General features: G+C 43.0%; 4 protein-coding genes across 4 annotated transcripts in view; all 4 read left to right on the forward strand.

The window, feature by feature from the left end:
* LOC128830459 (perilipin-3-like) overlaps positions 1–3,178 on the forward strand; it is a 4,672-nt gene extending 1,494 nt beyond the window's left edge. The window contains exons 3-7 of the mRNA XM_054016288.1: positions 285–367; positions 677–929; positions 1,364–1,560; positions 1,791–1,913; positions 2,526–3,178. Coding sequence (XP_053872263.1) covers positions 285–367; positions 677–929; positions 1,364–1,560; positions 1,791–1,913; positions 2,526–2,933 — 1,064 coding nt within the window. The 3' untranslated portion in view covers positions 2,934–3,178. The remainder of the gene's footprint in view (positions 1–284; positions 368–676; positions 930–1,363; positions 1,561–1,790; positions 1,914–2,525) is intronic.
* Positions 3,179–21,194: 18,016 nt separating this feature from the next.
* LOC128830460 (perilipin-3-like) lies at positions 21,195–25,879 on the forward strand. The gene is made up of 7 exons (XM_054016290.1): positions 21,195–21,281; positions 21,655–21,850; positions 23,004–23,086; positions 23,396–23,648; positions 24,098–24,294; positions 24,523–24,645; positions 25,262–25,879. Exons 1-7 carry the CDS (start codon positions 21,219–21,221, stop codon positions 25,667–25,669), a joined length of 1,323 nt encoding a protein of 440 aa, XP_053872265.1. The 5' UTR covers positions 21,195–21,218; the 3' UTR covers positions 25,670–25,879.
* Positions 25,880–43,582: 17,703 nt separating this feature from the next.
* Positions 43,583–48,715, forward strand: LOC128830461 (perilipin-3-like). Its single transcript, XM_054016291.1, has 8 exons — positions 43,583–43,592; positions 44,167–44,246; positions 44,620–44,815; positions 45,964–46,046; positions 46,354–46,606; positions 47,056–47,252; positions 47,482–47,604; positions 48,241–48,715. Exons 2-8 carry the CDS (start codon positions 44,184–44,186, stop codon positions 48,646–48,648), a joined length of 1,323 nt encoding a protein of 440 aa, XP_053872266.1. The 5' UTR covers positions 43,583–43,592; positions 44,167–44,183; the 3' UTR covers positions 48,649–48,715.
* Positions 48,716–62,498: 13,783 nt separating this feature from the next.
* Positions 62,499–67,575, forward strand: LOC128830462 (perilipin-3-like). Its single transcript, XM_054016292.1, has 8 exons — positions 62,499–62,514; positions 63,068–63,147; positions 63,520–63,715; positions 64,860–64,942; positions 65,133–65,385; positions 65,833–66,029; positions 66,269–66,391; positions 66,977–67,575. Exons 2-8 carry the CDS (start codon positions 63,085–63,087, stop codon positions 67,382–67,384), a joined length of 1,323 nt encoding a protein of 440 aa, XP_053872267.1. The 5' UTR covers positions 62,499–62,514; positions 63,068–63,084; the 3' UTR covers positions 67,385–67,575.
* Positions 67,576–70,836: the final 3,261 nt, after the last annotated feature.

Below are 70,836 nucleotides of genomic sequence, written 5' to 3' on the forward strand. Positions count from 1 at the left end.
TTATGATGCATGGGAGGAAACCTGGAACTATTGAAGGGGACACTATTTTTCATGGAAAATATTTACCAAAGAAAGTTCATCTCTTGGAGAGGGAGGGGGAAATAAAATCCTCATGAAGGTCTTGAATCAGTGTAATTGTACATGTGCAGCATCTACAACCCAGAACTATTGCTGCCTGAACATATTGGAGAACCAAAGATATCACTACAGATGTGAGCCAGGTTCTGTACATATGGCAGTAGCAACATTGACCAATTAAGAAACAAAACTGTTTTTTTCTATAGTGACAACAGCAGAGGAGTGTGCTTCTGAAGTACCTGACAAAGTGGAGGATAATCTACCAATCCCTCAACAGACTGCTGATGAGGTAACTTTCACCACCCTCTCCCTAGACAAAATGACAATGCCATGTGTTTATGAAAGGGGTGCCAATAATGAGAGGCTTCCTCCAGCAGAGGAACACTCCATCCTAAAAGTGGTCAAGAGCAGGAGCTAGTGGTTAAACATAACTCTGGGCTGGTGCATAACAGCAAGATGCAGTTCTTCCCCCCTGAAGATTTATGACCTATGGGGCAGAGCAGGTGGTAATTCCCCTCCCCAACCTCAATCTCTGGGTCAATGGGGTATTATCACCCTGAATTACTGGACAATGTCTTGCTTGATCACTCTTCTCTAGGTTACATCTGAAGCACAGGAGTTGGCATCTTCCAGACTGACAGATGTCAAGGAGACCATGATCAGAATGGTAGATATGACCAAAGAGGCTGTGCAGGACAGTATGAAGAGCACCAAATCAGTGGTAACTGACAGCATGAGCACAGTTGTGGAATCAAGAATGGGCCAATTGGCCATAAGTGGAATGGAAGCAGTGCTGGAGAAATCTGAAGAGCTCTTGGATCACTATCTTCCCATGACAGATGAGGAACTAGGTCAGAACACATGAACGACAGGTCTATTATCTTTAAAAGTTTAGGGTAATCCTCCCTTTGGGCCGAACTTCTCTCTAGGCTTCTCAGTCTTATGTCACCAAATGCAGGCTCATCCTACAGCCTTTTCATATCTTAACCCTCAGTCTCTGCTTTTAGTTGGTGGGCATAAAATGATTTGAGCAACAAGTGGGGACAGGGTGGTACTACAAGGAATGACGGGCATGACTATTCATAAGTCAGTTTCATTATCAAAGTAGGCTGTGTGGTGCATGGGGTTTTGTTTTAAGGCTGAAGTTACCTCTGTGCTACCTGATAGGTGCTAAGCCAAACGCTTGTTACAAGGGAGCTTAAGATTTAGCAGATCAGTATGACTTGTACTCCTTACCAATCTCTCAATCTGAGAGGGTGAACAACCTGAGCTTTCTTCTCTCTAGCTGAACTTGCTGAATCTGTGGAAGGGGCTGAAGTGTCTTCAGCACAACCACAAGAGTGTCGGAGCTACTTCGTGCGTTTAGGTTCCCTGTCGACCAAACTTCGCCAACGTGCCTACCGCTATTCCCTAAACAAGATGAGAGATACCAGTCAAAGCATCAGAGAGGCTCTTTCCCAGCTTCATCAAACCATGGGACTGGTAGGAACTCCACTATCTCTTAAAACTGATGCCCTTCAGGGCAGGGAACACTTCGAATTCTACCAGTGTAGAATGTGGTAGAATGAGGCTGAGACCTCATTCATGGTTGTGTTATGTAACTAGACCCTGATGTATTGAGCATACCACTCTGTGGGGTGAAGGCATGTCATAAACCATGGAACTAGAATAACTGATGTGCAAATGTCTCAATATGCTTAATCCACTTCTAGATTGAATACCTTAAGCAAGGTGTTACTCTTCAAGAAGTCCAGGAGAAGTTCCATCACATATGGGTGAGCCAGAATAGAAAGCAGACAAAAGGCAGTGAGATCAAAGATCTGGCAAAACCAGAGGTATGTACATTTGGGGGTGGGGGGGGGCAACTCTGATCTGAGAGGTTAAGCCACCCTGCAAGGCTCAGAATAATGGCATCTTTGGATAAGTAGCTGATAAATTCAGGTGACCTTACTTTTATTACAAAAAGTTGTCCCCTTTGAGCCTAATAGGTGGCTTCCTTGCTTAGACATCCCTTTAGGGATGTCTAAGCACCAGCAATGTCTGCCCAAGAAGCATAGTCTCTTTAAAAAGAGAAATCTAAACCTTCAGGACAGCCTGCAAACTGATTGCAGATCATGGGTTTGCAACCAGTGACACCCCTGGTAACTGACTTGGCTTAGCTCTGTTTTGACCTAGGTTACATGGCTTGTTGCCTCTGGTGTTGGCCTCCATTGTCACAAGTTGCTTCTCAGAGGGAAGGAGCAATTAAGTTTCTTTATATTTCTCCTGAAAGAGTGCATGGCACACCCATTGCAGACCTTGTTGGTTCCAATAGTCTTTCCATCAGAACTCCTTGATGACTACAATTAGTACCTTGCAACATCACCTGAGGTGGTGGTGGCAGCAGCAAGTTTGATGATCCTTATTGTGTTTTGAATATTGGGATTAAACGTCTGTTTCTCCAACAGATGGAGTCTGAGACTTTGGCTATGTCCCGCAGCATTATCCAGCAGCTGCAGGATGCCTGCCAGATGCTAGTATCCAGCATTCAAGGTCTCCCCACCAACTTTCAGGATAAGGTGCAACAGGTGTATCACCACATGGAAGAGCTTCATGCTTCCTTCTCCACTGCCCATTCCTTCCAGGATCTCTCCAGCAGCCTCCTAATCCAGAGCCAGGAGATGGTGACCAAGGCCCAGGAATATGTAGATGAGCTGATGGCGTACATGATGGCAAATACTCCTCTGTCTTGGGTTGTGGGACCCTTCACCCCATCTGGCAAGGTGTCTGCAGATTCCATTGAACCACAAAACCAAGAAAATGAGGCTGAGGAAGCTGAAGTCCTCACAGCATCCAAGGCTAAGGAGGACCTGTGACCTAGAAACATGAAGCTTCACTTCTAAGGAAGGCAAATTCATTCTGTCTTCCTTCTGACTACATGTGTACTAGCCTCCTTCTGCAGGAAAGACATCAATGGCTGGTACTTGTAAGCACTGTGCCAAGATCTCTACTAATGTCTAGAGGTGTGTGACTGCCATAATGTAGGTCACTTCTCAGCTCCGATACTACTTGTTTGCATTTAATATCCCTGTCTTCAAAATAAAATGTCGCTGCATTTGAATGAAGGTCTAACCTGTTCTTTCTAAGAGGTGATTTCCAGTTCTATAGTAGCAATCTGTACCTGTAATTAGTCATGCTAGATGTAGCCTTGTTTCTCAGTAGTGGCAACCACAGACATTAGTGTGTAGACACTTAGAAGCCTGGGATGCTTCCCCCATATACCATAGAACCAAATCTAGAGCCTTAATTTCAAAGTAGTTCTCAATCAACTACTCACCTGTCAACAAGCTTTAGTTTCTGGTTTAAACTTAGAACAGAAATGAGTTACTTTTGTTGCTGTCATATGGCTGTGGTAGAATTGTACTTCTGAAAAGCGAACAGTGCAGTTACTTTAAGATTCCTACCCCCAGTCTAGCCCAGGTTGGCTAGACACTACCTTGGTTGCTCAGTCCTGGGGCAGGAGCCAGGAGAAAATGAGGCAAAGGAATCCCAGGGGCATATCCTAAAACAGGGCTGGCCCTAGAGGGGCTCCAGGGCACAAATATCACAGCCTATGAAATATTGGTTCTTGTGGGGAATGGGCCTGTGTGTGTGTATGTATGTATATATATATATATATATACACAATCTCAAACATCAAGAATATTCCTTGGTGTCTGTATCAAGGTTGCATAAATCCACACTTCACAGCTGGAACTGTGTAAAAGGCTATACAGCCAATTTTAGCCCTCATCCCCAGTGGGCCCTCTAAATCCACATCATAGGGTGACCAGTATCATGGGTAGCAGTGTTTGGGTTTTTTTTTTTGTGGATACAGACTGAGGAGTCTTTAAGGTGCTAAAAGACTAAATAAACCTGGTAGGCCTACACTTGGGGGTATGGAACCCACTTCTTCAGATGCATCTGAAATGGGTTCTTTGCCCACAAAATCTTATGCCTAAATAAATCTTAGTCTTTAAGGTGCTACCAGACTCCTTATTCTTTTTGTTATCAAAGGGTGAGGAATTCAGCTTTTTCCACAGCCTCCTATCTACCTGGCAGATGGGAAAGCTAGCAATCACTGCTATGAAATATATAGCAAACCACACTTTAACATAATACAGATTAAAATAAGAGCTTTTGAATTTCAATTGAGGGTGATACAGTGCCCATACCCTGGGAAAGCGAAAAGATTGGGGCCCTTGTGCTTCAGGGTATTTAGGCATTGCTTGACTCAATGTTGTAGGACAACTTTCATTTACAAGTGATATAGGCACTAAGTGCTGAAGTCACTTTTTGAAAATGAGATTTACATTGCTATCACATGGGTCTTGCAGAGCAATGTTTAAACACTCTCTATAGTGCAGAGCAGCCCAGTTTTATTTGTAAAGTTTTTTAATCTAAAACCCAGGCCAAGCTTGAGGGTGCTATGATACATGACCATGTCTTAGGTTATTTCCAGCCCTGTTATTCCCATGAGTCATTTCTATGCTTTGTGCCTTTATAAAAGGGCCCCATGATAGCATTTGTAAAATGGGGATAGATGTTCTCTGTGATCATGCAGTATTTTGAAATCTGGTCATATTCAGTAACTAGCACAAAGGGGCCCAGTTGCAGCAGGGTAGCACATGGAGGCCCCCAACTGCAACTATTACTGCCGTGAATGTGCACAAGTGCTTGAGTACAGCTACATTGTGCAAACTTTAAACTAAGGGGGGAGAAGCTGTTCCCGATGCATTTTTCTAAGCTACGCTTTCTACAGAGGGGAAAACTGATCTAGTGGTTCTGGAATACCTATGTTCTATAAAAGCCACCATGAATGCCTTGCCTACCCTAGAAAGGGAAATGCAGCTTATTCCAGCAAAACTTTGTTGCCAGTATCATTATGACTTTAGCAAATAAGTAGGGCTGACCATTAATTGCAGTTAACTCACACAATAACTCTAACAGTGCAATTAAACAGTTTTTTAAACAGAATACCAATTCAATATTTTTGGATGTTTTTCTCTATTTTCAAATATATTTCTATTAAATACAATGTGTACAGTGCTCATTTTATATACATTTTTCTTATAAATACTTACACTGTAAAAGTGATAAAAGAAATAGTATTTTTCAATTCACTTCCTACAAGTACTGTAGTACAATCTCCTTATCAGGAAAGTACAACGTGCAAATGTAGATTTTTTTTTTTTTTTTTTTTTTTTTTTGGGTTACATAAGTGCTCTCAAACAAAACTTTAGAGGGGGGCAAAGTTTTACATTTGTTTTATTTTCAATGCAGGTATTTTTTGTACATGATTCTACATTTGTAAGTTCAACTGTGATGACAGAGATTGCATTACAGTACTTGTATAAGGTGAATTGAAATACTACTTATTTTGTTTTACTGTGCAAATATTTGTAATAAAAAATATAAAGTGAGTACTATACACTTTGTATTCTCTGTTGTAATTGAAATCAATATATTTGAAAATGTAGAAAACATCCCAAAATATTTAAATTTTATTCCATTATTTTTTAACGCAATTGCAATAATTTTTTTTAATCTCACGATTAATCGTGATTCATTTTTTTAATCACTTGATAGCCCTAGAAATAAGCTATATTTGCAAAGGGCTTTTCTCCCCAGTATATCTGCATCTACACAGGGTGCTTTTGCTGGTATAGCATTCCTAACTCTGTCATGCCAGCAAAAGGCAGACTAGACAAGATATTTATTAACCTTGCAGAATTCCTTATGTATGCATAAACTACCTTTAATAACTCTTAACTATTATCCCAAGACACCTACCTCTCTCTTTCCTGAAAAGTTACCAGTTCTTCCCCAAACCTTCCGTGAGAGAAGAAAGGAGAATAAAAATAACTAGAAAAAGTCTGAGTTTAGGTTGGACCCATGTAACCTAATGCATACTAGTTAAGTGATCTAAACTCAGCTATTTTCCTAGTGCAGACGCAGGGCAACATCTCTAACATATTAGCTGGTCAATTTCTAGACTAGCTCCTGTATCTATATTAAGGAAAAAAGGTTGGCTTTAGCTACCATGGTGTAGCTAAGTCTGAAGTAAATTCAAAACTTTCCCTAGTAAGGCAAACCCTACAGAGTGTTTCAAGTTTCAGCCTAGATGTTTGGGAATTATGATAAACCAAATCAAAAAGGTTAGTTACTAAATTAGTCACACTAGATTAGAAATGGTCTAGACTAAGACTAGAAACAGTCATAACTAAAAACAACGGAGGAGTCCTTGTGCCACCTTAGAGACTAACAAATTTATTTGGGCATAAGCTTTCGTGGGCCAGAACCCACTTCATCAGCTGCATGGAGTGGAAAATACAGGAGCACGTATAAATACATGAAAGGATGGGAGTTGCTTTCTCAAGTGTAAGGTCAGACTAACGTGACCTGGGAAGGCAACTCCCATCCTTTCATGTATTTATACCTGTTTCTGTATTTTCCACTCCATGCAGCTGATGAAGTGGGTTCTGTTCCACAAAAGCTTATGCCGAAAAAAATTTGTTAGTCTCTAAGGTGCCTCAAGGACTCGTTGTTGTTTTTGCTGACTAATACAGCTACCACTCTGAAACCACTCATAACTAAATATTCCACCCCATCCTTAAAGGACAAAGGGTAAAATAATCTTTTGATTTTAGTTCATCCTAATTTTCTGTTTAAAGAGTTCAAAGACAGAACTAGTAGAAATTGTACCTGGACTCATATTGCTGTAAACCCCCGTCCTCCACCTCCGAAATCCAATGTCTTCTCAGTGTATGCACATACAGTAGTTATTGCTCAGAAATGTGAAGTAGGACTAGATGTTTGATTTTATTAGGCTTTTCAAATTACCTAGTTTAAAAAGACGTATTGACGCAGACCATGGATTCTGATTTTCTTTGAGCAGATGATAGGATTTCATTTCCTCTGCAACTCCAGATCCACAACCACTGTACATGGTGTAGCTCCATTGACTTCAGTGAAGTGCTGCCATTTAAACTAGCTCTGGAGCTGATCCTAAACCTTTGGAAAGCCAGATAGATCCATCAGAGTTTTGAGTTTGCTTCTTAACCTGACAGTGAATCTTTGCTGATGTGACTTTTCCTGTTTTGCCTCAGTGTAATGTCTTGAAGAAACTGAGTGGCCTACCCTTTGTTAGCACTGTCTGTCACTTGGTTTCCACCAAATATACTTCCATCACAAAGAGACACTCGTACAACAAATCTTTGTGTACTGGAACAGAGAAAGGAGTGAAGACCATTAATGAAGTTGTGGTCAGCAGTGCACAGCCAGTTCTGAATACCCTGGAACCTCGACGTAAATAAACCGGGATAGAGAAGCTTTTCTCAACAGGAAGGGAAAGTGTAACTCAAAATAAAAATTCAGTGGGAAATTCCTCATTCAGTCCTGACTGTCACATATAGGTGGTGTGCAATTTCTCAGCAATTTCTGTGCCTAAAACCAGCTGGAAAATTGGCCTCCTGTCTCAACTTTTGATATGGCTGATCTGAGAATGATGGCATATAAACATAAGCCAGTCTATTCCGACTCACACTGAAAGAGAGTTAAGAAACTAATTCAATTTACCTGTCTATAGCTGCAACAGTAAACTGCAAGGGTCTAGAGTCAGTGGAGGAGAAGCTGCCGATACTTTGTCAAAACGCCGATCAGGTAATTATCTTTTATTCAACTAGAGACTCCTTAAAGGGGAAGGCTATGATCTGATCTATTAGCAAGAGTGACTAGAGCTGTGGTGGCAGCTGAATGCCTTGCCGGAGAGGTGTGGATAGTTGTAACCTATTTTGCAAGAACGTATCTGATCAAAAAATGGGTAATTGTGGATTTCACTAGACAATAACAGGCAGTCTATGCAGTTTCAATTCAAACTCTGGAGGGAATGTTGGGGCAGTGGACAAACACACATTTTCTGATGACTGCAAACTAGGAAAGGGGAGATAAAATTGGATGACACAAGCCCCGTTTCATAGAGGTTCCAGGACAACATTATGTTGAAATGTCTCCTGTATGGAAGATTAAAGCTCACCACAAGCGGTAGGTGATGTCCCTTCATCAATTGAGATCTACCCTATTTTGAGATGAGATCTTAGGTCAAAGCGTTAAGAAATGGAGCTGCCGTTGTTCAGCAGTTTTGAAAATTGCCCCCACCTTATTAGATACCCTCATTATGAATTTAGCAGCCTAGCTTTGGGCACCCAAGTCTGAAAATTTTGTCCAAGATCTTTTTTTTATTTTAGTATAAAACCAACTTTCCTCTATTTTTTTTTCAGATTGTTTCAGATGTAAAGGACTTCATGAGGTTTTCCGAAGTGACGGGTGAAAATGATGCAGTGACCAACACAATCATAGGAGTGGTTGGCCTGGCAAAAGAAGCCATCCAGACCAATATGGAGACCCCCGAATCAGCAGTGATTAATGGTATGAGTACAGTCATGGGATAAAAAGTATGTAGGGCTGGCCGGGGAAGAAGAATTCTGATTTACAACAAAATTGGAGGATTTGAAATTAGTTTTTGTTCCACAGTGGAATGAAAATGAGACCTTTCAAAAATGTTCATTAAAAAACATGAGCAAGTCCTAAACTACAATGGCCTGGTTATTAGGGTACTAGTCTTGCATATGGGAGATCCAAGTTCAAGTCCCTGCTCTGCCTGATTTGGAGCAGGGAGTTGGCTGTTCTGGGGTAGGGCTCTGTTGATTCCATCCTGGAGCTGAGAAACCTTCATAATCAAAGTTCCATCCAAATCACTACACTTCTGTGAATGGTTTCGATGAATCTGTATTTTCCAATATAAAAACATTCTGCTGAAAAATTCCTGACCAGCTTTAGTCAGATGGCCAAGCTTTTGCGAACAGGGGCTGCTAACAGGGAGTTTCACAAGGGAGTTTGGAAGGGAGCAGGAAGGGGGCGAGGGTCCCTTGCCGGTTCTATCTGTTTTCCCTTTATTCCCCTTAATACTTAAAAACTAACTACATTCAAAACTTCTTGCCTAAGCAACCCTTTCAGCGGACAGGGTGCTGCAGACAGGAGTTTGACAGAGGGAGGCTTACGATGGTTAGGAAGACCCGCAACACCTGTGCCAGCACTGCTTCTGTCTCCTGTGCCTGTAGCCAGACAGAGCACCTGAGCATGGATGCTTCTACCCAGATCCTGGTGTGGTTTTGCAGAGACTGTAACTTGCAATTTCCACTTACTGATATCCAGGCTGGGGGGACCATCCAATGTGAGAGGTGCCTGCTGGTGGAATCTCTCAGGCAGCAGGTGGGAGAGCTACAGGAGGAGGTGGCTAGGTTGAGGAGCATCCGAATCCACGAGCAATTCCTCGACAGTGTCCATGTGGAGACAGCTGAGGTAGCTGTCCCAGTACACAGGACTGCTGATACACCACTGGTGGAGGAGGAGATGGCTCAGGGTGGACACTGGCAGCTGGTTACTTCTGGCAGCAGGCAGTGCTCCACCCCTGCTCCGAACCCTCCTGCCGTGGTAATAGGTAACCGTTATGCTCTTCTTGATACAGGAAAGAAGGAATCACTCCCTACAGTAAAGGAGGAGAAGCCTCGTACCCCTAAGGCTGGGAGGTCTGCTGCCACCACTGCAAATAGGAAACGTAGGGTAGTGGTGGTCGGAGACTCTCTGCTGAGGGGGACGGAGGCGCCCATCTGTCGCCCTGACATTTCATCTCGGGAGGTATGCTGCCTGCCGGGAGCCCGTATCCGAGACGTTACGGAGGCATTGTCGAGGATTATCCAGCCCTCTGACTACTACCCCATGCTACTCATCCATGTGGGCACAAATGATACTGCGCGGTGTGACACTGAGCGGATCAAGAGTGACTACAGGGCTCTGGGAGTACGGGTGAAGGAGTTTGGAGCGCAGGTGGTATTCTCTTCAATTCTTCCTGTCAAAGGTAGGGGCCTGGGCAGAGACAGATGCATCATGGAGGTGAATGCCTGGCTGCGAAGATGGTGTTGCCAGGAGGGCTTTGGCTTCCTAGACCACGGGATGCTATTCGAGGAAGGACTGCTAGGCAGAGATGGTGTTCACCTTTCGAGGAGAGGAAAGACCCTATTTGGACACAGACTGGCTAACCTAGTGAGGAGGGCTTTAAACTAGGTTCGATGGGGACAGGTGAGCAAAGCCCACAGGTAAGTGGGGAACATGGAGACCGGGGAGATGGGTCGGAAACGAGAGGGAGAGTGAGCTATATTGTCAGAGAGAAAGGAGGGTCAGGACAAAACTGGGAGGAAAGATCAAACCAGTATCTTAGATGCCTATATACAAATGCGAGAAGTATGGGCAATAAGCAGGAAGAACTGGAAGTGCTAATAAATAAATACAACTATGACATTGTTGGCATCACTGAAACTTGGTGGGATAATACACATGATTGGAATGTTGGTGTGGATGGGTATAGCTTGCTCAGGAAGGATAGACAGGGGGAAAAGGGAGGAGGTGTTGCCTTGTATATTAAAAATGTACACACTTGGACTGAGGTGGAGATGGACATAGGAGACGGAAGTGTTGAGAGTCTCTGGGTTAGGCTAAAAGGGGTAAAAAACAAGGGAGATGTCATGCTAGGAGTCTACTACAGGCCACCTAACCAGGTGGAAGAGGTGGATGAGGCTTTTTTTAAGCAACTAACAAAATCATCCAAAGCCCAAGATTTGGTGGTGATGGGGGACTTCAACTATCCGGATATATGTTGGGAAAATAACACAGCGGGGCACAGACTATCCAACAAATTCTTGGACTGCATTGGAGACAACTTTTTATTTCAGAAGGTTGAAAAAGCTACTGGGGGGAAGCTGTTCTAGATTTGATTTTAACAAATAGGGAGGAACTCGTTGAGAATTTGAAAGTAGAAGGCAGCCTGGGTGAAAGTGATCATGAAATCATAGACTTTGCAATTCTAAGGAAGGGTAGAAGGGAGAACAGCAAAATAGAGACAATGGATTTCAGGAAGGCAGATTTTGGGAAGCTCAGAGAGCTGATAGGTAAGGTCCCATGGGAATCAAGACTGAGGGGAAAAACAACTGAGGAGAGTTGGCAGTTTTTCAAAGGGACACTATTAAGAGCCCAAAAGCAAGCTATTCCGCTGGTTAGGAAAGATAGAAAATGTGGCAAAAGACAACCTTGGCTTAACCATGAGATCTTGCATGATCTAAAAAATAAAAAGGAGTCACATAAAAAATGGAAACTAGGACAGATTACAAAGGATGAATATAGGCAAACAACACAGGAATGCAGGGGCAAGATTAGAAAGGCAAAGGCACAAAATGAGCTCAAACTAGCTACGGGAATAAAGGGAAACAAGAAGACTTTTTATCAATACATTAGAAGCAAGAGGAAGACCAAAGACAGGGTAGGCCCACTGCTTAGTGAAGAGGGAGAAACAGTAACAGGAAGCTTGGAAATGGCGGAGATGCTTAATGACTTCTTTGTTTCGGTCTTCACCGAGAAGTCTGAAGGAATGCCTAACATAGTGAATGCTAATGGGAAGGGGGTAGGTTTAGCAGATAAAATAAAAAAAGAACAAGTTAAAAATCACTTAGAAAAGTTAGATGCCTGCAAGTCACCAGGGCCTGATGAAATGCATCCTAGAATACTCAAGGAGCTAATAGAGGAGGTATCTCAGCCTCTAGCTATTATCTTTGGAAAATCATGGGAGACGGGAGAGATTCCAGAAGACTGGAAAAGGGCAAATATAGTGCCCATCTATAAAAAGGGAAATAAAAACAATCCAGGAAACTACAGACCAGTTAGTTTAACTTCTGTGCCAGGGAAGATAATGGAGCAAGTAATTAAGGAAATCATCTGCAAACACTTGGAAGGTGGTAAGGTGATAGGGAACAGCCAGCATGGATTTGTGAAGAACAAATCATGTCAAACCAATCTGATAGCTTTCTTTGATAGGATAATGAGCCTTGTGGATAAGGGTGAAGCTGTGGATGTGGTATACCTAGACTTTAGTAAGGCATTTGATACAGTCTCGCATGATATTCTTATCGATAAACTAGGCAAATACAATTTAGATGGGGCTACTATAAGGTGGGTGCATAACTGGCTGGATAACCGTACTCAGAGAGTTGTTATTAATGGTTCCCAATCCTGCTGGAAAGGCATAACGAGTGGGGTACCGCAGGGGTCTGTTTTGGGACTGGCGCTGTTCAATATCTTCATCAACGACTTAGATATTGGCATAGAAAGTACGCTTATTAAGTTTGCGGATGATACCAAACTGGGAGGGATTGCAACTGCTTTGGAGGACAGGGTCATAATTCAAAATGATCTGGACAAATTGGAGAAATGGGCTGAGGTAAATAGGATGAAGTTTAACACAGACAAATGCAAAGTGCTCCACTTAGGAAGGAAAAATCAGTTTCACACATACAGAATGGGAAGAGACTGTCTAGGAAGGAGTACGGCAGAAAGGGATCTAGGGGTTATAGTGGACCACAAGCTAAATATGAGTCAACAGTGTGATGCTGTTGCAAAAAAAGCAAACATGATTCTGGGATGTATTAACAGGTGTGTTGTGAGCAAGACACGAGAAGTCATTCTTCCACTCTACTCTGCTCTGGTTAGGCCTCAGCTGGAGTATTGTGTCCAGTTCTGGGGACCGCATTTTAAAAAAGATGTGGAGAAATTGGAAAGGGTCCAGAGAAGAGAAACAAGAATGATTAAAGGTCTTGAGAACATGACCTATGAAGGAAGGCTGAAAGAATTGGGTTTGTTTAGTTTGGAAAAGAGAAGACTGAGAGGGGACATGATAGCAGTTTTCAGGTATTTAAAAGGGTGTCATAAGGAGGAGGGAGAAAACTTGTTCACCTTAGCCACTAAGGATAGAACCAGAAGCAATGGGTTTAAACTGCAGCAAGGGAGGTCTAGGTTGGACATTAGGAAAAAGTTCCTAACTGTCAGGGTGGTTAAACACAGGAATAAATTGCCTAGGGAGGTTGTGGAATCTCCATCTCTGGAGATATTTAAGAGTAGGTTAGATAAATGTCTATCAGGGATGGTCTAGACAGTATTTGGTCCTGCCATGCGGGCAGGGGACTGGACTCGATGACCTCTCGAGGTCCCTTCCAGTCCTAGAATCTATGAATCTATGAAGTTTAAGCCGTGCTGGAGACAGCTGAAGAGCTAGCACATCCCTACCTCCCCACAGCTAGTGAAGTGGGTAAGAACTTGTGTGGGTCACACCCAGGTTGGGAATTTCAAAGAAGCCTAAGAGAGTTCAGTGTTCAGCTTCTACTGATTTCCAGTAAAAGTTGAGTACCTACATCTCATAGGTTCTTTTGAAAATTCCAGTCCTAGTGTCAATATTTTTGCCATAGCTCCAAAATAAAACGGGGGCATCCCAATGTTCCACTCTTTTCGTTACCTTGGACTTTCCCTCTATTTGGAGTTGGCTGATATAATAACAAGTTAGTAAATGGATAAAGGGCCCCTTGCATTGATAAGACCAAATAATTAACATGATTCCCACTTGAACTAGCTTTAGCCCATGAGCTACTCCTTCATTCTAGTCCTTGCTTTCATCCATTCACACACTGGGGTGTAAAAGGAAGACAAATATCAGACTGACAGAAAGAGAGTGAGTTCAAAATATGTCCCCAGGCATCCTGTGAAGTGAGACTTGGCCACAGCTGCGATGACATATGTTAAGCAGTTATGTAACATTTGTTTTCCTGAAGATTGCTCAGTAAAATGCACACATCTAGGAGAGCACGATCCCAAGCCATAAAACTGTGACTGTTGCTGGGTGTGTTTACATCCTGGAGCACATGGTGTCACTTGGAGGGTGTTAATGCTTCATGGATAGGGGAAATATAAGTGTGTGGTCAATGATTATGTTTCTTACCAAAGGGTAAATGGTAGTAAATGGGGAGGAGATCCTTTAAGAACCACTGACCTTTCTAGAAAAGCACCGGCTCATTTCAGAGGAAAAGTGGTTACACACGCGGGATCTGGGTTTAATTTCCAGCTCTGCCACAAATTCCTGTAGGGCCTCAGACTAGTCATTTCAGTTCTTTGTGCTTCTGTTTCCCATTTGTAAAATAGGAATAATCTTTTCTTCCACCCATTGACTGTTTAGATTATAAATTTTTAGGGGAAGAGACTGTCTTCTGCTTGTGCTTCTGCGTCTGCCTAGCACAACAAGACCTGAGTCAGTTGGGGACTTCAGGCGCTGCCATAATACAAATAACCGCAATAGTAGTTTGCCCAATTTCTCATTAAAACAGTTCTATCACTGGATTGGTTGCAAACAGTGGTAATAGTAGTGCTGTTGCAAAAGGGCCAGCGTTTTACAGGTATTGAGGCACCGAAAGATTCAGATAGGGATCTAGTGAGATGTTCAAAATGCAAGGTGCCTATCTCTATCAATGGGAATTATGTGCCTAGGAACTTTTTGAAAATCCCACCAGGTGCCAATTTAGCTTTCTTTGTTCCTAAATACTATTGAAAATCTGACTGTTATTATCTCAGGTGCAGGTAGAACATGTGCTGCGAAGGTTTTCTAAAAGCTCTGCTCTAGGAATTGTTGTGGGGACAGGGCCGGCTCTACCATTTTTGCCGCCCGAAGCAAAAAAAAAAAAAAAAAAATTAACTAAAAAACAGCTGCCCGAACTGCCAAAGCAAAATAAATAAATAAATAAAAAGGCCGCTCGGTTTGCCACCCCAAGAATGGATGGAATGCTGCCTATAAGCATTCGCCGCCCCAGGTACGTGCTTCTTCTGCTGGTGCCTGGAGCAGGCCCTGTGTGGGGAAGTTCTATAGCCTGCATTATACAGGAGGTCAGACTAGATGACCACAGTGGGCCTTTCTGGCCTTATAATCTATGAATCTATGAGTCAGGCTTTCAAATGAAGATTTGGGGAAGCTGTGTTCCATTCTGACATTATTGCCTTTCACTTGGCAGCATAACTTTATTCTCTTGTTTCTTTCGGTTAAACCTACAGCTTTTGCAGAAAGGCATGGAATGGCTTCTGCTCAGCAACAGCAAGGTTACGAGAGTTACTGGGTGCGTTTGGGCTCCATGATGACCAAATTCCAGAAATGTGCTTTCCAGCATTCCCAGAGCAAGGTGAGGGATGCCGGCCAAAGCATCTGGGAGGCTCTTTAAACTAGTTCCCTGGTAGGAACCAAGTTCTTTCCCCTTCATCCTTATCCCAGAGATGTTCTGAGCAGGACCACAATATAACTAATCTTTTCTTTGAGTGGCCTCTGCATATTCCCACTCTTGAGATCTACCCAGTGCTTAATTTGTAATGAAAGCGGTGCTGGGGCTCAAGCAATTAAGTGCTGGCGATCAAGAATTTTTTTACTTTCATAACTGATACGGCAAGCCCAGAAGTGCCGGGGTTATGAGCTGCCAAGCCTAAAGGTGCTGGGGCTCAGTCCTGGAGAGCCCTGATGCAAATTATGTACTGAATATACCTGTGGCACAGCCAGGATCAGTGGAACCTTCCAATGCCATTGGAACATACCTTACACCCTCCTGTTGTGACTCCAAATGTTTGTGGGGCAGAGCAATAAAAGTGGTGTGGAGCACCAACTGTCACAGTTCCTTCCAGCCACGGTGGCAGACGGAACGGGAACCTCACCTGGTCCATGGACCCAGTTTTGTCAGAATGTATCATCCAGTGCCTTCTTCATTAGGATTAGTGTTAGTTAGCGTCTTCAGTTAGACAGTTTTTACTTATCTTTTTCAGGTTTGGCAGCTTCATTGTTGTTTTGTCCCAGTAGGTTTTTTTTCTTTAGCAATCCAGTCTTTATGAGAGTCAAATATTGCAAGACTTCTTATTTATCTAGGCCCATTCCAGACCGTATATAGCAGTGATACTCAGACTGAGGCTCGCGAGCCGCAAGTGTCTCTTTAATGTATCTCCTGTGGCTCTTTGCAGCATGGGATATTAAAACACTGTGATTTAATTATTAACCAATCTAAGTGATTTACCAATCAGGATGCTTTTCCTATGTATTAACCAATTAAGTTATCAACTTGCACTAAGTTATTAACTGATTTACTCTGTGAGTAATATATATATAAAACTAAATGTAATATAGTACTATAGTAAATGAAACAATGAATTCACACTACTGGGTAATGTTGATCTCTAATGTGGCTCCTGGACCACTGAACGCTGAGTATCACAGTTTTAGGATCAAACAATAGTGTAGTTGTAAACGTCTCCCATTGCAAGAGATATTTCTAAAAATTGTACCTTCACACTATTAATTTGCTTCTTGCAGATGCTGTAATATTGCATCATTGCCTTGATTCATACAATTACCCAACCCCTGAAGACCATCTACCTGATCCTACTGGTTATTATTGAACACTTTCCCATCAACTTTCAGGATAAGATGCAACAAGTTTTCCATACCACAGAAGTGCTCCATGCTTCAGTCTCCACTCTTGATTCCTTCCAAGATCTGTCTAGACGAATCCTCTCCCAAATATGGGAGAAAGTGACCAAGGAGGAAGAACATATGAATGAGCTGCTGGAGTATGTGGTGTACAGTACACCTCTCTGTTGGTTTTTGGGACCCTTCAATGCTTTAAGAGGTAGAACATAAGCAGTCTCCACAGAAACTGCAGAATATGGATAAGAAGGTGTACATAACAAGTGACACTATTTAGACTGCATAAGTTTGGAAGCTGTTACAGGACAGGACTTTCTGGTGGAGCTAATTTATTTGTAGAAGTGTCAAGTTTGTCAAACAAAAGCTTTGATCTTTGTGAATGTAAGAACAGCCATACTGGGTCAAACCAAAGGTCCATCCTGCCCAGTATCCTGTCTTCCGACAGTGGCCAATGCCAGGTGCTTTCCGAGGGAATGAACAGAACAGGTAATCACCAAGTGTACCATCTCCTGTCACCCATTCCCAGCTTCTGGCAAACAGAAACTAGGGACACCATCCCTGTCCATCCTGGGTAATAGTGATGGACCTATCTTCCATGAACTTTTCTTGTTCTTTTTTGAACCCTGTTGTAGTATAATTTCTGTTCCAGTTGTCTCCTCTTGTGATTAGAAAGCTCTTTAAGGGCAAATTGAGATTTGCCCTACATAGCCAGGTAGGTCAGGAGGAGTGGCTGAGTAGGGAATCACTGTTCTGTAGCTGATGGGATATCAGGCTCTGTGGGGCTGCTACTGCCTTCCCCAATGCAGGTGGGAAGAGAGTGGGCAGACCAGACAGAAGAATATATAGACCTTCACTATATGTCCTGGATTCTTCAGCACAGGTAACAGAGCCTCAATTTGACACAGGATGAAGAATCCTCACTAGAACTGGATAAAATATTTTTTAATCATAAATTTGTCCAAAAATGCATTTTTCAGAACACAGAAGTTATTTGCAAATTCAAGTAAAAAATGGGGGAAAGAAATTGAAAAAGTCAAAACTTTTGTTTTGGTCATTTCAAAATAAAATGTTTTGACTTTGCATTTCAAATAGTTTCATTTTGACCATTTGGAAATGAAATACTTTTTTTTTTCATTTTGAAATGGTGTTTCTTTTCAAAATTTAGCTAGATTTAAATAAGGGGAGAGGGTAAAAAGCACCCAAAACCTACATGAAATGAAAAACTTAAAAAAAAAATCATTTAGGGTCAAATGAATTGGTTTGTTTGAAACACATTTGTTCATTTGTTCCATTTCAATGAGGAAAAACTGAAAAATAAAATCCGTTTTGATTTGAACTGATTGTTTTTAATTTTATTTTTTGTGCAGCCCCTGAAATGAAAAATTCATTATTTGCTCAGTCCTAGTCCGCACTCAAATATTTTAATGTTGCATGACAATGTCAAATGGGAAAGGTGGCAGCTAAGGGGAAGGATCTCAGAATCTCAATCTAGTTGCCCATTTGGTATAACAGAACACCACACCCAGAAGATGTGTGGGTTACAATAGCACTAACATAAAAAGACTACAAGGGTGGGAATTAAGATGGATTAAGCACTGGTTAAGGTATCAAAATTAAAGAATCTCAGTTGCTTCTGGAATTATCCATGACTCCTTTGCTGCCCCAACTAACTGAACCAGAACCTCACACCTCTTCAAAAATATCACAAGGAATGCCATGAAGTGGTTTGTGCCACAAGGCTGTACTGTACAGTGAGCAAGAAGGAATCCAATGGGAAATGGTATTTTCATGCAATCGTGCTCATTTTACAAATGTTTACAATTTCCTTGATATTTATCTGTATTGAAGGCATATAAACTGTCAATGGAGAGGAGAGGCCTTTTCCTTAAGCATTACAAAATGCATCCAGAAAGCACATTTGAGAAATGCAGCTTCATATGTTTAGAATGAACAGCAAAATACTTCCAAATTCAGTTACTTGGAAAACGTTGTGCCTTGCGAGTTATAGGATAAAGCGGCCTCATTCTGGGAGAACCCCAAAACAGTCAGGGTGCATCAGAGGTCCCGTCCACACTTACATTTCTGTGTTTCTTGCATTATCTGGAGTGGCTGGTCTTCAAGTGCTAATGGAGCTAAGCTCTATCAATATAATGTGACAACAGATTATGGAAAAAACCTTGAAAACATGCTAAGAGCAAAAACGGATGCACAGGCACCTGCCTGCCTCTGCAGAGAGTCTGACACAGGAGCTCAGAAAGGTGTGAACTGCCCCATTCATCAAAGTGGGGTCACTCCAATGCCAAGTGATGGTGATATACATGTCTAGTTTTTTCACTATTTCACTGCTGATCAAAGTACGCAAGAAAAGAGAGGGAGGATTGCAGATCTGCATAATCTACCTATGGTGGCATCTCCTTTTCATGGTGAGAGTGGATGTCATTAGGGAACTATTCACACTCCCATGGCCAACATCTGACCGTTGGGGCTAAACGACCAGATGCCACCAATCCCACAGAGCCCAGCTAGGCATTTACCTGTCGAAGTCCTGGGAAGGTGGGTGGGCACACACCAAGAACATCAAGGGCCAAGTGGGGGGTAAAGAGTTATCTCCCTTGGTATGGATGCTGCTACTCCCTCTGCAGAAGGCTGGGGGCAGACACAGGCAGATATCACTTTGGGAGGAGGAATAGCTCAGTGGTTTGCACATTGGCCTGCTAAACCCAGCGTTGTAAGTTCAATCCTTGAGGGGGGGTCATTTAGGGATTTAGGGCAAAATTTTGTTCGTTGATTAGTCCGGCTTTGAGCAGGGGGTTGGACTAGATGACCTCCTGAGGACCCTTCCAATCCTGGTATTCTATGATGACTGTCTCAGTTCTATTCAATGGATAATCTCAAGCTTTTCTTTTCAGCCATGTAGGGTAGAAACATTTATTTTTAAATGACAGCTGAGACTGACATAATCACATGACTGGGATCCATACATGTGGCTATTGTGCCTCCATCTTAATCTGGTAATATCCAGTGGTGTAGCTGAACGTTACAGAGAGGGACCCAAGCCCCAAGGGGAACTCAGCAGAGCATGTGTGCTCATGTTTTGTACACCTGCACAATCTGCTAAAGTAGCATCTCATATAGGCAGAGCTTGGATTGTGGGCAGGACTTGGGACAGTACCACCACTTTTTTTCCAATTCAAGCCAATTCCAATTCAAACTCTGAGGGAGAACAATGAAGGGGTGACAGAAGGATAAACACTCTTTTTTCCCACCCTTCCCTGAAAGAGAAAGTGGCACACTTTTCCTTTTTTCTGAAAGGGGGATGAAGGTGGAGAAGGGCAAGTTCTTCCAGTTACCCTACCTAACTCTTGTTCCCCAACAAAATGCTTCACTATCTATCTAAGGTATTTATATAGCCCTGATTGCCAGAGTATCTGAGCACCTCACAAAACTTCTATGAAGCATGGAAGCCATATTATCCCCACTGTACAGAGGGGAAATTGAGGCACCGAGAGGCTAAGTGACTTGCACAAGGTCACACAGGAAGTCTGTGGTAGAGCCTAAAATTGAACCCAGCTCAAATCCTAGGCTAGTATCCTAACCACTGGAAAAAACTACCTGTCTTCAATATGCCACTCCTTGTTCCAGTGTGCCAGTTTTTACTTTGAAACTATGGCCAACATGCAGGTGAAGCAGGCACATTGCTATCTGCAACCTTACCATCAGAGATGGTCTATATTTGGCTGATTTTTTATTTGTTTGGGGTTTTTCTTTAAGATTTTTCTTAACACAATGAAAAGTTCCGTTTCAATTTTTTACAAAAAACTTTTCTCTCCCATTTCCTATTGGAAAGGGCAATGACAATCAATGATTTTTTAAGTCACATAGGAGTTTTTGAAAATGTTACCCATCCTAACTAGCAACTGTTTCTAGGCAGGCTGTGGACTCCAAGTGAGTTCACCTGGATGACAGCAACGACCCAGTGGGCTTAATTGTAATCACATTTGGGGAATAACTCACTCCCAGTCTTTTCAGTCCCCAAAGGATTTGCATTCTCCTATTGGTTAGCAAAGCCTTCTTTTCACTGATTCCCTGAACTGTCAGTCCTGAGTATTTCACTCCCTCCCCTCACAATTACATCACCGGGGATGTATAAAATCTGACCAGTGGGTGAGTGGAGTAAAGCAGTGTTTGGAGTACTGAGAAAGGTTAGTGGGTTGGCTTGGGGCTGGCACTCAAAGGAGTGGGACTTGGTGGTGAGGCTTTTTAGTCTTTTTTTTGTTGTTGTTTATACAATTTCTTGGTCAGGGCTTTACAGTTATGCTACTAAGAAATGTTTAGATGTGTAAATGTCTGTATTAAGAAGCTGTGGGTAGGACAGGATTGGGGAAGCTGAGTCTGGGGAACTTAATGCTCACTGGCCTTAAGTCTCTTAGCTGGTGAGACAGGATCACATTCTTAACTTTTTTCCCTGTAGTTAAAACTATTAAATTAGTTGTAGTAGAACTGAAATATTTCTTCTTTTTTTTTTTCTTTAAAAAAAAGAAAAGAAAAAGCAGTGACCATGTATTTAGCTCACTATTCCTCTAAATATTCTTTGTTAATCTGATGAGGGCCTTGCCATTTCTTCTACTCCAAAGAGAGAGTAGAACACCACTCTTGTCTTTAGGGTGCTGTAACTTTTCCTTAAGCAACTTGTAACGTCAGGCCTGTCATCTTGCCCTTTTCAGGTATATCCGATTATACCATGGCTTCTAATGGAAAAGAGACAACTATGGCATCCCCAGAGCATGGAGAGGAAGAGCAAGAGGTAGGTGCTCCCTCTTAAGCATTGCTGGTTCAACATGTGAATACAAAAGCTGGCTGGCTGTGACCTGGTAGCAGGCTTAACATATGCACACCTCAATGTCTAGAGATTTGGGCAGTTGCTCTTCCAGATGCTGCAAAATAGCTTAGTTTATAATATTTAAAAATGCTTCTTGCTTTAGTTCCCCTTGTGATCCAGTACTCTAACTTCAGAAGCAGCTGTTGGGCCTCTTGGCTCTTCAGATTTTTGACCATTAAACAATCCTTTGATTGGGGGCTAACACATCCAAGGGTATAACCACTTGAAAAAGTAATGGTTCAGCTCCACTATAGAACATTGCCTTCCTGACTCACTGTTCTGTCCCTTGCCTCACTAGAATGTCTTGAGGAGGGTGGCCAGCCTACCTTTAGTCAACTCTGCCTATGATCTGGCTGCCACTGCCTACGCCTCCACCAAGGAGAGCCATCCCTATGTGAGGTCCATCTGTGACCTGGCAGAGAAGGGAGTGACGTCCATAACCAGTGTTGCAGTGAGCAGTGCACAGCCAGTTGTAACTAAGCTTGAACCTGAGGGTGAGTAAAGCATATATGCAGACCTTTCTGTTAGTATGGTACAATTTCTCAACAGTAGGATCTTGACACCCTGTCAGGAAGCTTCCATCTCTAAAACTCAGGTCCATGAAGATCAGTATGCCTTCAGTACTGGAGGAGAAGCTGGCAGTGGGGGTGGTGTGACTATAAAGGAATAATACAGTAGCCCATGCATGTAAACTAACATCTGTTAGAGGCTAATGAAGGGCTTTGTTTACACTAATTACTATTGCTGAACCTGCACCCTCCTTCACTGTAACCAGGAAGTGAGATCAGTGCTAAGCTCTTTCCATTGAAGGAGCAACACCCTTTGAAAGGTACCTAATTGCAAACTGAGATCTCCTCATTCTGCAACTAGAGAGGCTCAGAATCTAGTCTGTCACCACCAGAAGTTGGTCCAACAAAAGATTACCTCACCCACCTTGTCTAATCTCTGGACCAACATGGCTACAACAACACTGCAAACGGATTACAACTGTTAAACTTGTCTTCACATCTGGCAATAGCCAGTCCCTAACTTGCTTCCTTCAGGAGAACAGTTAGTTGGACTTATCGCAGCCAAGACATTGCAAAAACTTCTTGGTGCCTTCCAGAGGGATGTTAAACTTTTGATCAAAAAGCTTCAGGGCTGTAAGACTATGGAGTGAGATCATTGCACTTTATTCAGAACATAAAAACCTCTCGCTTGGAGAGGGAGCCTGGAAAGTAATGCCTAGAATGCTTGGGCAAGAGACAATTCTGTCAGTATAGATAGGAAGAGAAAGTATTCAGATGCCAGTCATAACAATCTTGATTGGGTAACTGAATTAAGATGCATGGGAGGAAATCTGGAACTATGAACTATTGAAGGGGACACTTTTTTTTTTTTTTTTTAAGAAAATTTTTACCAAAGAAAGCTCATCTCTTGGGGGAGAGGGAGGGAACCACCTTGCATGGGGAAGGAAGGGGGAAATAAAATCCTCCTGAAGGTCTTGAATTGGTGTAATTGTAAATGTGCAGCACCTACAACCCAGAACTATTGCTTCCTGAACATATTGGAGAACCAAAGATCTCATTAGAGTTGTGAGCCAGGTTCTGTACATATGGCAGTAGCAACATTGACCAATTAAGGAATTAAACTCTGGTTTTTCTATAGTGACAACAGCAGAGGAGTGTGCTTCTGAAGTACCTGACAAAGTGGAGGATAATCTACCAATCCCTCAACAGACTGCTGATGAGGTAACTTTCACCACCCTCTCCCTAGACAAAATGACAATGCCATGTGTTTATGAAAGGGGTGCCAATAATGAGAGGCTTCCTCCAGCAGAGGAACACTCCATCCTAAAAGTGGTCAAGAGGCAGGAGCTAGTGGTTAAACATAGCTCTGGTGTGGTGCTTAGCAGCAAGATGCAGTTCTTCCCCCTGAAGATTTATGACCTATGGGGCAGAGCAGGTGGTAATTCCCCTCCCCAACCTCAATCTCTGGGTCAATGGGGTATTATCACCCTGAATTACTGGACAATGTCTTGCTTGATCACTCTTCTCTAGGTTACATCTGAAGCACAGGAGTTGGCATCTTCCAGACTGACAGATGTCAAGGAGACCATGATCAGAATGGTAGATATGACCAAAGAGGCTGTACAGGACAGTATGAAGAGCACCAAATCAGTGGTAACTGACAGCATGAGCACAGTTGTGGAATCAAGAATGGGCCAATTGGCCATAAGTGGAATGGAAGCAGTGCTGGAGAAATCTGAAGAGCTCTTGGATCACTATCTTCCCATGACAGATGAGGAACTAGGTCAGAACAAATGAGCGACAGGTCTATTATCTTTAAAAGTTTAGGGTAATCCTCCCTTTGGGCCCAACTTCTCTCTAGGCTTCTCAGTCTTATGTCACCAAATGCAGGCTCATCCTACAGCCTTTTCATATCTTAACCCTCAGTCTCCGCTTTTAGTTGGTGGGCACATAAAAATGACTTGAGCAACAAGTGGGGACAGGGTGGTACCAGAAGGAATAATGGGCATGACTATTCATTAGTCAGTTTCACTATCAAAGTAGGCTGTGTGGTGCATGGGTTTTTGTTGTGCTTTTGTTTTAAGGCTGAAGTTACCTCTGTGCTACCTGATAGGTGCTAAGCCAAAAGCTTGTTACAAGGGAGCTTAAGATTTAGCAGATCAGTATGACGTGTACTCCTTTACCAATCTCTCAATCTGAGAGGGTGAACAACCTGAGCTTTCTTCCCTCTAGCTGAACTTGCTGAATCTGTGGAAGGGGCTGAAGTGTCTTCAGCACAACCACAAGAGCGTCGGAGCTACTTCGTGCGTTTAGGTTCCCTGTCGACCAAACTTCGCCAACGTGCCTACCGCTATTCCCTAAACAAGATGAGAGATACCAGTCAGAGCATCAGAGAGGCTCTTTCCCAGCTTCATCAAACCATGGGACTGGTAGGAACTCCACTATCTCTTAAAACTGATGCCCTTCAGGGCAGGGAACACCTCGAATTCTACCAGTGTAGAATGAGGCATAGACCTCATTCATGGTTGTGTTATGTAACTAGACCCTTCTACTCCGATGCATTGAGCATTCCACTCTGTGGGGTGAAGGCATGTCATAAACCATGGAACCAGAATAACTGATGTGCAAATGTCTCAATCTGCTTAATCCACTTCTAGATTGAATACCTTAAGCAAGGTGTTACTCTTCAAGAAGTCCAGGAGAAGTTCCATCACATATGGGTGAGCTGGAATAGAAAGCAGACAAAAGGCAGTGAGATCAAAGATCTGGCAAAACCAGAGGTATGTACATTTGGGGGTGGGGGGGGAAGCTCTGATCTGAGAGGTTAGCCATTATTCTGAGCCTTGCAGGGTGGCTTATCTTTGGATAAGTAGCTGATAAATTCAGGTGATCTTGGTTTTATTACAAAAAGTTGTCCCCTTTGAGCCTAATAAAAAATAGGTGGCTTTCTTGCTTAGACATCCCTACAGTAATGTCACACCAGCAAGGTCTGCCCAAGAAGCAATATCTCTAAAAAGAAAAAAATCTAAACCCTCAGGACAGCCTGCAAACGGACTGTAGATCATGGGTTTGCAACCAGTGACACACCTGGTAACTGACTTGGCTTAGCTCTGTTTTGACCTAGCTTACATGGCTTGTTGCCTCTGGTGTTAGCCTCCATTGTCACAAGTTGCTTCTCAGAGGGAAGGCGCAACTTGGTTTCTTTATATTTCTCCTGGAAGAGTGCATGGCACACCCATTGCAGACCTTGTTGGCGCCAATAGTCTTTCCATCAGAACACCTTGATGACTACCATTAGTTCCTTGCAACATCACCTGAGGTGGTGGTGGCAGCAGCAAGTTGGATGATCCTTATTGTGTTTTGAATATTGGGATTAAACGTCTGTTTCTCCAACAGATGGAGTCCGAGACTTTGGCTATGTCCCGCAGCATTATCCAGCAGCTGCAGGATGCCTGCCAGATGCTAGTATCCAGCATTCAAGGTCTCCCCACCAACTTTCAGGATAAGGTGCAACAGGTGTATCACAACATGGAAGAGCTTCATGCTTCCTTCTCCACTGCCCATTCCTTCCAGGATCTGTCCAGCAGCCTCCTAACCCAGAGCCAGGAGATGGTGACCAAGGCCCAGGAATATGTAGATGAGCTGATGGCGTACATGATGGCAAATACTCCTCTGTCTTGGGTTGTGGGACCCTTCACCCCATCTGGCAAGGTGTCTGCAGATTCCATTGAACCACAAAACCAAGAAAATGAGGCTGAGGAAGCTGAAGTCCTCACAGCATCCAAGGCTAAGGAGGACCTGTGACCTAGAAACATGAAGCTTCACTTCTAAGGAAGGCAAATTCATTCTGTCTTCCTTCTGACTACATGTGTACTAGCCTCCTTCTGCAGGAAAGACACCAATGGCTGGTACTTGTAAGCACTGTGCCAAGATCTCTACTAATGTCTGGAGGTGGTGTGTGACTGCCATAATGTAGATCGCTTCTCCGCTCCGATACTACTTGTTTGCATTTAATATCCCTGTCTTCAAAATAAAATGTTGCTGCATTTGAATGAAGGTCTAACCTGTTCTTTCGAAGAGGTGATTTCCAGTTCTATAGTAGAAATCTGTGCCTGCAATTAGTCATACTAGATGTAGCCTTGTTTCTCAGTAGTGGCAACCACAGACATTAGTGTAGACACTTAGAAGCCTGGGACGCTTCCCCCATATACCATAGAACCAAATCTAGAGCCTTAATTTCTAAGTAGTTCTCAATCAACTACTCACACCTGTCAACAAGCTTTCTGGTTTAAACTTAGAACAGAAATTAGTTACTTTTGTTGCTGTCATATGGCTGTGGTAGAATTGTACTTGGGATTTCAGGTTGCACTGTTTGCTTTTCAGAAGTTGCTGTTACTTTAAGATTCCTACCCCCAGTCTAGCCCAGGTTGGCTAGACACTACCTGGGGCAGGAGCCAGGAGAAAATGAGGCAAAGGAATCCCAGGGGCATATCCTAAAACAGGGCTGGCCCTAGAGGGGCTCTAGGGCACAAATATCACAGCCTATGAAATATTGGTTCTTGTGGGGAATGGGCCAGTGTGTATATATAATCTCAAACATCAAGAATATTCCTTGGTGTCTGTATCAAGGTTGCATAAATCCACACTTTACAGCTGGAACTGTAAAAGTCTATAAATGCAATTTTAGCCCTCCTGTGCAGTAGACCCTCTAAATCCACATCATAGGGTGACAAGCATCATGGGTAGCAGTGTTTGGTTTTTTGTGGATACAGACTGAGGCGTCTTTTAGCACCTTAATGATGACCAGGTTTATTTAGGCATACACTTGGGGGTATGTAACCAACTTCTTTAGATGCATCTGAAATGGGTTCTTTGCCCACAAAAGCTTATGCCTAAATAAATCTTAGTCTTTAAGGTGCTACCAGACTCCTCATTGCTCTTCTTATCAAAGGGTGAGTAATTCAGCTTTTTCCACAGCCTCCTATCTACCTGTCAGCTGGGAAAGATAGCAATCACTGCTATGAAATACCTAGCAAACCACACTTTAACATAATAGAGATTAAAATAAGAGCTTTTGAATTTCAAATGAAGGTGGTACAGTGCCCATACCCTGGGAAAGACAAAAGATTGGGGCCCTTGTGCTTCAGGGTATTTAGGCATTGCTTGACTCAGTGTTGCAGGACCTCCCTGAGACAACTTTCATTTACAAGTGATATATATATCACAAGTGCTGAAGTCACATTTTGAAAATGAGACTTACATTACTATCACCTGGGTCTTGCAGAGCAATGTTTAAACACTCTCTATAGTGCAGAGCAGCCCAGTTTTATTTGTAAAGTTCTTTAATCTAAAACCCACGTGAAGCCTGAGGGTGCTATGAAAGGTGGTAAATGACCTATGTCTTAGGTTATTTCCCACCCTGTTATTCCTGTGAGTCATTTCTATGTTTTGTGCCTTTATAAAAGAGCCCCATGATACCACTTGTAAAATAGGAATAGGTGTTCTCTGTGATCATACTGAATATGACCAGATTTCAAAATACTGCAACTAGCACAAAGGGGCCCAGTTGCAGCAGGGTAGCACATGGAGGCCCCCAACTGCAACTATTACTGCCGTGAATGTGCACAAGTGCTTGAGTACAGCTACATTGTGCAAACTTTCAATCAATGGGAGAGAAGCTGTTCCAGATGCATTTTTCTAAGCTACGCTTTCTACAGAGCGGAAAACTGATCTAGTGGTTCTGGAATACCTATGTTCTATAAAAGCCACCATGAATGCCTTGCCTACAGTAGAAAGGGAAATGCAGCTTATTCCAGCAAAACTTTGTTGCCAGTATCATTATGACTTTAGCAAATAAGTAGGGCTGACAATTAATTGCAGTTAACTCACACAATAACTCTAACAGTGCAATTAAGCAGTTTTTTTTAAACAACAGAATACCAATTCAATATTTTTGGATGTTTTTCTATATTTTCAAATATATTTCTATTAAATACAATGTGTACAGTGCTCATTTTATATACATTTTTCTTACAAATACTTGCACTGTAAAAGTGATAAAAGAAATAGTATTTTTCAATACACCTTCTACACGTACTGTAGTATAATCTCCTTACATTTGCAAGTTGTACTTTCCTGATAGACTTTTTTATTTCCTTGGGTTACATAACTGCTGTTAAACAAAACAATGTAAAACTTCAGAGCCTACAAGTCCACTCAGTCCTACTTCTTATGCTGCCAATTGGTAAGAGACAAATTTGTTTACATTTACAGGAGATGCTGCTGCCCGCTTCTTATTTACGATGTCACCTGAAAGTGAGAACAGGTGTTTGCATAATGCTTCTGTAGCTGGTGTTGCAAAGTATTTATGTTCCAGATATGCTAAACATTCATATGCCTCTTCATGCTTTGGCCAGCATTCCAGAGGACATGCTTTCATGCTGATGATGCTTGTTAAAAATATTAAATTTGTGATAGGACTCCTTGGGGGAGAACTGTATATCTTCATCTGTTTTACCCACATTCTACCATATATTTCATGTTCTAGCAGTCTCAGATGATGACCCAGCACGTTTGTTTTAAGAATACTTTCACTGCAGATTTGACAAAATGCAAAGAAGGTACCAATGTGAGATTTCTAAAAATAGCTACAGCACTTGACCCAAGGATTAAGAATCAGAAGTGCTTTCCAAAATCTGAGAGGGACGAGGTGTGGTGCATGCTTTCAGAAATCTTAAAAGAGCAACACTCAGATGTGGAAACTACAGAACCCAAACCACCAAAAAGGAAAATCAACCTTCTGCTGGTGGCATCTGACTCAGATGATGAAAAGGAACATGCATCCGTCCAGTCAGCTTTGGATAGTTATTGAGCAGAACCTGTCATCAGCGTGGAAGCATGTCCTATGGAACTGGGGTTGAAGAGGAAGGGACATATGAATTTTTAGCACATCTGGGACATAAATAGCTTGCAATGCCAGCTACCATAGTGCCATGCAAATGCCCACTCTCGTTTTTAGGTGACATAAACAAGAAGCAGCCAGCATTATCTCCTGCAAATTGTATCCAAGTTTGTTTGTCTGAGCGATTGGCTGAAGTAGGACTGAGCGGACTTGTGGGACAAAGTTTTACATTTGTTTTATTTTCAATGCAGTTGTTTTTTGTACATGATTCTACATTTGTAAGTTCAACTGTGATGACAAAGATTGCATTACAGTACTTGTATGAGGTGAATTGAAAAATACTATTTATTTTGTTTTACAGTGCAAATATTTGTAATAAAAAATATAAAGTGAGTACTATACACTTTGTATTCTCTGTTGTAATTGAAATCAATATATTTGAAAATGTAGAAAACATCCCAAAATATTTAAATTGTATTCCATTATTGTTTAACAACACAATTGCAATAATTTTTTTTAATCACACGATTAATCGTGATTCATTTTTTTTAATCGCTTGACAGCCCTAGAAATAAGCTATATTTGCAAAGGGCTTTTCTCCCCAGTCTATCTGCATCTATAAGGGTGGTTTTGCTGGTATAGCATTCCTAACTCTGTCATGCCAGCAAAAGACAGACTAGACAAGATATTTATTAACCTTGCAGAATTCCTTATGTATGCATAAACTACCTTTAATAACTCCTTAACTATTATTCCAAGACACCTACCTCTCTCTTTCCTGAAAAGTTACCAGTTCTTTCCCCAATCTTCTGTGAGAGAAGAAAGGAGAATAAAAATAACTAGAAAAGGTCTGAGTTTAGGTTGGACCCATGTAACCTAATGCATACTAGTTAAGTGATCTAAACTCAGCTATTTTCCTAGTGCAGACGCAGGGCAACATCTCTAACATATTAGCTGGTCAATTTCTAGACTAGGCTCCTGTATCTATATTAAGAAAAAAAGGTTGGCTTTAGCTACCATGGTGTAGCTAAGTCTGAAGTAAATTCAAAACTTTCCCTAGTAAGGCAAACCCTACAGAGTGTTTCACAGTTTCAGCCTAGATGTTTGGGAATTATGATAAACCAAATCAAAAAGGTTAGTTACTAAATTAGTCACACTAGATTAGATTAGAAATGGTCTAGACTAAGACTAAATACAGTCATAACTAAAAACAATGGAGGAGTCCTTGTGGCACCTTAGAGACTAACAAATTTATTTGGGCATAAGCTTTCGTGGGCCAGAACCCACTTCATCAGCTGCATGGAGTGGAAAATACAGGAGCAGGTATAAATACATGAAAGGATGGGAGTTGATTTCTCAAGTGTAAGGTCAGACTAACGAGACCTGGGACGGCAACAACCATCCTTTCATGTATTTATACCTGCTTCTGTATTTTCCACTCCATGCAGCTGATGAAGTGGGTTCTAGTCCACGAAAGCTTATGCCCAAATAAATTTGTTAGTCTCTAAGGTGCCTCAAGGACTCGTTGTTGTTTTTGCTGATACAGATTAACACAGCTACCACTCTGAAACCAGTCATAACTAAATATTCCACCCCATCCTTAAAGGGCAAGGGGCAAAATAATCTTTTGATTTTGGTTCATCCTAATTTTCTGTTTAAAGAGTTCAAAGACAGAACTAGTAGAAGTTGTACCTGGACTCAAATTGCTGCAAACCCCCGTCCTCCACCTCCAAAACCCAATGTCTTCTCAGTGTATGCACATACAGTACTTATTGCTCAGAAATGTGAAGTAGGACTAGATGTTTGATTTTATTAGGCTTTTCAAATTACCTAGTTTAAAAAGACGTATTGACGCAGACCATGGATTCTGATTTTCTTTGAGCAGATGATAGGATTTCATTTCCTCTGCAACTCCAGATCCACAACCACCGTACATGGTGTAGCTCCATTGACTTCAGTGAAGTGCTGCCATTTAAACTAGCTCTGGAGCTGATCCTAAACCTTTGGAAAGCCAGATAGATCCATCAGAGTTTTGAGTTTGCTTCTTAACCTGACAGTGAATCTTTGCTGATGTGACTTTTCCTGTTTTGCCTCAGTGTAATGTCTTGAAGAAACCGAGTGGCCTATCCTTCGTTAGCACTGTCTGTCACTTGGTTTCCACCAAATATATCTCCATCGAAAAGAGACACTCATACAACAAATCTGTGTGTACTGGAACAGAGAAAGGAGTGAAGACCATTAATGAAGTTGTGGTCAGCAGTGCACAGCCAGTTCTGAATACCCTGGAACCTCAACGTAAGTAAACCGGGATAGAGAAGCTTTTCTCAACGGGAAGGGAAAGTGTAACTCAAAATAAAAATTCAGTGGGAAATTCCTCATTCAGTCCTGACTGCCACATATAGGTGGTGTGCAATTTCTCGGCAATTTCTGTGCCTAAAACCAGCTGGAAAATTGGCCTCCTGTCTCCACTTCTGATATGGCTGATTTGAGAACGATGGCATATAAACATAAGCCAGTCTATTCCGACTCACACTGAAAGAGAGTTAAGAAACTAATTCAATTTACCTGTCTATAGCTGCAACAATAAACTGCAAGGGTCTAGAGTCAGTGGAGGAGAAGCTGCCGATACTTTGTCAAAACGCCGATCAGGTAATTATCTTTTATTCAACTAGAGACTCCTTAAAGGGGAAGGCTATGATCTGATCTATTAGCAAGAGTGACTAGAGCTGTGGTGGCAGCTGAATGCCTTGCTGGAGAGGTGTGGATAGTTGTAGCCTATTTTGCAAGAACTTATCTGATCAAAAAATGGGTAATTGTGGATTTCACTGGACAATAACAGGCAGTCTATGCAGTTTCAATTCAAACCCTGGAGGGAATGTTGGGGCAGTGGACAAACACACATTTTCTGATGACTGCAAACTAGGAAAGGGGAGATAAAATTGGATGACACAAGCCCCGTTTCATAGAGGTTCCAGGACAACATTATGTTGAAATGTCTCCTGTATGGATGATTAAAGCTCACCACAAGCGGAAGGTGATGTCCCTTCATCAATTGGGATCTACCCTATTTTGAGATGAGATCTTAGGTCAAAGTGTAAGAAATGGAGCTGCCGTTGTTCAGCAGTTTTGAAAATTGCCCCCACCTTATTAGATACCCTCATTATGAATTTAGCAGCCTAGCTTTGGGCACCCAAGTCTGAAAACTTTGTCCAAGATCTTTTTTTATTTTAGTATAAAACCAACTTTCCTCTATTTTTTTTTTCAGATTGTTTCAGATGTAAAGGACTTCATGAGGTTTTCCGAAGTGACGGGTGAAAATGATGCAGTGACCAACACAATCATAGGAGTGGTCGGCCTGACAAAAGAAGCCATCCAGACCAATATGGAGACCCCTGAATCAGCAGTGATTAATGGTATGAGTACAGTCATGGGATGAAAAGTATGTAGGGCTGGCCGGGGAAGAAGAATTCTGATTTAAAACAAAATTGGAGGATTTGAAATTAGTTTTTGTTCCACAGTGGAATGAAAATGAGACCTTTCAAAAATGTTCATTAAAAAAGAGGAGCAAGTCCCAACCTACAATGGCCTGGTTATTAGGGTACTAGTCTGGCATATGGGAGATGCAAGTTCAAGTCCCTGCTCTGCCTGATTTGGAGCAGGGAGTTGGCTGTTCTGGGGTGGGGCTCTGTTGATTCCATCCTGGACCTGAGAAACCTTCATAATCAAAGTTCCATCCAAATCACTACACTTCTGTGAATGGTTTTGACGAATCTGTATTTTCCAATATAAAAACATTCTGCTGAAAAATTCCTGACCAGCTTTAGTCAGATGGCCAAGAATGAAGTTTAAGCCGTGCTGGAGACAGCTGAAGAGCTAGCACATCCCTACCTCCCCACAGCTGGTGAAGTGGGTAAGAACTTGTGTGGGTCACACCCAGGTTGGGAATTTCAAAGAAGCCTAAGAGAGTTCAGTGTTCAGCTTCTACTGATTTCCAGTAAAAGTTGAGTACCTACATCTCATAGGTTCTTTTGAAAATTCCAGTCCTAGTGTCAATATTTTTGCCATAGCTCCAAAATAAAATGGGGGCATCCCAATGTTCCACTCTTTTCGTTACCTTGGACTTTCCCTCTATTTGGAGTTGGCTGATATAATAACAAGTTAGTAAATGGATAAAGGGCCCCTTGCATTGATAAGACCAAATAATTAACAGGATTCCCACTTGAACTAGCTTTAGCCCATGAGCTACTCCTTCATTCTATTCCTTGCTTTCATCCATTCACACACTGGGGTGTAAAAGGTAGACAAATATCAGACTGATAGAAGAGAGTGAGTTCAAAATATGTCCCCAGGCATCCTGTGAAGTGAGACTTGGCCACAGCTGCGATGACATATGTTAAGCAGTTATGTAACATTTGTTTTCCTGAAGATTGCTCAGTAAAATGCACACATCTGGGAGAGCAAGATCCCAAGCCATAAAACTATGACTGGTGCTGAGTGTGTTTACATCCTGGAGCACATGGTGTCACTTGGAGGGTGTTAATGCTTCATGGATAGGGGAAATATAAGTGTGTGGTCAATGGTTATGTTTCTTACCAAAGGGTAAATGGTAGTAAATGGGGAGGAGATACTTTAAGAACCACTGATCTTTCTAGAAAAGCACCGGCTAATTTCAGAGGAAAAGTGGTTACACACGCGGGATCTGGGTTTAATTTCCAGCTCTGCCACAAATTCCTGTAGGGCCTCAGACTAGTCATTTCAGTTCTTTGTGCCTCTGTTTCCCATTTGTAAAATAGGTATAATCTTTTCTTCCACCCATTGACTGTTTAGATTATAAATTCTTAGGGGAAGAGACCGTCTTCTGCTTCTGCATCTGCCTAGCACAACAAGACTTGAGTCAGTTGGGGACTTCAGGCGCTGCCATAATACAAATAACAGCAATAGTAGTTTGCCCAATTTCTCATTAAAACTATTCCATCCCTAGATCGGTGGCAAACAGTGGTAATAGTAGTGCTGTTGCAAAAGGGCCAGCCTTTTAAAGGTATTGAGAAACCTAAAGATTCAGATAGGGATCTAGTGAGATGTTCAAAATGCAAGGTGCCTATCTCTATCAATGGGAAATATGTGCCTAGGAACTTTTTGAAAATCCCACCAGGTGCCAATTTAGCTTTCTTTGTTCCTAAATACTATTGAAAATCTGACCGTTATTATCTCAGGTGCAGGTAGAACATGTGCTGCGAAGGTTTTCTAAAAGCTCTGCTCTAGGAATTATTGTGTGGACAGGGCTGGCTCTACCATTTTTGCCGCCCCAAGCAAAATAAATGAATAAATAAATAAAAAGGCCGCTCGGTTTGCCGCCCCAAGAATGGATGGAATGCCGACCCTGTGTGGGGAAGTTCTATAGCCTGCGTTATACAGGATGTCAGACTAGATGACCACTGTGGGCTTTTCTGGCCTTATAATCTATGAATCTATGAGTCAGGCTTTCAAATGAAGATTTGGGGAAGCTGTGTTCCATTCTGACATTATCGCCTTTCATTTGGCAGAATAACCTTATTCTCTTGTTTCTTTCAGTTAAACCTACAGCTTTTGCAGAAAGGCATGGAATGGCTTCTGCTCAGCAGCAGCAAGGTTACGACAGTTACTGGGTGCGTTTTGGCTCCATGATGACCAAATTCCAGCAATGTGCTTTCCAGCATTCCCAGAGCAAGGTGAGGGATGCCGGCCAAAGCATCTGGGAGGCTCTTCAAACTAGTTCCATGGTAGGAACCAAGTTCTTTCCCCTTCCTCCTTATCCCAGAGATGTTCTGAGCAGGACCACAATATAACTAATCTTCTTCTTTGAGTGGCCTCTGCATATTCCCACTCTGGAGATGTACCCAGTGCTTAATTTTAATGAAAGCGGTGCTGGGGCTCAAGCAGTTAAGTGCTGGAGATCAAGAATTTTTTTACTTTCATAACTGATATGGCAAGCCCAGAAGTGCCGGGGTTATGAGCTGCCAAGCCTAAAGGTGCCGGGGCTCAGCCCTGGCAAGCCCTGAAGCAAATTATGTACTGAATATACCTGTGGCACAGCCAGGATCAGTGGAACCTTCCAATGCCATTGGAACATACCTTACACCCTCCTCTTGTGACTCCAAATGTTTGCGGGGCAGAGCAATAAAAGTGGTGTGGAGCACCGACTGTCACAGTTCCTTCCAGCCACGGTGGCAGACGGAACAGGAACCTCACCTGGTCTATGGACACAGTTTTGTCAGAATGTATCATCCAGTGCCTTCTTCATTAGGATTAGTGTTAGTTAGCGTCTTCAGTTAGACAGTTTTTACTTATCTTTTTCAGGTTTGGCAGCTTCATTGTTGTTCTTTGTCCCAGTAGGTTCTTTTTCTTTAGCAATCCAGTCTTTATGAGAGTCAAAGCTTGCAAGACTTCTTATTTATCTAGGCCCATTCCAGACCGTATATAGCAGTGATACTCAGACTGAGGCTCGCGAGCCGCAAGTGTCTCTTTAATGTGTCTCCTGTGGCTCTTTACAACACGGGATATTTTAAAGCACTGTGATTTAATTATTAACCAATCTAAGTGATTAACCAATCAGGATGCTTTTCCTATGATATTAACCAATTAAGTTATCGACTTGCACTAAGTTATTAACTGATTTACTCTGTGAGTAATATATATATAAAACTAAATGTAATATAGTACTATTAACGAAGAGAGGGAAGAGCATCTTCGCCAGCAGGCTGGCTAACCTAGTGAGGAGGGCTTTAAACTAGGTTCACCGGGGGAAGGAGACCAAAGCCCTGAGGTAAGTGGGGAAATGGGATCCTGGGAGGAAGCACAAGCAGGAGAGCGCAAGAGGGGAGGACTCCTGTCTCATGCTGAGAAAGAGGGACGATCGATGAGTTATCTTAAGTGCCTATACACAAATGCAAGAAGCCTGGGAAACAAGCAGGGAGAACTGGAAGTCCTGGCACAGTCAGGGAACTATGATGTGATTGGAATAACAGAGACTTGGTGGGATAACTCACATGACTGGAGTACTGTCATGGATGGATATAAACTGTTCAGGAAGGACAGGCAGGGCAGAAAAGGTTGGGGAGTTGCGTTGTATGTAAGAGAGGAGTATGACTGCTCAGAGCTCCGGTATGAAACTGCAGAAAAACCTGAGAGTCTCTGGATAAAGTTGAGAAGTGTGAGCAACAAGGGTGATGTCGTGGTTGGAGTCTGCTATAGACCACCACACCAGGGGGATGAGGTGGACGAGGCTTTCTTCTGGCAACTAGCAGAAGTTGCTAGATCGCAGGCCCTGGTTCTCATGGGAGACTTTAATCACCCTGATATCTGCTGGGAGAGCAATACAGCGGTGCACAGGCAATCCAGGAAATTTTTGGATAGTGTAGGGGACAATTTCCTGGTGCAAGTGCTGGAGGAACCAACTAGGGGCAAAGCTTTTCTTGACCTGCTACTCACAAACAGAGAAGAACTAGTAGGGGAAGCAAAAGTGGATGGGAACCTGGGAGGCAGTGACCATGAGATGGTCGAGTTCAGGATCCTGACACAAGGAAGAAAGGAGAGCAGCAGAATACGGACCCTGGACTTCAGAAAAGCAGACTTTGACTCCCTCAGGGAACAGATGGGCAGGATCCCCTGGGAGAATAACATGAAGGGCAAAGGGGTCCAGGAGAGCTGGCTGTATTTTAAAGAATCCTTATTGAGGTTGCAGGAACAAACCATCCCGATGTGTAGAAAGAATAGTAAATATGGCAGGCGACCAGCTTGGCTAAACAGTGAAATCCTTGCTGATCTTAAACGCAAAAAAGAAGCTTACAAGAAGTGGAAGATTGGACAAATGACCAGGGAGGAGTATAAAAATATTGCTCAAGCGTGCAGGAGTGAAATCAGGAAGGCCAAATCACACTTGGAGTTGCAGTTAGCAAGAGATGTTAAGAGTAACAAGAAGGGTTTCTTCAGGTATGTTAGCAACAAGAAGAAAATCAAGGAAAGTGTGGGCCCCTTACTGAATGAGGGAGGCAACCTAGTGACCGAGGATGTGGAAAAAGCTAATGTACTCAATGATTTTTTTGCCTCTGTCTTCACGAACAAGGTCAGCTCCCAGACTGCTGTACTGGGCAGTACAGCATGGGGAGAAGGTGACCAACCCTCTGTGGAGAAAGAAGTGGTTCGGGACTATTTAGAAAAACTGGACGTGCACAAGCCCATGGGACCGGATGCGCTGCATCCGAGGGTGCTAAAGGAGTTGGCGGGTGAGATTGCAGAGCCATTAGCCATTATTTTTGAAAACTCATGGCGATCGGGGGAGGTCCCAGATGACTGGAAAAAGGCTAATGTAGTGCCCATCTTTAAAAAAGGGAAGAAGGAGGATCCGGGGAACTACAGGCCAGTCAGCCTCACCTCAGTCCCTGGAAAAATCATGGAGCAGGTCCTCAAGGAATCAATTATGAAACATTTAGAGGAGAGGAAAGTGATCAGGAACAGTCAGCATGTATTCACCAAGGGGAAGTCGTGCCTGACTAACCTAATTGCCTTCTATGATGAGATAACTGGCTCTGTGGATGAGGGGAAAGCAGTGGATGTGTTATTCCTTGACTTTAGCAAAGCTTTTGATACGGTCTCCCACAGTATTCTTGCCGCCAAGTTAAAGACGTATGGGCTGGATGAATGGACTGTAAGGTGGATAGAAAGCTGGCTAGATCGTCGGGCTCAACGGGTAGTGATCAATGGCTCCATGTCTAGTTGGCAGCCGGTTTCAAGCGGAGTGCCCCAAGGGTCGGTCCTGGGGCCGGTTTTGTTTAATATCTTTATTAATGATCTGGAGGATGGTGTGGACTGCACTCTCAGCAAGTTTGCAGATGACACTAAACTAGGAGGCGTGGTAGATACACTAGAGGGTAGGGATCGGATACAGAGGGACCTAGACAAATTAGAAGATTGGGCCAAAAAAAACCTGATGAGGTTCAACAAGGACAAGTGCAGAGTCCTGCACTTAGGACGGAAGAATCCCATGCACTGCTACAGACTAGGGACCGAATGGCTAGGTAGCAGTTCTGCAGAAAAGGACCTAGGGGTCACAGTGGACGAGAAGCTGGATATGAGTCAACAGTGTGCTCTTGTTGCCAAGAAGGCTAACGGCATTTTGGGCTGTATAAGTAGGGGCATTGCCAGCAGATCGAGGGACGTGATCGTTCCCCTTTATTCGACATTGGTGAGGCCTCATCTGGAATACTGTGTCCAGTTTTGGGCCCCACACTACAAGAAGGATGTGGAAAAATTGGAAAGAGTCCAGCGGAGGGCAACAAAAATGATTAGGGGTCTGGAGCACATGACTTATGAGGAGAGGCTGAGGGAACTGGGATTGTTTAGTCTCCAGAAGAGAAGAATGAGGGGGGATTTGATAGCAGCCTTCAACTACCTGAAGGGGGGTTCCAAAGAGGATGGAGCTCGGCTGTTCTCAGTGGTGGCAGACGACAGAACAAGGAGCAATGGTCTCAAGTTGCAGTGGGGGAGGTCCAGGTTGGATATCAGGAAAAACTATTTCACTAGGAGGGTGGTGAAACACTGGAATGCATTACCTAGGGAGGTGGTGGAGTCTCCTTCCTTGGAGGTTTTTAAGGCCCGGCTTGACAAAGCCCTGGCTGGGATGATTTAGCTGGGAATTGGTCCTGCTTTGAGCAGGGGGTTGGACTAGATGACCTCTTGAGGTCCCTTCCAACTCTGATATTCTATGATTCTATGATTCTATCGTAAATGAAACAATGAATTCACACTACTGGGTAATGTTGATCTCTAATGTGGCTCCTCGACCACTGAACGCTGAGTATCACTGGTATATAGTTTCAACAGAAGCTCCTCAATGGTCAGTGGGAACCATACCAAACAGGGCTGGATTGGCTTGGAAAACATCAAAGAGAGTGGGAACAATGGTTCTGTATTGGGGAACAGTTTTAGGATCAAACAATAGTGTAGTTGTAGACGTCTCCCATTTCAAGAGATATTTCTAAAAATTGTACCTTCACACTATTAATTTGCTTCGTGCAGTTGCTGTAATATTGCATCATTGCCTTGATTCATACAATTACCCAACCCCTGAAGACCATCTACCGGATCCTACTGGTTATTATTGAACACTTTTCCATCAACTTTCAAGACAAGATTCAACAAGTTTCCCATACCACAGAAGTGCTCCATGCTTCAGTCTCCACTCTTGATTCCTTCCAAGATCTGTCTAGACGAATCCTCTCCCAAATATGGGAGAAAGTGACCAAGGAGGAGGAACATATGAATAAGCTGCTGGAGTATGTGGTGTACAGTACACCTCTCTGTTGGTTTGTGGGACCCTACAATGCTTTAACAGGTAGAACATAAGCAGATTCCACAGAAACTGCAGAATATGGATAAGAAGGTGCACATAACAAGTGACACTATTTAGACTGCATAAGTTTGGAAGCTGTTACAGGACAGGACTTTCCAGTGGAGCTAATTTATTTGTAGAAGTGTCAAGTTTGTCAAACAAAAGCTTTGATCTTTGTGAACATAAGAACAGCCATACTGGGTCAAACCAAAGGTCCATCCTGCCCAGTATCCTGTCTTCCGACAGTGGCCAATGCCAGGTGCCCCAGAGGGAATGAACAGAACAGGTAATCACCAAGTGATCTATCTCCTGTCATCCGTTACCAGCTTCTGACAAACAGAGGCTAGGTGGGACACCGTCCCTGTCCATCCTGGCTAATAGTGATGGACCTATCTTCCATGAACTTATCTTGTTCTTTTTTGAACCCTGTTGTAGTTCTGTTCCAGTTGTCTCCTCTTGTGAGTAGAAAGCTCTTTATGGGCAAATTGAGATTTGTGCTACATAGCCAGGTAGGTCAGGTGGAGTGGCTGAGTAGGAAATCACTGTTCTGTGGCTGATGGGATATCAGGCTCTGTGGGGCTGCTACTGCCTTCCCCAATGCAGGTGGGAAGAGAGTGGGCAGACCAGACAGAAGAATATATAGACCTTCACTATATGTCCTGGGACACTTGCACAATACAGGCCTGCTTCTCCACTGCTTTGCACCTTGTATAGTCATTTACCCTTGTGCACAGTGGGTGTGAAATGCTGCCACATCAGAATGGTAGTGTAACCCAGCCTAACACAGTGGGGCGTTTTGTCCCCCACCCCAGTAGCCAGTCCACCTAAAGACGTGTATGAGTTTGCTAAGGAATCTGGATTCTTCAGCACAGGTAACAGAGGCTCAGTTTGACACAGGATGAAGAATCCTCATTAGAGCTGGATAAAATATTTTTTAATCATAAATTTGTCCAAATATGCATTTTTCAGAACACAGAAGTTATTTGCAAATTCAAGTAAAGAATGGGGGAAAGAAATTGAGAAAGTCAAAACAGTTTGTTTTGGTCATTTCAAAATGAAATGTTTTGACTTTTCATTTCAAATAGTTTCATTTTGATCATTTGGAAATGAAATACTTTTTTTTTTTCATTTTGAAATGGTGTTTCTTTTCAAAATTTAGCTAGTTTTAAAAAAAGGGGAGAGGGTAAAAAGCACCCAAAACCTACATGAAATGAAAAACTGAAAAAAAACATCATTTAGGGTCAAATGAATTGTTTTGTTTGGCTTGAAACACATTTGTTCATTTATTCCATTTAGATGATGAAAAACTGAAAAATAAAATCCGTTTTGATTTCATCTGATTGTTTTTAATTTTATTTTTTGTGCAGCCCCTGAAATGAAAAATTCATTATTTGCTCAGTCCTAGTCCGCACGCAAAAATTTTAATGTTGCATGACAATGTCAAGTGGAAAAGGTGGCAGCTAAGGGGAAGGATCTCAGAATCTCAATCTAGCTGCCCATTTGGGATAAACATTTAGAAGGGAAGGTGATAGTGTAACGCTGACAAACCCCAGTCACTAGGATTGAACTGGGGACCTCTGGAGCTTAGTGCATGAGCCTCTAGCGCATGAGCTAAAAGCAATTGCCTCTTAGCGAAGGCTGTAGAGCAGACTCATTAATTGCTCTCTCTTTAAGTGGTCTCGGTGCCACTCGATGGGACAGAACACCACACCCAGAAGATGTGTGGGTTACAAAAGCACTAACATAAAAAGACTACAAGGGTGGGAATTAAGATGGATTCAGCACTGGTTAGGGTATCAAAATTAAAGAATCTCAGTTGCTTCTCGAATTATCCATGACTCTTTTGCTGCCCCAACTAACCGCACCAGAACCTGACACCTCTTCAAAAATATCACAAGGAATGCCATGAAGTGGTTTGTGCCACAAGGCTGTACTGTACAGTGAGCAAGAAGGAATCCAATGGGAAATGGTATTTTCATGCAATCGTGCTCATTTTACAAATGTTTACAATTTCCTTGATATTTATCTGTATTGAAGGCATATAAACTGTCAATGGAGAGGAGAGGCCTTTTCCTTAAGCATTACAAAATGCAGCCAGAAAGCACATTTGAGAAATGCAGCTTCAAATGTTTAGAATGAACAGTAAAATACTTCCAAATTCAGTTACTTGGAAAACGTTGTGCCTTGCGAGTTATAGGATAAAGCGGCCTCATTCTGGGAGAACCCCAAAACAGTCAAGGTGCATCAGAGGTCCCATCCAGACTTACATTTCTGTGTTTCTTGCATTATCTGGAGTGGCTGGTCTTCAAGTGCTAATGGAGCTAAACTCTATCAATATAATGTGACAACAGATTATGGAAAAAACCTTGAAAACATGAAAAAAGCAAAAATGGGTGCACAGGCATCTGCCTGCCTCTGCAGAGAGTCTGACACAGGAGCTCAGAGAGGTGTGAACTGCCTCATTCATCAAAGTGGGGTAACTCTGATGCCAAGTGATGGTGATATACATGTCTAGATTTTTCACTATTTCACTGCTGAGCAAAGTAAGCAAGAAAAGAGAGAGAGGATTGCAGATCTGCATAATCTACGTGGGGTGGCATCTCATTTTCATGGTGAGAGTGGATGTCATTAGGGAACTATTCACACTCCCATGGCCAACATCTGACCGTTGGGGCTAAACGACCAGATGCCACCAATCCCACAAAGCCCAGCTAGGCATTTACCTGTCGAAGTCCTGGGAAGGTGGGTGGGCGCACAGCAAGATCAGCAAGCGCCAAGTGGGGGGTAAAGAGTTACCTCCCTTGGTATGGATGCTGCTTCTCCCTCTGCAGGAGGCTGGGGCAGACAGAGGCAGACATCACTTTCAGGGGAGGGATAGCTCAGTGGTTTGAGCATTGGCCTGCTAAACCCCTGGTTGTAAATTCAATCCTTGAGGGGGGTCATTTAGGGATCTAGGGCAAAAATGTGTTTGGGGATGGGTCCTGCTTTGAGCAGGGAGTTGGACTAGATGACCTCCTCAGGTCCTTTCTAATCCTGGTATTCTATGATGACTGTCTCTGTTCTATTCAATGGATAATCTCAAGCTTTTCTTTGCAGCCATGTGGGGTAGAAACATTTATTTTTAAATAACAGCTGAGACTGACATAATCATATGACTGGGTTCCAGGCATGTGGCTATTGTGCCTCCATCTTAATCTGGTCATATCTAGTGGTGTAGCTGAACGTTACAGAGAGGGACTCAAGCCCCAAGGAGAACCCAGCAGACCATGTGTGCTCATGTTTTGTACACCTGCACAATCTGCTAAAGTAGCACCTCATATAGGCAGAGCTTGGATTGTGGGCAGGACTTGGGACAGTACCACCACTTCTTTTCCAATTCAATCCAATTTCAATTCAAACTCTGAGGGAGAACAATGAAGGGGGTGACAGAAGAATAAACACACTTTTCTCCCACCCGTCCCTGAAACAGAAAGTGGCACACTTTTCCTTTTTTCTGAAAGGGGGATGAAGGTGAATTATTTACCCTACCTAACTCTTGTTCCCCAACAAAATGCTTCACTATCTATCTAAGGTATTTATATAGCCCTGATTGCCAGAGTATCTGAGCACCTCACAAAACTTCTATGAAGCATGGAAGCCATATTATCCCCACTGTACAGAGGGGAAACTGAGGGACAGAGAGGATAAGTGACTTGCACAAGGTCACATAGGAAGTCTGTGGTAGAACCTAAAATTGAACCCAGCTCAAATCCTAGGCTAGTATCCTAACCACTGGAAAAAACTACCTGTCTTCAATATGCCACTCCTTGTTCCAGTGTGCCAGTTTTTACTTTGAAACTATGGCCAACATGCAGGTGAAGCAGGCACATTGCTATCTGCAACCTTACCACCAGAGATGGTCTATGTTTGGCTGATTTTTTATTTGTTTGGGTTTTTTTATGGTTTTTTTTTTTTTTTTAGATTTTTCATAACAAAATGAAAAGTTCTGTTTCAATTTTTTACCCTTTTCTCTACCTTATAAAAAAAAAACTTTTCTCTCCCTTTTCTCATTGGAAAGGGCAATGAAAATCAATGATTTTTTAAGTCACACAGGTGTTTTTGAAAATGTTACCCATCCTAACTAGCAACTGTTTCTAGGCAGGCTGTGGACTCCAAGTGAGTTCAGCTGCATGACAGCAAAGACCCAGTGGGGTTAATTGGAATCACATGTGGGGAATAACTCACTTCCCATCTTTTCAGTCCCCAAAGGATTTGCATTCTCCTATTGGTTAGCAAAGCCTTCTTTTCACTGATTCCCTGAACTGTCAGTCCTGAGTATTTCACTCCCTCCCCTCACAATTACACCAGCAGGGGTGTATAAAATCTGACCAGTGGGTGAGTGGAGTAAAGCAGTGTTTGGAATACTGAGAAAGGTCAGTGGGTTGGTTTGGGGCTGGCACTTGAAGGAGTGGAACTTGTTGGTGAGGCTTTTTAGTCTTTTTTTCATTGTTTATATAATTCCTTGGTCATAGCTTTGCAGTTATGCTACTAAGAAATGTTTGGATGTGTAAATGTCTGTATTAAGAAGCTGTGGGTAGGGCAGGGGTTGGGAAGCTGAGTCTGGGTAACTTAATGTTCACTGGTCCTAAGTCTCTTAGCTGGTGAGACAGGATCACATTCTTAACTTTCCTCCCCTGTAGTTTAGAACTATTAAATGGCCTCTAGTAGTAATGCCTTTAATGTAGTCTCAAAAGATGGAAGGCTTTCAACCACTCTGTGCCATAAGAAGGAATCCTCCTACTTACTTTCTCCTTAGCTGTAGTAGAACTGAAATATTTCTTGGTTTTTTATTTAATAAAAAAAAAAAAAAGGTGGTGACCATGTGTTTAGCTCCCTATTCCTCTAAATATTTGTTCCTTGTTAATCTGATGAGGGCCTTGCCATTTCTTCTAGTCCCTCTTTGGAGTAGAACACAACTCTTGTCTTTAAGATCCTGTAACTTTTCCTGAAGAAACTTAACTTGTAACTTCAGTCCTGTTGTTTTGTCCTTTTCAGGTATATCTGATTATACCATGGCTTCTAATGGAAAAGAGACAACTATGGCATCCCCAGAGCATGGAGAGGAAGAGCAAGAGGTAGGTGCTCCCTCTTAAGCATTGCTGGTTCAACATGTGAATACAAAAGCTGGCTGGCTGTGACCTGGTAGCAGGCTTAACATATGCACACCTCAATGTCTAGAGATTTGTGCAGTTGCTCTTCCAGATGCTGCAAAATAGCTTAGTTTATAATATTTAAAAATGCTTCTTGCTTTAGTTCCCCTTGTGATCCAGTACTCTAACTTCAGAAGCAGCTGTTGGGCCTCTTGGCTCTTCAGATTTTTGACCATTAAACAATCCTTTGATTGGGGGCTAACACATCCAAGGGTATAACCACTTGAAAAAGTAATGGTTCAGCTCCACTATAGAACATTGCCTTCCTGACTCACTGTTCTGTCCCTTGCCTCACTAGAATGTCTTGAGGAGGGTGGCCAGCCTACCTTTAGTCAACTCTGCCTATGATCTGGCTGCCACTGCCTACGCCTCCACTAAGGAGAGCCATCCCTATGTGAGGTCCATCTGTGACCTGGCAGAGAAGGGAGTGACGTCCATAACCAGTGTTGCAGTGAGCAGTGCACAGCCAGTTGTAACTAAGCTTGAACCTGAGGGTGAGTAAAGCATATATGCAGACCTTTCTGTTAGTATGGTACAATTTCTCAACAGTAGGATCTTGACACCCTGTCAGGAAGCTTCCATCTCTAAAACTCAGGTCCATGAAGATCAGTATGCCTTCAGTACTAGAGGAGAAGCTAGCAGTGGGGGTGGTGTGACTATAAAGGAATAATACAGTAGCCCATGCATGTAAACTAACATCTGTTAGAGGCTAATGAAGGGCTTTGTTTACACTAATTACTATTGCTGAACCTGCACCCTCCTTCACTGTAACCAGGAAGTGAGATCAGTGCTAAGCTCTTTCCATTGAAGGAGCAACACCCTTTGATAGGTACCTAATTGCAAACTGAGATCTCCTCATTCTGCAACTAGAGAGGCTCAGAATCTAGTCTGTCACCACCAGAAGTTGGTCCAACGAAAGATTACCTCACCCACCTTGTCTAATATCTGGACCAACATGGCTACAACAACACTGCAAACTGATTACAACTGTTAAACTTGTCTTCACATCTGGCAATAGCCAGTCCCTAACTTGCTTCCTTCAGGAGAACAGTTAGTTGGACTTATCGCAGCCAAGACATTGCAAAAACTTCTTGGTGCCTTCCAGAGGGATGTTAAACTTTTGATCAAAAAGCTTCAGAGCTGTAAGACTATGGAGTGAGATCATTGCACTTTATTCAGAACATAAAAACCTCTCGCTTGGAGAGGGAGCCTGGAAAGTAATGCCTAGAATGCTTGGGCAAGAGACAATTCTGTCAGTATAGATAGGAAGAGAAAGTATTCAGATGCCAGTCATAACAATCTTGATTGGGTAACTGAATTAAGATGCATGGGAGGAAATCTGGAACTATGAACTATTGAAGGGGACACTTTTTTTTTTTTAAGAAAATTTTTACCAAAGAAAGCTCATCTCTTGGGGGAGAGGGAGGGAACCACCTTGCATGGGGAAGGAAGGGGGAAATAAAATCCTCCTGAAGGTCTTGAATTGGTGTAATTGTAAATGTGCAGCACCTACAACCCAGAACTATTGCTGCCTGAACATATTGGAGAACCGAAGATCTCATTACAGTTGTGAGCCAGGTTCTGTACATATGGCAGTAGCAACATTGACCAATTAAGAAATTAAACTCTGGTTTTTCTATAGTGACAACAGCAGAGGAGTGTGCTTCTGAAGTACCTGACAAAGTGGAGGATAATCTACCAATCCCTCAACAGACTGCTGATGAGGTAACTTTCACCACCCTCTCCCTAGACAAAATGACAATGCCATGTTTATGAAAGGGGTGCCAATAATGAGATGCTTCCTCCAGCAGAGGAACACTCCATCCTAAACGTGGTCAAGAGGCAGGAGCTAGTGGTTAAACATAGCTCTGGTGTGGTGCTTAGCAGCAAGATGCAGTTCTTCCCCCTGAAGATTTATGACCTATGGGGCAGAGCAGGTGGTAATTCCCCTCCCCAACCTCAATCTCTGGGTCAATGGGGTATTATCACCCTGAATTACTGTACAATGTCTTGCTTGATCACTCTTCTCTAGGTTACATCTGAAGCACAGGAGTTGGCATCTTCCAGACTGACAGATGTCAAGGAGACCATGATCAGAGTGGTAGATATGACCAAAGAGGCTGTACAGGACAGTATGAAGAGCACCAAATCAGTGGTAACTGACAGCATGAGCACAGTTGTGGAATCAAGAATGGGCCAATTGGCCATAAGTGGAATGGAAGCAGTGCTGGAGAAATCTGAAGAGCTCTTGGATCACTATCTTCCCATGACAGATGAGGAACTAGGTCAGAACAAATGAGCGACAGGTCTATTATCTTTAAAAGTTTAGGGTAATCCTCCCTTTGGGCCCAACTTCTCTCTAGGCTTCTCAGTCTTATGTCACCAAATGCAGGCTCATCCTACAGCCTTTTCATATCTTAACCCTCAGTCTCCGCTTTTAGTTGGTGGGCACATAAAAATGACTTGAGCAACAAGTGGGGACAGGGTGGTACCAGAAGGAATAATGGGCATGACTATTCATTAGTCAGTTTCACTATCAAAGTAGGCTGTGTGGTGCATGGGTTTTTGTTGTGCTTTTGTTTTAAGGCTGAAGTTACCTCTGTGCTACCTGATAGGTGCTAAGCCAAAAGCTTGTTACAAGGGAGCTTAAGATTTAGCAGATCAGTATGACGTGTACTCCTTTACCAATCTCTCAATCTGAGAGGGTGAACAACCTGAGCTTTCTTCCCTCTAGCTGAACTTGCTGAATCTGTGGAAGGGGCTGAAGTGTCTTCAGCACAACCACAAGAGCGTCGGAGCTACTTCGTGCGTTTAGGTTCCCTGTCAACCAAACTTCGCCAACGTGCCTACCGCTATTCCCTAAACAAGATGAGAGATACCAGTCAGAGCATCAGAGAGGCTCTGTCCCAGCTTCATCAAACCATGGGACTGGTAGGAACTCCACTATCTCTTAAAACTGATGCCCTTCAGGGCAGGGAACACCTCGAATTCTACCAGTGTAGAATGAGGCATAGACCTCATTCATGGTTGTGTTATGTAACTAGACCCTTCTACTCCTGATGCATTGAGCATTCCACTCTGTGGGGTGAAGGCATATCATAAACCATGTAACCAGAATAACTGATGTGCAAATGTCTCAATCTGCTTAATCCACTTCTAGATTGAATACCTTAAGCAAGGTGTTACTCTTCAAGAAGTCCAGGAGAAGTTCCATCACATAAGGGTGAGCTGGAATAGAAAGCAGACAAAAGGCAGTGAGATCAAAGATCTGGCAAAACCAGAGGTATGTACATTTGGGGGTGGGGGGGGCAGCTCTGATCTGAGAGGTTAGCCGTTATTCTGAGCCTTGCAGGGTGGCTTATCTTTGGATAAGTAGCTGATAAATTCAGGTGATCTTGGTTTTATTACAAAAAGTTGTCCCCTTTGAGCCTAATAAAAAATAGGTGGCTTTCTTGCTTAGACATCCCTAAAGTGATGTCACACCAGCAATGTCTGCCCAAGAAGCATAGTCTCTTTAAAAAGAGAAATCTAAACCTTCAGGACAGCCTGCAAACTGATTGCAGATCATGGGTTTGCAACCAGTGACACCCCTGGTAACTGACTTGGCTTAGCTCTGTTTTGACCTAGCTTACATGGCTTATTGCCTCTGGTGTTAGCCTCCATTGTCACAAGTTGCTTCTCAGAGGGAAGGCGCAACTTGGTTTCTTTATATTTCTCCTGGAAGAGTGCATGGCACACCCATTGCAGACCTTGTTGGCGCCAATAGTCTTTCCATCAGACCACCTTGATGACTACCATTAGTTCCTTGCAGCATAACTTGCCACCTTGCAACATCACCTGAGGTGGTGGTGGCAGCAGCAAGTTTGATGATCCTTATTGTGTTTTGAATATTGGGATTAAACGTCTGTTTCTCCAACAGATGGAGTCTGAGACTTTGGCTATGTCCCGCAGCATTATCCAGCAGCTGCAGGATGCCTGCCAGATGCTAGTATCCAGCATTCAAGGTCTCCCCACCAACTTTCAGGATAAGGTGCAACAGGTGTATCACCACATGGAAGAGCTTCATGCTTCCTTCTCCACTGCCCATTCCTTCCAGGATCTCTCCAGCAGCCTCCTAACCCAGAGCCAGGAGATGGTGACCAAGGCCCAGGAATATGTAGATGAGCTGATGGCGTACATGATGGCAAATACTCCTCTGTCTTGGGTTGTGGGACCCTTCACCCCATCTGGCAAGGTGTCTGCAGATTCCATTGAACCACAAAACCAAGAAAATGAGGCTGAGGAAGCTGAAGTCCTCACAGCATCCAAGGCTAAGGAGGACCTGTGACCTAGAAACATGAAGCTTCACTTCTAAGGAAGGCAAATTCATTCTGTCTTCCTTCTGACTACATGTGTACTAGCCTCCTTCTGCAGGAAAGACATCAATGGCTGGTACTTGTAAGCACTGTGCCAAGATCTCTACTAATGACTGGAGGTGGTGTGTGACTGCCATAATGTAGATCGCTTCTCAGCTCCGATACTTCTTGTTTGCATTTAATATCCCTGTCTTCAAAATAAAATGTTGCTGCATTTGAATGAAGGTCTAACCTGTTCTTTCGAAGTAGAAATCTGTGCCTGCAATTAGTCATACTAGATGTAGCCTTGTTTCTCAGTAGTGGCAACCACAGACATTAGTGTAGACACTTAGAAGCCTGGGACGCTTCCCCCATATACCATAGAACCAAATCTAGAGCCTTAATTTCTAAGTAGTTCTCAATCAACTACTCACACCTGTCAACAAGCTTTCTGGTTTAAACTTAGAACAGAAATTAGTTACTTTTGTTGCTGTCATATGGCTGTGGTAGAATTGTACTTGGGATTTCAGGTTGCACTGTTTGCTTTTCAGAAGTTGCTGTTACTTTAAGATTCCTACCCCCAGTCTAGCCCAGGTTGGCTAGACACTACCTGGGGCAGGAGCCAGGAGAAAATGAGGCAAAGGAATCCCAGGGGCATATCCTAAAACAGGGCTGGCCCTAGAGGGGCTCTAGGGCACAAATATCACAGCCTATGAAATATTGGTTCTTGTGGGGAATGGGCCAGTGTGTATATATAATCTCAAACATCAAGAATATTCCTTGGTGTCTGTATCAAGGTTGCATAAATCCACACTTTACAGCTGGAACTGTAAAAGTCTATAAATGCAATTTTAGCCCTCCTGTGCAGTAGACCCTCTAAATCCACATCATAGGGTGACAAGCATCATGGGTAGCAGTGTTTGGTTTTTTGTGGATACAGACTGAGGTGTCTTTTAGCACCTTAATGATGACCAGGTTTATTTAGGCATACACTTGGGGGTATGGAACCAACTTCTTCAGATGCATCTGAAATGGGTTCTTTGCCCACAAAAGCTTATGCCTAAATAAATCTTAGTCTTTAAGGTGCTACCAGACTCCTCATTGCTCTTCTTATCAAAGGGTGAGTAATTCAGCTTTTTCCACAGCCTCCTATCTACCTGTCAGCTGGGAAAGATAGCAATCACTGCTATGAAATACCTAGCAAACCACACTTTAACATAATAGAGATTAAAATAAGAGCTTTTGAATTTCAAATGAAGGTGGTACAGTGCCCATACCCTGGGAAAGACAAAAGATTGGGGCCCTTGTGCTTCAGGGTATTTAGGCATTGCTTGACTCAGTGTTGCAGGACCTCCCTGAGACAACTTTCATTTACAAGTGATATATATATCACAAGTGCTGAAGTCACATTTTGAAAATGAGACTTACATTACTATCACCTGGGTCTTGCAGAGCAATGTTTAAACACTCTCTATAGTGCAGAGCAGCCCAGTTTTATTTGTAAAGTTCTTTAATCTAAAACCCACGTGAAGCCTGAGGGTGCTATGAAAGGTGGTAAATGACCTATGTCTTAGGTTATTTCCCACCCTGTTATTCCTGTGAGTCATTTCTATGTTTTGTGCCTTTATAAAAGAGCCCCATGATACCACTTGTAAAATAGGAATAGGTGTTCTCTGTGATCATGCAGTATTTTGAAATCTGGTCATATTCAGTAACTAGCACAAAGGGGCCCAGTTGCAGCAGGGTAGCACATGGAGGCCCCCAACTGCAACTATTACTGCCGTGAATGTGCACAAGTGCTTGAGTACAGCTACATTGTGCAAACTTTCAATCAATGGGAGAGAAGCTGTTCCAGATGCATTTTTCTAAGCTACGCTTTCTACAGAGGGGAAAACTGACCTAGTGGTTCTGGAATACCTATGTTCTATAAAAGCCACCATGAATGCCTTGCCTACAGTAGAAAGGGAAATGCAGCTTATTCCAGCAAAACTTTGTTGCCAGTATCATTATGACTTCAGCAAATAAGTAGGGCTGACAATTAATTGCAGTTAACTCACACAATAACTCTAACAGTGCAATTAAGCAGTTTTTTTTTAAACAACAGAATACCAATTCAATATTTTTGGATGTTTTTCTATATTTTCAAATATATTTCTATTAAATACAATGTGTACAGTGCTCATTTTATATACATTTTTCTTACAAATACTTGCACTGTAAAAGTGATAAAAGAAATAGTATTTTTCAATACACCTTCTACACGTACTGTAGTATAATCTCCTTACATTTGCAAGTTGTACTTTCCTGATAGACTTTTTTATTTCCTTGGGTTACATAACTGCTGTTAAACAAAACAATGTAAAACTTCAGAGCCTACAAGTCCACTCAGTCCTACTTCTTATGCTGCCAATTGGTAAGAGACAAGTTTGTTTACATTTACAGGAGATGCTGCTGCCTGCTTCTTATTTACGATGTCACCTGAAAGTGAGAACAGGTGTTTGCATAATGCTTCTGTAGCTGGTGTTGCAAAGTATTTATGTTCCAGATATGCTAAACATTCATATGCCTCTTCATGCTTTGGCCAGCATTCCAGAGGACATGCTTTCATGCTGATGATGCTTGTTAAAAATATTAAATTTGTGATAGGACTCCTTGGGGGAGAACTGTATATCTTCATCTGTTTTACCCACATTCTACCATATATTTCATGTTCTAGCAGTCTCAGATGATGACCCAGCACGTTTGTTTTAAGAATACTTTCACTGCAGATTTGACAAAATGCAAAGAAGGTACCAATGTGAGATTTCTAAAAATAGCTACAGCACTTGACCCAAGGATTAAGAATCAGAAGTGCTTTCCAAAATCTGAGAGGGACGAGGTGTGGTGCATGCTTTCAGAAATCTTAAAAGAGCAACACTCAGATGTGGAAACTACAGAACCCAAACCACCAAAAAGGAAAATCAACCTTCTGCTGGTGGCATCTGACTCAGATGATGAAAAGGAACATGCATCCGTCCAGTCAGCTTTGGATAGTTATTGAGCAGAACCTGTCATCAGCGTGGAAGCATGTCCTATGGAACTGGGGTTGAAGAGGAAGGGACATATGAATTTTTAGCACGTCTGGGACATAAATAGCTTGCAATGCCAGCTACCATAGTGCCATGCAAATGCCCACTCTCATTTTTAGGTGACATAAACAAGAAACAGCCAGCATTATCTCCTGCAAATTGTATCCAAGTTTGTTTGTCTGAGCGATTGGCTGAAGTAGGACTGAGCGGACTTGTGGGACAAAGTTTTACATTTGTTTTATTTTCAATGCAGTTGTTTTTTGTACATGATTCTACATTTGTAAGTTCAACTGTGATGACAGAGATTGCATTACAGTACTTGTATGAGGTGAATTGAAAAATACTATTTCGTTTTTTACAGTGCAAATATTTGTAATAAAAAATATAAAGTGAGTACTATACACTTTGTATTCTCTGTTGTAATTGAAATCAATATATTTGAAAATGTAGAAAACATCCAAAAATATTGAAATTGTATTCCATTATTGTTTAACAATACAATTGCAATAATTTTTTTTAATCACACGATTAATCGTGATTCATTTTTTTTAATCGCTTGACAGCCCTAGAAATAAGCTATATTTGCAAAGGGCTTTTCTCCCCAGTGTATCTGCATCTATAAGGGTGGTTTTGCTGGTATAGCATTCCTAACTCTGTCATGCCAGCAAAAGACAGACTAGACAAGATATTTATTAACCTTGCAGAATTCCTTATGTATGCATAAACTACCTTTAATAACTCCTTAACTATTATTCCAAGACACCTACCTCTCTCTTTCCTGAAAAGTTACCAGTTCTTTCCCCAATCTTCTGTGAGAGAAGAAAGGAGAATAAAAATAACTAGAAAAGGTCTGAGTTTAGGTTGGACCCATGTAACCTAATGCATACTAGTTAAGTGATCTAAACTCAGCTATTTTCCTAGTGCAGACGCAGGGCAACATCTCTAACATATTAGCTGGTCAATTTCTAGACTAGGCTCCTGTATCTATATTAAGAAAAAAAGGTTGGCTTTAGCTACCATGGTGTAGCTAAGTCTGAAGTAAATTCAAAACTTTCCCTAGTAAGGCAAACCCTACAGAGTGTTTCACAGTTTCAGCCTAGATGTTTGGGAATTATGATAAACCAAATCAAAAAGGTTAGTTACTAAATTAGTCACACTAGATTAGATTAGAAATGGTCTAGACTAAGACTAAATACAGTCATAACTAAAAACAATGGAGGAGTCCTTGTGGCACTTTAGAGACTAACAAATTTATTTGGGCATAAGCTTTCGTGGGCCAGAACCCACTTCATCAGCTGCATGGAGTGGAAAATACAGGAGCAGGTATAAATACATGAAAGGATGGGAGTTGCTTTCTCAAGTGTAAGGTCAGACTAACGAGACCGGGGACGGCAACAACCATCCATTCATAAGACCAAATAATTAACAGGATTCCCACTTGAACTAGCTTTAGCCCATGAACTACTCCTTCATTCTAGTCCTTGCTTTCATCCATTCACACACTGGGGTGTAAAAGGTAGACAAATATCAGACTGATAGAAGAGAGTGAGTTCAAAATATGTCCCCAGGCATCCTGTGAAGTGAGACTTGGCCACAGCTGCGATGACATATGTTAAGCAGTTATGTAACATTTGTTTTCCTGAAGATTGCTCAGTAAAATGCACACATCTGGGAGAGCAAGATCCCAAGCCATAAAACTATGACTGGTGCTGAGTGTGTTTACATCCTGGAGCACATGGTGTCACTTGGAGGGTGTTAATGCTTCATGGATAGGGGAAATATAAGTGTGTGGTCAATGGTTATGTTTCTTACCAAAGGGTAAATGGTAGTCAATGGGGAGGAGATCCTTTAAGAACCACTGACCTTTCTAGAAAAGCACTGGCTAATTTCAGAGGAAAAGTGGTTTTTTACTTTCATAACTGATTTGGCAAGCCCAGAAGTGCCGGGGTTATGAGCTGCCAAGCCTAAAGGTGCCGGGGCTCAGCCCTGGCAAGCCCTGAAGCAAATTATGTACTGAATATACCTGTGGCACAGCCAGGATCAGTGGAACCTTCCAATGCCATTGGAACATACCTTTCACCCTCCTCTTGTGACTCCAAATGTTTGCGGGGCAGAGCAATAAAAGTGGTGTGGAGCACCGACTGTCACAGTTCCTTCCAGCCACGGTGGCAGACGGAACAGGAACCTCACCTGGTCCATGGACACAGTTTTGTCAGAATGTATCATCCAGTGCCTTCTTCATTAGGATTAGTGTTAGTTAGCGTCTTCAGTTAGACAGTTTTTACTTATCTTTTTCAGGTTTGGCAGCTTCATTGTTGTTCTTTGTCCCAGTAGGTTCTTTTTCTTTAGCAATCCAGTCTTTATGAGAGTCAAAGCTTGCAAGACTTCTTATTTATTTAGGCCCATTCCAGACCGTATATAGCAGTGATACTCAGACTGAGGCTCGCGAGCCGCAAGTGTCTCTTTAATGTGTCTCCTGTGGCTCTTTACAACACGGGATATTTTAAAGCACTGTGATTTAATTATTAACCAATCTAAGTGATTAACCAATCAGGATGCTTTTCCTATGATATTAACCAATTAAGTTATCGACTTGCACTAAGTTATTAACTGATTTACTCTGTGAGTAATATATATATAAAACTAAATGTAATATAGTACTATTAACGAAGAGAGGGAAGAGCATCTTCGCCAGCAGGCTGGCTAACCTAGTGAGGAGGGCTTTAAACTAGGTTCACCGGGGGAAGGAGACCAAAGCCCTGAGGTAAGTGGGGAAATGGGATCCTGGGAGGAAGCACAAGCAGGAGAGCGCAAGAGGGGAGGACTCCTGTCTCATGCTGAGAAAGAGGGACGATCGATGAGTTATCTTAAGTGCCTATACACAAATGCAAGAAGCCTGGGAAACAAGCAGGGAGAACTGGAAGTCCTGGCACAGTCAGGGAACTATGATGTGATTGGAATAACAGAGACTTGGTGGGATAACTCACATGACTGGAGTACTGTCATGGATGGATATAAACTGTTCAGGAAGGACAGGCAGGGCAGAAAAGGTTGGGGAGTTGCGTTGTATGTAAGAGAGGAGTATGACTGCTCAGAGCTCCGGTATGAAACTGCAGAAAAACCTGAGAGTCTCTGGATAAAGTTGAGAAGTGTGAGCAACAAGGGTGATGTCGTGGTTGGAGTCTGCTATAGACCACCACACCAGGGGGATGAGGTGGACGAGGCTTTCTTCTGGCAACTAGCAGAAGTTGCTAGATCGCAGGCCCTGGTTCTCATGGGAGACTTTAATCACCCTGATATCTGCTGGGAGAGCAATACAGCGGTGCACAGGCAATCCAGGAAATTTTTGGATAGTGTAGGGGACAATTTCCTGGTGCAAGTGCTGGAGGAACCAACTAGGGGCAAAGCTTTTCTTGACCTGCTACTCACAAACAGAGAAGAACTAGTAGGGGAAGCAAAAGTGGATGGGAACCTGGGAGGCAGTGACCATGAGATGGTCGAGTTCAGGATCCTGACACAAGGAAGAAAGGAGAGCAGCAGAATACGGACCCTGGACTTCAGAAAAGCAGACTTTGACTCCCTCAGGGAACAGATGGGCAGGATCCCCTGGGAGAATAACATGAAGGGCAAAGGGGTCCAGGAGAGCTGGCTGTATTTTAAAGAATCCTTATTGAGGTTGCAGGAACAAACCATCCCGATGTGTAGAAAGAATAGTAAATATGGCAGGCGACCAGCTTGGCTAAACAGTGAAATCCTTGCTGATCTTAAACGCAAAAAAGAAGCTTACAAGAAGTGGAAGATTGGACAAATGACCAGGGAGGAGTATAAAAATATTGCTCAAGCGTGCAGGAGTGAAATCAGGAAGGCCAAATCACACTTGGAGTTGCAGTTAGCAAGAGATGTTAAGAGTAACAAGAAGGGTTTCTTCAGGTATGTTAGCAACAAGAAGAAAATCAAGGAAAGTGTGGGCCCCTTACTGAATGAGGGAGGCAACCTAGTGACCGAGGATGTGGAAAAAGCTAATGTACTCAATGATTTTTTTGCCTCTGTCTTCACGAACAAGGTCAGCTCCCAGACTGCTGTACTGGGCAGTACAGCATGGGGAGAAGGTGACCAACCCTCTGTGGAGAAAGAAGTGGTTCGGGACTATTTAGAAAAACTGGACGTGCACAAGCCCATGGGACCGGATGCGCTGCATCCGAGGGTGCTAAAGGAGTTGGCGGGTGAGATTGCAGAGCCATTAGCCATTATTTTTGAAAACTCATGGCGATCGGGGGAGGTCCCAGATGACTGGAAAAAGGCTAATGTAGTGCCCATCTTTAAAAAAGGGAAGAAGGAGGATCCGGGGAACTACAGGCCAGTCAGCCTCACCTCAGTCCCTGGAAAAATCATGGAGCAGGTCCTCAAGGAATCAATTATGAAACATTTAGAGGAGAGGAAAGTGATCAGGAACAGTCAGCATGTATTCACCAAGGGGAAGTCGTGCCTGACTAACCTAATTGCCTTCTATGATGAGATAACTGGCTCTGTGGATGAGGGGAAAGCAGTGGATGTGTTATTCCTTGACTTTAGCAAAGCTTTTGATACGGTCTCCCACAGTATTCTTGCCGCCAAGTTAAAGACGTATGGGCTGGATGAATGGACTGTAAGGTGGATAGAAAGCTGGCTAGATCGTCGGGCTCAACGGGTAGTGATCAATGGCTCCATGTCTAGTTGGCAGCCGGTTTCAAGCGGAGTGCCCCAAGGGTCGGTCCTGGGGCCGGTTTTGTTTAATATCTTTATTAATGATCTGGAGGATGGTGTGGACTGCACTCTCAGCAAGTTTGCAGATGACACTAAACTAGGAGGCGTGGTAGATACACTAGAGGGTAGGGATCGGATACAGAGGGACCTAGACAAATTAGAAGATTGGGCCAAAAAAAACCTGATGAGGTTCAACAAGGACAAGTGCAGAGTCCTGCACTTAGGACGGAAGAATCCCATGCACTGCTACAGACTAGGGACCGAATGGCTAGGTAGCAGTTCTGCAGAAAAGGACCTAGGGGTCACAGTGGACGAGAAGCTGGATATGAGTCAACAGTGTGCTCTTGTTGCCAAGAAGGCTAACGGCATTTTGGGCTGTATAAGTAGGGGCATTGCCAGCAGATCGAGGGACGTGATCGTTCCCCTTTATTCGACATTGGTGAGGCCTCATCTGGAATACTGTGTCCAGTTTTGGGCCCCACACTACAAGAAGGATGTGGAAAAATTGGAAAGAGTCCAGCGGAGGGCAACAAAAATGATTAGGGGTCTGGAGCACATGACTTATGAGGAGAGGCTGAGGGAACTGGGATTGTTTAGTCTCCAGAAGAGAAGAATGAGGGGGGATTTGATAGCAGCCTTCAACTACCTGAAGGGGGGTTCCAAAGAGGATGGAGCTCGGCTGTTCTCAGTGGTGGCAGACGACAGAACAAGGAGCAATGGTCTCAAGTTGCAGTGGGGGAGGTCCAGGTTGGATATCAGGAAAAACTATTTCACTAGGAGGGTGGTGAAACACTGGAATGCATTACCTAGGGAGGTGGTGGAGTCTCCTTCCTTGGAGGTTTTTAAGGCCCGGCTTGACAAAGCCCTGGCTGGGATGATTTAGCTGGGAATTGGTCCTGCTTTGAGCAGGGGGTTGGACTAGATGACCTCTTGAGGTCCCTTCCAACTCTGATATTCTATGATTCTATGATTCTATCGTAAATGAAACAATGAATTCACACTACTGGGTAATGTTGATCTCTAATGTGGCTCCTCGACCACTGAACGCTGAGTATCACTGGTATATAGTTTCAACAGAAGCTCCTCAATGGTCAGTGGGAACCATACCAAACAGGGCTGGATTGGCTTGGAAAACATCAAAGAGAGTGGGAACAATGGTTCTGTATTGGGGAACAGTTTTAGGATCAAACAATAGTGTAGTTGTAGACGTCTCCCATTTCAAGAGATATTTCTAAAAATTGTACCTTCACACTATTAATTTGCTTCGTGCAGTTGCTGTAATATTGCATCATTGCCTTGATTCATACAATTACCCAACCCCTGAAGACCATCTACCGGATCCTACTGGTTATTATTGAACACTTTTCCATCAACTTTCAAGACAAGATTCAACAAGTTTCCCATACCACAGAAGTGCTCCATGCTTCAGTCTCCACTCTTGATTCCTTCCAAGATCTGTCTAGACGAATCCTCTCCCAAATATGGGAGAAAGTGACCAAGGAGGAGGAACATATGAATAAGCTGCTGGAGTATGTGGTGTACAGTACACCTCTCTGTTGGTTTGTGGGACCCTACAATGCTTTAACAGGTAGAACATAAGCGGATTCCACAGAAACTGCAGAATATGGATAAGAAGGTGCACATAACAAGTGACACTATTTAGACTGCATAAGTTTGGAAGCTGTTACAGGACAGGACTTTCCAGTGGAGCTAATTTATTTGTAGAAGTGTCAAGTTTGTCAAACAAAAGCTTTGATCTTTGTGAACATAAGAACAGCCATACTGGGTCAAACCAAAGGTCCATCCTGCCCAGTATCCTGTCTTCCGACAGTGGCCAATGCCAGGTGCCCCAGAGGGAATGAACAGAACAGGTAATCACCAAGTGATCTATCTCCTGTCATCCGTTACCAGCTTCTGACAAACAGAGGCTAGGTGGGACACCGTCCCTGTCCATCCTGGCTAATAGTGATGGACCTATCTTCCATGAACTTATCTTGTTCTTTTTTGAACCCTGTTGTAGTTCTGTTCCAGTTGTCTCCTCTTGTGAGTAGAAAGCTCTTTATGGGCAAATTGAGATTTGTGCTACATAGCCAGGTAGGTCAGGTGGAGTGGCTGAGTAGGAAATCACTGTTCTGTGGCTGATGGGATATCAGGCTCTGTGGGGCTGCTACTGCCTTCCCCAATGCAGGTGGGAAGAGAGTGGGCAGACCAGACAGAAGAATATATAGACCTTCACTATATGTCCTGGGACACTTGCACAATACAGGCCTGCTTCTCCACTGCTTTGCACCTTGTATAGTCATTTACCCTTGTGCACAGTGGGTGTGAAATGCTGCCACATCAGAATGGTAGTGTAACCCAGCCTAACACAGTGGGGCATTTTGTCCCCCACCCCAGTAGCCAGTCCACCTAAAGACGTGTATGAGTTTGCTAAGGAATCTGGATTCTTCAGCACAGGTAACAGAGGCTCAGTTTGACACAGGATGAAGAATCCTCATTAGAGCTGGATAAAATATTTTTTAATCATAAATTTGTCCAAATATGCATTTTTCAGAACACAGAAGTTATTTGCAAATTCAAGTAAAAAATGGGGGAAAGAAATTGAGAAAGTCAAAACAGTTTGTTTTGGTCATTTCAAAATGAAATGTTTTGACTTTTCATTTCAAATAGTTTCATTTTGATCATTTGGAAATGAAATACTTTTTTTTTTTCATTTTGAAATGGTGTTTCTTTTCAAAATTTAGCTAGTTTTAAAAAAAGGGGAGAGGGTAAAAAGCACCCAAAACCTACATGAAATGAAAAACTGAAAAAAAACATCATTTAGGGTCAAATGAATTGTTTTGTTTGGCTTGAAACACATTTGTTCATTTATTCCATTTAGATGATGAAAAACTGAAAAATAAAATCCGTTTTGATTTCATCTGATTGTTTTTAATTTTATTTTTTGTGCAGCCCCTGAAATGAAAAATTCATTATTTGCTCAGTCCTAGTCCGCACGCAAAAATTTTAATGTTGCATGACAATGTCAAGTGGAAAAGGTGGCAGCTAAGGGGAAGGATCTCAGAATCTCAATCTAGCTGCCCATTTGGGATAAACATTTAGAAGGGAAGGTGATAGTGTAACGCTGACAAACCCCAGTCACTAGGATTGAACTGGGGACCTCTGGAGCTTAGTGCATGAGCCTCTAGCGCATGAGCTAAAAGCAATTGCCTCTTAGCGAAGGCTGTAGAGCAGACTCATTAATTGCTCTCTCTTTAAGTGGTCTCGGTGCCACTCGATGGGACAGAACACCACACCCAGAAGATGTGTGGGTTACAAAAGCACTAACATAAAAAGACTACAAGGGTGGGAATTAAGATGGATTCAGCACTGGTTAGGGTATCAAAATTAAAGAATCTCAGTTGCTTCTCGAATTATCCATGACTCTTTTGCTGCCCCAACTAACCGCACCAGAACCTGACACCTCTTCAAAAATATCACAAGGAATGCCATGAAGTGGTTTGTGCCACAAGGCTGTACTGTACAGTGAGCAAGAAGGAATCCAATGGGAAATGGTATTTTCATGCAATCGTGCTCATTTTACAAATGTTTACAATTTCCTTGATATTTATCTGTATTGAAGGCATATAAACTGTCAATGGAGAGGAGAGGCCTTTTCCTTAAGCATTACAAAATGCAGCCAGAAAGCACATTTGAGAAATGCAGCTTCAAATGTTTAGAATGAACAGTAAAATACTTCCAAATTCAGTTACTTGGAAAACGTTGTGCCTTGCGAGTTATAGGATAAAGCGGCCTCATTCTGGGAGAACCCCAAAACAGTCAAGGTGCATCAGAGGTCCCATCCAGACTTACATTTCTGTGTTTCTTGCATTATCTGGAGTGGCTGGTCTTCAAGTGCTAATGGAGCTAAACTCTATCAATATAATGTGACAACAGATTATGGAAAAAACCTTGAAAACATGAAAAAAGCAAAAATGGGTGCACAGGCATCTGCCTGCCTCTGCAGAGAGTCTGACACAGGAGCTCAGAGAGGTGTGAACTGCCTCATTCATCAAAGTGGGGTAACTCTGATGCCAAGTGATGGTGATATACATGTCTAGATTTTTCACTATTTCACTGCTGAGCAAAGTAAGCAAGAAAAGAGAGAGAGGATTGCAGATCTGCATAATCTACGTGGGGTGGCATCTCATTTTCATGGTGAGAGTGGATGTCATTAGGGAACTATTCACACTCCCATGGCCAACATCTGACCGTTGGGGCTAAACGACCAGATGCCACCAATCCCACAAAGCCCAGCTAGGCATTTACCTGTCGAAGTCCTGGGAAGGTGGGTGGGCGCACAGCAAGATCAGCAAGCGCCAAGTGGGGGGTAAAGAGTTACCTCCCTTGGTATGGATGCTGCTTCTCCCTCTGCAGGAGGCTGGGGCAGACAGAGGCAGACATCACTTTCAGGGGAGGGATAGCTCAGTGGTTTGAGCATTGGCCTGCTAAACCCCTGGTTGTAAATTCAATCCTTGAGGGGGGTCATTTAGGGATCTAGGGCAAAAATGTGTTTGGGGATGGGTCCTGCTTTGAGCAGGGAGTTGGACTAGATGACCTCCTCAGGTCCTTTCTAATCCTGGTATTCTATGATGACTGTCTCTGTTCTATTCAATGGATAATCTCAAGCTTTTCTTTGCAGCCATGTGGGGTAGAAACATTTATTTTTAAATAACAGCTGAGACTGACATAATCATATGACTGGGTTCCAGGCATGTGGCTATTGTGCCTCCATCTTAATCTGGTCATATCTAGTGGTGTAGCTGAACGTTACAGAGAGGGACTCAAGCCCCAAGGAGAACCCAGCAGACCATGTGTGCTCATGTTTTGTACACCTGCACAATCTGCTAAAGTAGCACCTCATATAGGCAGAGCTTGGATTGTGGGCAGGACTTGGGACAGTACCACCACTTCTTTTCCAATTCAATCCAATTTCAATTCAAACTCTGAGGGAGAACAATGAAGGGGGTGACAGAAGAATAAACACACTTTTCTCCCACCCGTCCCTGAAACAGAAAGTGGCACACTTTTCCTTTTTTCTGAAAGGGGGATGAAGGTGAATTATTTACCCTACCTAACTCTTGTTCCCCAACAAAATGCTTCACTATCTATCTAAGATATTTATATAGCCCTGATTGCCGGAGTATCTGAGCACCTCACAAAACTTCTATGAAGCATGGAAGCCATATTATCCCCACTGTACAGAGGGGAAACTGAGGGACAGAGAGGATAAGTGACTTGCACAAGGTCACATAGGAAGTCTGAGGTAGAACCTAAAATTGAACCCAGCTCAAATCCTAGGCTAGTATCCTAACCACTGGAAAAAACTACCTGTCTTCAATATGCCACTCCTTGTTCCAGTGTGCCAGTTTTTACTTTGAAACTATGGCCAACATGCAGGTGAAGCAGGCACATTGCTATCTGCAACCTTACCACCAGAGATGGTCTATGTTTGGCTGATTTTTTATTTGTTTGGGTTTTTTTATGGTTTTTTTTTTTTTTTTTAGAATTTTCATAACAAAATGAAAAGTTCTGTTTCAATTTTTTACCCTTTTCTCTACCTTATAAAAAAAAAAAACTTTTCTCTCCCTTTTCTCATTGGAAAGGGCAATGAAAATCAATGATTTTTTAAGTCACACAGGTGTTTTTGAAAATGTTACCCATCCTAACTAGCAACTGTTTCTAGGCAGGCTGTGGACTCCAAGTGAGTTCAGCTGCATGACAGCAAAGACCCAGTGGGGTTAATTGGAATCACATGTGGGGAATAACTCACTTCCCATCTTTTCAGTCCCCAAAGGATTTGCATTCTCCTATTGGTTAGCAAAGCCTTCTTTTCACTGATTCCCTGAACTGTCAGTCCTGAGTATTTCACTCCCTCCCCTCACAATTACACCAGCAGGGTTGTATAAAATCTGACCAGTGGGTGAGTGGAGTAAAGCAGTGTTTGGAATACTGAGAAAGGTCAGTGGGTTGGTTTGGGGCTGGTACTTGAAGGAGTGGAACTTGTTGGTGAGGCTTTTTAGTCTTTTTTTCATTGTTTATATAATTCCTTGGTCATAGCTTTGCAGTTATGCTACTAAGAAATGTTTGGATGTGTAAATGTCTGTATTAAGAAGCTGTGGGTAGGGCAGGGGTTGGGAAGCTGAGTCCGGGTAACTTAATGTTCACTGGTCTTAAGTCTCTTAGCTGGTGAGACAGGATCACATTCTTAACTTTCCTCCCCTGTAGTTTAGAACTATTAAATGGCCTCTAGTAGTAATGCCTTTAATGTAGTCTCAAAAGATGGAAGGCTTTCAACCACTCTGTGCCATAAGAAGGAATCCTCCTACTTACTTTCTCCTTAGCTGTAGTAGAACTGAAATATTTCTTGGTTTTTTATTTAATAAAAAAAAAAAAAGGCGGTGACCATGTGTTTAGCTCCCTATTCCTCTAAATATTTGTTCCTTGCCATTTCTTCTAGTCCCTCTTTGGAGTAGAACACAACTCTTGTCTTTAAGATCCTGTAACTTTTCCTGAAGAAACTTAACTTGTAACTTCAGGCCTGTTGTTTTGTCCTTTTCAGGTATATCTGATTATACCATGGCTTCTAATGGAAAAGAGACAACTATGGCATCCCCAGAGCATGGAGAGGAAGAGCAAGAGGTAGGTGCTCCCTCTTAAGCATTGCTGGTTCAACATGTGAATACAAAAGCTGGCTGGCTGTGACCTGGTAGCAGGCTTAACATATGCACACCTCAATGTCTAGAGATTTGTGCAGTTGCTCTTCCAGATGCTGCAAAATAGCTTAGTTTATAATATTTAAAAATGCTTCTTGCTTTAGTTCACCTTGTGACCCAGTACTCTAACTTCAGAAGCAGCTGTTGGGCCTCTTGGCTCTTCAGATTTTTGACCATTAAACAATCCTTTGATTGGGGGCAACACATCCAAGGGTATAACCACTTGAAAAAGTAATGGTTCAGCTCCACTATAGAACATTGCCTTCCTGACTCACTGTTCTGTCCCTTGCCTCACTAGAATGTCTTGAGGAGGGTGGCCAGCCTACCTTTAGTCAACTCTGCCTATGATCTGGCTGCCACTGCCTACGCCTCCACCAAGGAGAGCCATCCCTATGTGAGGTCCATCTGTGACATGGCAGAGAAGGGAGTGACGTCCATAACCAGTGTTGCAGTGAGCAGTGCACAGCCAGTTGTAACTAAGCTTGAACCTGAGGGTGAGTAAAGCATATATGCAGACCTTTCTGTTAGTATGGTACAATTTCTCAACAGTAGGATCTTGACACCCTGTCAGGAAGCTTCCATCTCTAAAACTCAGGTCCATGAAGATCAGTATGCCTTCAGTACTGGAAGAAAAGCTGGCAGTGGGGGTGGTGTGACTAATTAGGAATAATACAGTAGCCCATGCATGTAAACTAACATCTGCTAGAGGCTAACGAAGGGCTTTGTTTACAGTAATTGCTATTCCTGAACCTGCACCCTCCTTGACTGTATCCAGGAAGTGAGATCAGTGCTAAGCTCTTTCCATTGAAGGAGCAACACCCTTTGAAAGGTACCTAATTGCAAACTGAGATCTCCTCATTCTGCAACTAGAGAGGCTCAGAATCTAGTCTGTCACCACCAGAAGTTGGTCCAACGAAAGATTACCTCACCCACCTTCTCTAATATCTGGACCAACATGGCTACAACAACACTGCAAACGGATTACAACTGTTAAACTTGTCTTCACATCTGGCAATAGCCAGTCCCTAACTTGCTTCCTTCAGGAGAACAGTTAGTTGGACTTATCGCAGCCAAGACATTGCAAAAACTTCTTGGTGCCTTCCAGAGGGATGTTAAACTTTTGATCAAAAAGCTTCAGGGCTGTAAGACTATGGAGTGAGATCATTGCACTTTATTCAGAACATAAAAACCTCTCTCTTGGAGAGGGAGCCTGGAAAGTAATGCCTAGAATGCTTGGGCAAAGACAATTCTGTCAGTATAGATAGGAAGAGAAAGTATTCAGATGCCAGTCATAACAATCTTGATTGGGTAACTGAATTAAGATGCATGGGAGGAAATCTGGAACTATGAACTATTGAAGGGGACACTTTTGTTTTTTAAGAATTTTTACCAAAGAAAGCTCATCTCTTGGGGGAGAGGGAGGGAACCACCTTGCATGGGGAAGGAAGGGGGAAATAAAATCCTCCTGAAGGTCTTGAATTGGTGTAATTGTAAATGTGCAGCACCTACAACCCAGAACTATTGCTGCCTGAACATATTGGAGAACCGAAGATCTCATTACAGTTGTGAGCCAGGTTCTGTACATATGGCAGTAGCAACATTGACCAATTAAGCAATTAAACTCTGGTTTGTCTATAGTGACAACAGCAGAGGAGTGTGCTTCTGAAGTACCTGACAAAGTGGAGGATAATCTACCAATCCCTCAACAGACTGCTGATGAGGTAACTTTCACCACCCTCTCCCTAGACAAAATGACAATGCTATGTAAGATGCAGTTCTTCCCCCTGAAGATTTATGACCTATGGGGCAGAGCAGGTGGTAATTCCCCTCCCCCAACCTCAATCTCTGGGTCAATGGGGTATTATCACCCTGAATTACTGGACAATGTCTTGCTTGATCACTCTACTCTAGGTTACATCTGAAGCACAGGAGTTGGCATCTTCCAGACTGACAGATGTCAAGGAGACCATGATCAGAATGGTAGATATAACCAAAGAGGCTGTGCAGGACAGTATGAAGAGCACCAAATCAGTGGTAACTGACAGCATGAGCACAGTTGTGGAATCAAGAATGGGCCAATTGGCCATAAGTGGAATGGAAGCAGTGCTGGAGAAATCTGAAGAGCTCTTGGATCACTATCTTCCCATGACAGATGAGGAACTAGGTCAGAACAAATGAGCGACAGGTCTATTATCTTTAAAAGTTTAGGGTAATCCTCCCTTTGGGCCCAACTTCTCTCTAGGCTTCTCAGTCTTATGTCACCAAATGCAGGCTTATCCTACAGCCTTTTCATATCTTAACCCTCAGTCTCTGCTTTTAGTTGGTGGGCATGTAAAATGACTTGAGCAACAAGTGGGGACAGGGTGGTACTAGAAGGAATAATAGGCATGACTATTCATTAGTCAGTTTCACTATCAAAGTAGGCTGTGTGGTGCATGGGTTTTTGTTGTGCTTTTCTTTTAAGGCTGAAGTTACCTCTGTGCTACCTGATAGGTGCTAAGCCAAATGCTTGTTACAAGGGAGCTTAAGATTTAGCAGATCAGTATGACTTGTACTCCTTACCAATCTCTCAATCTGAGAGGGTGAACAACCTGAGCTTTCTTCCCTCTAGCTGAAATTGCTGAATCTGTGGAAGGGGCTGAAGTGTCTTCAGCACAACCACAAGAGCGTCGGAGCTACTTCGTGCGTTTAGGTTCCCTGTCGACCAAACTTCGCCAACGTGCCTACCGCTATTCCCTAAACAAGATGAGAGATACCAGTCAGAGCATCAGAGAGGCTCTTTCCCAGCTTCATCAAACCATGGGACTGGTAGGAACTCCACTATCTCTTAAAACTGATGCCCTTCAGGGCAGGGAACACCTCGAATTCTACCAGTGTAGAATGTGGTAGAATGAGGCTGAGACCTCATTCATGGTTGTGTTATGTAACTAGACCCTTCTACTCTTGATGCATTGAGCATACCACTCTGTGGGGTGAAGGCATTTCATAAACCATGGAACTAGAATAACTGATGTGCAAATGTCTCAATATGCTTAATCCACTTTTAGATTGAACACCTTAAGCAAGGTGTTTCTCTTCAAGAAGTCCAGGAGAAGTTCCATCACATATGGGTGAGCTGGAATAGAAAGCAGACACAAGGCAGTGAGATCAAAGATCTGGCAAAACCAGAGGTATGTACATTTGGGAGTGGAGGGGCAGCTCTGATCTGAGGTATGCCATTATTCTGAGCCTTGCAGGGTGGCTTATCTTTGGATAAGTAGCTGATAAATTCAGGTGACCTTACTTTTATTACAAAAACTTGTCCCCTTTGAGCCTTATAGACATCCCTAGAGTGATGTCACACCAGCAAGGTCTGCCCAAGAAGCATAGGGGGGAAAAAAAATTTTTAAACCCTCAGCACAGCCTGCGAACTGATTGTAGGTCATGGGTTTGCAACCAGTGACACCCCGTTAACTAACTTGGCTTAGCTCTGTTTTGACCTAGCTTGGATGGCTTATTGCCTCTGGTGTTAGCCTCCATTGTCACAAGTTGCTTCTCATAAGGAAGGGGCAATTTGGTTTCTTTATATTTCTCCTGGAAGAGTGCATGGCACACCCATTGCAGACCTTGTTGGCGCAAATAGTCTTTCCATCAGACGACCTTGATGACTACAATTAGTACCTTGCAACATCACCTGAGGTGGTGGTGGCAGCAGCAAGTTGGATGATCCTTATTGTGTTTTGAATGTTAGGATTAAACGTCTGTTTCTCCAACAGATGGAGTCCGAGACTCTGGCTATGTCCCGCAGCATTATCCAGCAGCTGCAGGATGCCTGCCAGATGCTAGTATCCAGCATTCAAGGTCTCCCCACCAACTTTCAGGATAAGGTGCAACAGGTGTATCACCACACGGAAGAGCTGCATGCTTCCTTCTCCACTGCCCATTCCTTCCAGGATCTCTCCAGCAGCCTCCTAACCCAGAGCCAGGAGATGGTGACCAAGGCCCAGGAATATGTAGATGAGCTGATGGCGTACATGATGGCAAATACTCCTCTGTCTTGGGTTGTGGGACCTTTCACCCCATCTGACAAGGTGTCTGCAGATTCCATTGAACCACAAAACCAAGAAAATGAGGCTGAGGAAGCTGAAGTCCTCACAGCATCCAAGGCTAAGGAGGACCTGTGACCTAGAAACATGAAGCTTCAACTTCTAAGGAAGAAGGCAAATTCATTCTGTCTTCCTTCTGACTACATGTGTACTAGCCTCCTTCTGCAGGAAAGACCTCAATGGCTGGTAGTAGTAAGCACTGTGCCTAGATCTCTACTAATGTCTGGGGGTGTATGACTGCTATAATGTAGATCACTTCTCCGCTCCAATACTACTTGTTTGCATTTAATATCCCTGTCTTCAAAATAAAATGTCGCTGCATTTGAATGAAGGTCTAACCTGTTCTTTCGAAGAGGTGATTTCTAGTTCTATAGTAGAAATCTGTGCCTGTAATTAGTCATACTAGATCTAGCCTTGTTTCTCAGTAGTGGCAACCACAGACATGTGTGTAGACACTTAGGCTAGGTCTACACTACCCACCTGAATCGGTGCGTAGAAATCGACCTCTCGGACGCGACAATCGATCCCTGAATCGACGCTCTTACTCCACTAGCGGAGGTGGGAGTAAGCGCCGTCGACAGAAAGCCGCAGAAGTCTATTTTGCCGCCGTCCTCACAGCAGGGTAAGTCGGCTGCGATACGTCGAATTCAGCTATGCTATTCACGTAGCTGAATTTGCATATCTTAAATCTACTCCCCCCTGTAGTGTAGATGTACCCTTAGAAGCCTGGGACACTTCCCCTATATACCATAGAAATTAAGGCTCTAGATTTGGTTCTAAGTAGTTCTCTATCAACTACTCACACCTGTCAACAAGCTTTAGTTTCTGGATAAACTTAGCAACAACAGTAACTTATTTCTGTTCTGGCATGGCTGTGGTAGAATTCTACTTGAGATTTCAGGTAGCAACTTCTGAAAAGCAAACAGTGCAGTTACTTTAAGATTCCTACCCCCAGTCTAGCCCAGGTTGGCTAGACACTACCTGGGTTGCTTAGTCCTGGGGCAGGAGCCAGGAGAAAATGAGGCAAAGGAATCCCAGGGGCATATCCTAAAACAGGGCTGGCCCTAGAGGGGCTCCAGGGCACAAATGTCACAGCCTATGAGATATTGGTTCTTCTGGTGGGGAAGGTGCCAGTGTGTAGATATAATCTCAAACATCAAGAAAATCCTTGATACAAAGGGCTGCATAAATCCACACTTTACAGCTGGAAATGTAAAAGGCTATCGTAGTGGGGTGGCTACCCTGCTCCTGCCTGGAAGGGCTTAAAACAGCCCTGGCAGAGGGCTGCAGCTCTAACAGCTAGGCTGATTGGGAAAGTAGCCACAGCTGGGCTATGCTATGGTAAATGAGGTTTTTATGATAGCTTAAGTGTGGCCTGGGTTTAGAAATGACTGATGGGAATAACAGGGCTGTGAATAACCTAAGACATAGGTCACTTACCATGTATCATAGCACCCTCAAGTTTGGCCTGGGTTTTAGATTAAAGAACTTTAAAAATAAAACTGCTCCTCTGAACTATAAAGTGTTTAAACACTGCTATGCAAGACCCCTGTGACAGCAATGCAAGTCTCATTTTCAAAAAGTGACTTGAGCACTTAGTGCCTAAGTCCTCAAGTCAATCAGTTGTAAAGGAAAGTTACATCTCTGAGGTCCAGCAATGCTGAGTGGAGCAATGCCTAAATGCCTTTTAGCACACAGGCCCCAATGTTTTTGCTTTCCCAGAATATGTGGTGCACGAAAACAGAACCCATATCCTCTATTATGGGCACTGTACCACCCTCATTTGAAATTCAAAAGCTTTTATTTTCATCTATTTTAGGATAAAATGTGGCTTATATATTTTTCATAGCAGTGATTGATATCTTGCCCATCTGGCAGGTAGATGGGAGGCAGTGGAAAAAGCTGAATTAATCACCCTTTGAGAATGAGGAGTCTGGTAGCATCTTTAAAGGCTACCAGATTTATTTGGGCATAAGCTTTTGTGGGTAAAGAACCCATTTCAGATTCTTCTGAAGAAGTGAGGTTTTTTTACCCACGAAAGCTTATGCCCAAATAAATCAGATAGGCCTGGCCTACACTATGAGTTTAGGTCGACTTTAGCAGCGTTAAATCGAATTAAGCCTGGACACATTCACACAACAAAGCCCTTTCTTTTGAATTAAGGGGCCCTTTAAATCAGTTTCTTTACTCCACCTCTGACAAGGGCATTAACGATAAAATCGGCCTTATTGGCTCAGAATTGGGGTAGTGTGGACAGAATTTGACGTTATTGGCCTCCGGGAGCTATCCCATAGTGCTTCATTGTGACCGCTCTGGACAGCACTCTCAACTCAGATGCACTGCCCAGGTAGACAGGAAAAGCCCTGTGAACATTTGAATTTCATTTCCTGTTTGCCCAGCACGGAGAGCATAGGTGACCATGATGGAGTCCCAGGATCGCAAAAGAGCTCCAGCATGGACCAAACAGGAGGTATGGGATCTGCTCACCATATGGGGAGATGAATCAGTGCTAGCTGAACTCCGTAGCAGTAAACAAAATGGCAAAATATTAGAAAAGGTCTCCAAGGCCATGAAGGACAGAGGCCATAACAGGGACGCACAGCAGAGCTGTGTGAAAATTAAGAAGCTAAGGCAAGCCTACCACAAAGCCAGAGAGGCAAATGGAAGGTCCGGGGCAGAGCCGTAAACAGGCCGCTTCCACGTGGAGCTGCATGCCATACTAGGGAGTGCAGCCACCACTACCCCAACCGTGTGCTATGACTCCATCACTGGAGAAACACACAGGGAAGAGGGTTCAGGGTATGAGGATGAAGATAATGTAGATAGCTCACAGCAGCAAGGAAGCAGAGAAACCCGTTTCCCCAACAGCCAGGATATGTTTATCGCCCTGGACCTGGAACCAGTAACCCCCAAACTCACCCAAGGCGTACTCCCAGACCCTGAGGGCACACAAGGGACCTCTGGTGAGTGTACCTTTGTAAATATTACACATGGTTTAAAAGCAAGTGTGTTTAATGATTAATTTGCCCTGGCAATCGCGGCCAGTACAGCTACTGGAAAAGTCCGTTAACGTGTATGGGGATGGAGCAGAAATCCTCCAGGGACATCTCCAGAAAGCTCTCCTTCATATACTCTCAAAGCCTTTGTAAAAGGTTTCTGGGGATGGCTGCCTTACCCCATCCGCCATGGTAGGACACTTTACCACACCAGGCCAGTAGCACGTAGTCTGGAATCATTGCATAACAAAGCATGGCAGCGTATGGTCCCGGTGTTTGCTGGCATGGAGACAACATCCATTCCTTATTTCTCTTTGATATCACTTTCCTGAGGATAACATTCACGGTCACCTGGTTGAAATGGGGTGATTTTATTAAGGAGACATTGAGAGGTGCCCATTCCTGCTTAGCTGAACAGAAATGTTCCCCGCTGTTAGCCACGCAGTGGGGGGTAGGAGTGAAGTGATCATCCACGATAATTGGGTGGGGGGGAGAAAGGGGGTTAGTTGGGTTTGTGCTGCATGTTAACCCGGA

The sequence above is a fragment of the Malaclemys terrapin genome, chromosome 1 (assembly GCF_027887155.1).
Source record: "Malaclemys terrapin pileata isolate rMalTer1 chromosome 1, rMalTer1.hap1, whole genome shotgun sequence".
Classification (NCBI taxonomy): domain Eukaryota; kingdom Metazoa; phylum Chordata; order Testudines; family Emydidae; genus Malaclemys; species Malaclemys terrapin.

Coding starts and splice junctions, on each gene's coding strand:
- LOC128830460 (XM_054016290.1), top strand. CDS start 21,219: ATGGCTTCTAATGGAAAAGAGACAACTATGGCATCCCCAGAGCATGGA. Junction 21,282..21,654: donor ATGGAGAGGAAGAGCAAGAG/GTAGGTGCTCCC, acceptor TTGCCTCACTAG/AATGTCTTGAGGAGGGTGGC. Junction 23,087..23,395: donor CTCAACAGACTGCTGATGAG/GTAACTTTCACC, acceptor ACTCTTCTCTAG/GTTACATCTGAAGCACAGGA.
- LOC128830461 (XM_054016291.1), top strand. CDS start 44,184: ATGGCTTCTAATGGAAAAGAGACAACTATGGCATCCCCAGAGCATGGA. Junction 44,816..45,963: donor AACTAAGCTTGAACCTGAGG/GTGAGTAAAGCA, acceptor GTTTTTCTATAG/TGACAACAGCAGAGGAGTGT. Junction 46,047..46,353: donor CTCAACAGACTGCTGATGAG/GTAACTTTCACC, acceptor ACTCTTCTCTAG/GTTACATCTGAAGCACAGGA.
- LOC128830462 (XM_054016292.1), top strand. CDS start 63,085: ATGGCTTCTAATGGAAAAGAGACAACTATGGCATCCCCAGAGCATGGA. Junction 63,148..63,519: donor ATGGAGAGGAAGAGCAAGAG/GTAGGTGCTCCC, acceptor TTGCCTCACTAG/AATGTCTTGAGGAGGGTGGC. Junction 66,030..66,268: donor TTCATCAAACCATGGGACTG/GTAGGAACTCCA, acceptor ATCCACTTTTAG/ATTGAACACCTTAAGCAAGG.